Source organism: Herpailurus yagouaroundi, unplaced genomic scaffold (assembly GCF_014898765.1).
Source record: "Herpailurus yagouaroundi ecotype Mexico unplaced genomic scaffold, PumYag 141, whole genome shotgun sequence".
NCBI classification, from domain to species: Eukaryota; Metazoa; Chordata; class Mammalia; order Carnivora; family Felidae; genus Herpailurus; species Herpailurus yagouaroundi.
The window spans coordinates 1,791,227-1,863,315 of NW_024412396.1; the positions used below are offsets into that span (position 1 = coordinate 1,791,227).

At 40.9% G+C, this 72,089-nt stretch overlaps 2 long non-coding RNA genes and 5 gene segments (V, D, J or C); 5 read left to right on the plus strand and 2 right to left on the minus strand.

The window, feature by feature from the left end:
- Positions 1 to 6,802: 6,802 nt before the first annotated feature.
- LOC121031483 (uncharacterized) lies at positions 6,803 to 32,802 on the minus strand. The gene is made up of 3 exons (XR_005790723.1): positions 32,518 to 32,802; positions 16,769 to 16,886; positions 6,803 to 6,994 (listed from the first exon to the last, which is right to left on the minus strand). It is a non-coding gene; the product is annotated as an uncharacterized LOC121031483 (long non-coding RNA).
- Positions 10,818 to 11,916, plus strand: LOC121031450 (T cell receptor alpha variable 23/delta variable 6-like). The segment is given in 2 exon segments: positions 10,818 to 11,071; positions 11,218 to 11,916. Coding segments are annotated over 2 exon segments (657 nt in total).
- Positions 25,420 to 27,115, plus strand: LOC121031451 (T cell receptor alpha variable 24-like). The segment is given in 2 exon segments: positions 25,420 to 25,595; positions 25,756 to 27,115. Coding segments are annotated over 2 exon segments (642 nt in total).
- Positions 32,803 to 34,479: 1,677 nt separating the features above from the next.
- Positions 34,480 to 36,177, plus strand: LOC121031456 (T cell receptor alpha variable 8-6-like). The segment is given in 2 exon segments: positions 34,480 to 35,065; positions 35,197 to 36,177. Coding segments are annotated over 2 exon segments (519 nt in total).
- Positions 36,178 to 44,584: 8,407 nt separating this feature from the next.
- Positions 44,585 to 46,291, plus strand: LOC121031455 (T cell receptor alpha variable 27-like). The segment is given in 2 exon segments: positions 44,585 to 44,951; positions 45,125 to 46,291. Coding segments are annotated over 2 exon segments (573 nt in total).
- Positions 46,292 to 57,641: 11,350 nt separating this feature from the next.
- On the plus strand, positions 57,642 to 58,786 carry LOC121031368 (T cell receptor alpha variable 29/delta variable 5-like). The segment is given in 3 exon segments: positions 57,642 to 57,964; positions 58,139 to 58,551; positions 58,697 to 58,786. Coding segments are annotated over 3 exon segments (555 nt in total).
- Positions 58,787 to 71,241: 12,455 nt separating this feature from the next.
- The window catches only part of LOC121031479 (uncharacterized), a 238,362-nt gene continuing 237,514 nt past the window's right edge, over positions 71,242 to 72,089 (minus strand). The window contains exon 11 of the long non-coding RNA XR_005790719.1: positions 71,242 to 71,489. This is a non-coding gene — a long non-coding RNA (uncharacterized LOC121031479). The remainder of the gene's footprint in view (positions 71,490 to 72,089) is intronic.

Consider the following 72,089-nt stretch of genomic DNA (forward strand, 5'->3'; position numbering starts at 1 on the left):
GGTCACGAACTCACGGTTCCTGGGTTCGAGCCCCACATCAGACTCTGTGCTGACAGCTCAGAGCCTGGAAACTGCTTCAGATTCTGTGTCTCCCCCTCTCTCTTTCTGCCCCTCTCCCCTTGTGTGCTCTCTCTCTCAAAAATAAATAAATAAATAAATAATACAAAAAATGTTAAGCTTAATTATGGATGTTTTTTTATAAAAATAAAGTCACTCAAATTTAGTTTCAAAGTCCATCTAGTTGTAAATAACACCGCTTTTTAAGCACGTTTAATCTAGAATAAATCATATGGTTTTAAAGTAGTATTGTTAAGTCCTGCAAAGTGTTCCAACCATCATGAAAGACTGTTATGAATACCATGCCGATATCCTTTAGAACCATAGATGAGTACATAGATAGCAAGAAAATGGATCCTTAGCATTTCAGGAAATAAATTTCATGATGCAAGAATCTATTGCATCCATAGCATCTGAAAGGAAAGATTGGGTTAGTGAATTGATTTTTCTTTCCTTTCCCTTAAATCTTCCCAAATTCCAAATCAAAGTCTGGAGTAGCACAGCCCACAAATTTTTCCAATATTCAAATGCAGTTTAAGAGGCAACCCTTAAGGTATGTGAATAAGGCTTTTCCTTGAGCCTAAAAGCTATTAGTAGTTACTTAAGGTTATAGACTGTGCCCAGATCCGAGTGACAGAGACACCCAAATTTTTAATACATTTATTTGTGTGTGTGTGTGTGTGTGTGTGTGTGTGTGTGTGTGTGAGATCAGTGGTCCCGTCCACATACTTGCTCATTTTCTCTGTTCTTTGTATTTAAAATAATGGGTCACTTGGGGTGCCTGGGCGGCTAAACCTGCTTAAAAACCAACTTTTGGTTTCAGCTCAGGTCATGATCTCACAGTTTCGTGAGTTCGAGCCCTGCATCGGGCTCTGCACAGGCAGTGTGGAGCCTGCTTGGGATTCTTTCTCTCTGCCCCTCCCCCACTCATTCTCTCTAAATAAATAAATAAACTTTAAAAAATTAAAATAATGAGTTGTATTTCAAAGATCGTCCATCTTTGCTTTTGTTACTGTCCACTCTTGTCACCTGCATAGAAGGCATATGGTATCACATTTTCCACTAAACTGCCTCCTATAATAAAGGCTTAAAGCAATTGTTGCTGTCTTGGTGTTCAGGTAATATTAATGGCATGTTTTAATTGCTGCATTCTCTAGGACTTGATTACATTTGGAAAGATGTTTGTCTCCCCCACTATTACCATAAGCTCCCTGAATGAAGATCTAGTGTCTAATTCATTTTTTTATTTTCCCAGGTCTAAAACACTCTTAAATATATGAGCTAACCTGTATTGAATCATAGTGAAGGTCTCATTTTTTAATAAGTTCTTGGCTAAGGGCCGCCTGGGTGGCTCAGTTGGTTAAGCATCCGACTTCAGATCTGGTCATGATCTCATGGTCTGTGAGTTCAAGCCCACGTCAGGCTCTGTGCTAACAGCTCAGAGCCTGGAGCCTGGAGCCTGCTTCGGATTCTGCGTCTCCCTCTCTTTCTGCCCCTCCCCCACTTGCACTCTGTCTCTGTCTCTCAAAAATAAACATTAGAAAAATTAATAAAAAAATAAGTTCATAGCTAAGAATTAGATTGTTTTCATACAATTACCAAAAATTATATTACATGAAAATATTTATTTTCATTAAAAGGCACTGGGGGGCGGGGGATTCATGGTCCAATTATTGGTATTCTCTGTCCTGTGGACACTTCTATGGCTTCAAGTCACTCCACAGGTACAGCGCCAGACAAGGATAGCTGGGCTGAGCTATGTGTGCTCTTACTGCTGAGTAAAAGGTGTTTCTTTCTTAAGGTTCTGGTCCATCAGGAGGTACTATAAGCTTTTCTTAAATCAAGACTATTCTGAGCGACCTAGTTGTGAGTAGCTGTTGAAAGGCTGGAGAAATTGTCTGAGTGTGAAAATGGGGGCTAGTAATAAACAGTAAAGAGGGGAGAATAATTGGGTGTGAGGAAAAACTAAATCATCATCAGCATGTATGAAACATGCTTCTTACTGAATATTCCTTTCAATTAGTAGCTTTGCCTTATTCCCTGATTCAAGTACTAGACGTTTCTAGCTGTGATGCATATATCTGTATTTACATTGTTATAATCTTTATCTGTATCATTACCTTGATCTGCCTTTATCAGAAAAGACTTCTAGATCAAACAGAGTCACATAAAGAGAGATGGAAGGTGAAGAATTCCAGAGTTTTCTGGTTTGTTTCATTTTTACTGCCTAAGAATTTTCCGTATCAGGACAAATAGGAACTTTTGTTCACAGATCCAAAATCATTTCTAAATCGTTGTATACCACCTTTTCCTTAATATTTTTTCTGTTTCTTTCCTGTCACTAGAAAACCAAAAGGAGGGAAGACAGAGAAGCTAAGGGAAAAAAGAAGAAAGGAAGTAGGAAGTAGAAGGTGCAATGAGAGGGGAAGGTAGAAGGAAAAGAGGAAGACAGAGAAATTAGAGAAAGGATTCACTAAACCGCAAGTGTGAACCACAGGAAATTTTACAGCCAAGAATTAGAAAAACAAAGTATTATGCAGCAAAGTTAATATGTAGAAATAATGTCCAAATTGGTCCTATCTTTTCCTCATAATTTACAGTCTTATTAGGTTCATTTCCCGTAACAATATTTACCACAAGTCTTGGTTATTCTAGGCCATAAATATTTCATACATTCCAATAATAGGAATTCGTTAAGTATATAATATATAACATTTATGTTCTTACTTGGCATGACTGGAATGGCTCTCATATAATTAATTCATGGGTGAGTAAATATCTTTTTGTCAGAATACTCGCCTGTTTTTCAGATTTTAGAATATGAAAATTCTTTCTATGATTCTCCTCCATTAGCTTAGAAGAAGCCTGGTTCCCTCCCCGGGGGCCTCTCCCTTTCCCTCTCCCACACTACGACTTCCAGGATTATCAGCAAGTGTCCCTGAAGTATCAGAATAATGCCCTCTGTCGCGCCCCCAAGCAGCCCATTCTCAGTGAGGTTGAGGCCAGAGGGTGGGGCTTCCTGTCACAGAGCATCTGGGCCCCAACAGTGTTTGTTGGGTGAGGCTGATTGGTTGCAGAAGCAGGAACACTTCCAGATCCAGTTGGTGACGCTCACGCCCCAGGGTTTAGTTTAGTCTATCTTATGCTGAAAATGTCTTGGTCAGCAGGGCAAAGCGTCCTGAAGAGGCTACTGGTCACTGTGCTGGGACTTTTGTGCACCCAGGTTTGCTGTGAGTTGAGACAGTCCCAGGTGGGAATCTGAAAGGATTTAGCAGCTGCAGTGTTGTTGAGGGGGGGGGGGAGCTCACAAGACTGGCAGGCTTTCTGTCCTTCTCATAATCTATGAGACCATTTTCTAGGTTTTGCAGGGGTTGCAGTGACCATAGCCTGTGACCGTGTCTCCGTGTCTCATCAGGTGTGACAGGATTGATGGTGAAGCAGAGTCCCCCAGACCTGAGTCTCCAGGAGGGACTCAGCTGCACGCTGCAGTGCAATTTTTCCACCTCTGTGACCAGGGTGCAGTGGTTTCGCCAAAATCCTGGGGGCCACCTCATCCACCTGTTTTACATTCCTTCCGGGACAAAGCAGAATGGAAGATTACGCTCTACGACCGTGGTTGAGGATCGCCGCAGCTTGCTCTACATTTCCTCCCTCCGCACCACAGACTCAGCCATTTATTTCTGCGCCGGGGCGGAGTCACAGTGCTCCCCAGGCACCTGCAGCCTGTGCACAAACCCTCGGCAGGACTTGGCTCCTCCTCCAGCCGCAGTCAGATCCAGAAGCCCACCACACGGCATTGGCACGGCTTAATATTCCTGACTAGATCGCTGGAGTTCAAACCACAGGCACTTTTAGGTCCTACGGATTTGAGACTTTTTGGTCTTTATCTTCCCTTCTCAACCTGGGATCTCTTTTTCTGGACTTAAACCTCTGACTTGGAACATGAGTAGCTAATGAGAAGACAGACTTAAAATGAATCGTTAAGCCCAATATGCGGCATTCCAAGACGGAAAAAAGTGAAAGGAATACAAAGAAAAAAAATCACTCCAATAAAGATGTTATTAGAGAAGGATCCAGCTTAGCTGGGTGTCTCAAGAGTACAAACCTGCCTCAATCCAATGTGCCTTAATAGACAATTGCAAATGGCTGCATCCCATCCGGATGAGGGAGCAAAAGGCAAGCTGGGGGCAAAGCACAAGCTAACATCCTGCAACCCCTCCCCATCCCCAGGTGGGATGTGTGTGATATTCCTCAGGCACTCCTGGCTTCCCAAGAACAAAGGAAGGGGAAAAGCAAATGGTTAACTGATAGAGATCACAGCCATGCAAGACATGTTTCCATGTGTGCAACTGCGTTAATGATTTATAAGGAAAAAAAAAGCAACCTTCAGAAACCTATAGACTCAATTTCCTGGAGCCCTAACATCACCCTTCACTCCATAGGATAGAAAATCTTTATATAATCAGTCACGCCTCACAACCCCGGGCAGCTCTTTCTGCCCACAGGTCCTGTCCCCATACTACAATAAAAATACCTTTTATTTATTTATTTCTTGGCACTGAAAATGTCTCAAGAGATCTTTCTTGCCCATTGGCTCCGGACCCCTACTTCAAACCACACCACTACTGGTCTGGCAAAGCAAACAAAAAAAAAATTTCTTTCTGAATGTTCATATATGAACTTGGTCACTGAACACAAAACAAATTTATGCTCTTATAGTTTTGGATGCAAGAAGTCTGAAATCATTTTCTCTGTCTAGTCAAGGTCTCAGCAGGGTTGAGCCCTTCTAGAGGCTCAAGAGAAAGAATCCATTTCCTGTTCTAGCTTCTGGAGACCAGCTGGATTCCCTGGCCCATGACCCTTTCTTGAATGATTCCAGCCTCTCGCTTCTACCACTGATGGGGTTTTGAGGTGATTGTGGGGTTGGGAGCCGATGGCCAAGAAAGAATTCTTGAATACGTCTTTGGTGCAAAAAGGTGATTTTATTAAAGCACGGAGAAAGGACCCATGGGCAGAAAGAGCTGCACTGGGGTTGTGAGGAGTGACTGATTATATGCCTTCAGGTTGGGAGGGGGTTTGGGACAGTGTAAGTCTCTAAGGAATTTTGGAAGCAAGGTTTCCAGGACCTTGAGGGGCTAGCTGTTGTTAGGAAAACGCCATTTATTACTGTTTAGTTAAACCTCAGTTATGAGACTTCAAATGTATATCGGGGGCATAAGCTTGGAGTATAATTGCCAACATAGACTTGAGGGTTAAAGATAAAGGAGATTTGCAAAGGAATTTTTATGTGTTTAAAGAGACTCACAGGATCCTGGGGGGGGGGGGGGCGGTTCAGGCTAATGTTAAGCCCATATTCCCTTTTGCCTCCAGCAAAGTGCCATCATCCAGGCAGCTGAGCTCCTAGAGGAAGGTCACTCTGTCAGTCTCAGGACTTGTCAGTGGGCTATAGGCAGTAAGGGAATTTAATTTTCATTTGCCTTTGTTTCCCACATAAACACTTAAACCTCCTTACATTTTGATGAGGGTGATATTAGGGCTCCAGGAAACGGAGTCTATAGGTTTCTGGAGATTAGGCCATGGATAAGATTGCCTTTTTCTTGCAGTTTACTAAGTTATCCATAAGCTGAAGGAGACTCCTGTTGTGTATGACTGTGATCTCTATCAGTCAACCATTTGCTTTCTTTCCTTTCCCCTGTTCTTGGGCAGCAAGGAGTGTCCGAGAAATATCACACGTATTCCTCGGACCAGGTGGCAGCAGGGGGTGGGGTGGGTGCTGTTAGCCTGTACTTTGCCCTCAGCTTGCCTTGTGCTCCCTCATCACCACTACATCTCCTTCCTCTTCTGGAGTCAAATCTCCTAATCATTCTCACAAAGACACTTGTAATTATATTTAGGGCCTATTCAGATACCCCAGGATGATTCATATCAAGATCCTTACATTAATCATATATCCAAAGTCCCTCTTGTCATATTCATTTATATATTCAAATACCAGGCATTAGGACCTAGATATGGTTGGAGGTAACCACATATTATAGCAACCCTGGGTATTCATTCCCCATCCCTTTTAGGGCTTCTTCTTCTTGTTGTTTGCTTGTTTATTTGTTTGGTGACTCAACTCTTTCAATTAAACCAATTTTGTCCATGGTGTGTGGCCTCTGACATTGGTCCTAAGAAAACACAGTCTTGGGTACGTGCCCGGACATCCTGGTATAACAGTGGTTTTTAGCAAGATAACCTTGACAGACTTTTTCCCAGATCTGTGGTAAGCTCTCTGCCCCTGTTTGTATCACACCTAGCCAAATAGCCTCAATTAAGTGCTGGCTGATTGTTCTTTTGTTTTCAACAATGCCCCAGTGGGCATACATTGCTCCAAGCCCCTTTGCAGAGGTAGTCTTTGAGATTTATCGTTGATGCTTATTCTGACCCCTGGAGGATGCTTCCTAGCTTTTTCCCGTTTTCTCTGTCAAATTCCTAGTTTATGATTTACCTTATTGCTGTTCTTGAGCTACTGGACTTCTATAATTTCTTATGACCAAAATCTCCACTGTTTTCAACAGTACCCTTAAACTTGAGCTTCCCAATGCTACGTTCCAGATAAAGTCTTCTCGAGGGGAGAGCTCTGTTCTTATAGCTGCTTCTCTCCCTGCGCATAACCTCTCTGTCACCACTCTGGAGCTGTGAGAAAGGACCATGACCTGTGTTTCTCAGAGTGATGTTCCTGCTTTAGGAACAGTGTGCTGGGTGGGAGCAGCGGCCTCTGGTCCCGACTTACCTTTCCCAGCATGGAAGCACCACTCAATGAGGGAGCTGGGGTGAGGGCAACAGGGGCCCAGTATTCTCAGTCTGTCATGCCTGGGGTAGAGCTTTGCTGCCCCGTGAGTGGGGTGAACCATTGCCGTGGACTTTGTGGCTTCTCTTGCGGGCAACGCAGCTTCTATAACAAAAAGCCGGGGGAGAGGAGAGGTGTTAGCAGTCAGCCTCTCTGAGGGAAGTACAGGGGAAGAAGGAGTCCTGTGTTCTTGGTTGTTTGGGGGTGATGGGGGTGAGGTTCAAGGCTGACAGCCAAGAAAGAATTCTTGAAGACGTTTGGTGCCAAAAGGTGATTTTATCAAAGCACAGGGACAGGACCTGTGGGCAAAAAGAGCAGCACTGGGGTTGTGAAGAGTGACTGGCTATATACATACTATGGAGGTTGGGGAGGTAAAGGCAAAAGTGAGGTCTCCAGAAGGACTTTCATATGCTAAAGAGGACTCCTAAGATACCTGAAGCCCTACTATAGTCAATCTCAGGTTGTTTTACCTCTAGGAAGGTATTAACTTTAGGATGGTAGGGGGTTCCTGGAGTAATGTTCTACTCTTCTTTTGCCTCAAGTATTTTTCAGTGGACCACAAGTTGTAAAGAAATTTAACTTTACCTTCCATTTCCTTCTTCTTGCCTTTGTTCCCTATGTGTTCCATCACTATGGAGGGGAGGGTAATGTTGGGGCTCCAGGAAACTGGGTCTACAGGTTTCTGGATTAGACTATTGATAAGATTGCCTTTTTCTTATAATTTACTAAAACGTTTGTAAACTGATGGGAACTCAAGTCCAGTGGTCTCAGTGAACGATTTGTTTTGTTTTCTTTCCTTTGTTCTTGGGCAGCCCGGAATGCCAGGAATACCCTTGGGCGGGGGTGGGAGGTGGAATGCATGCCAGCTGTGCTTTGACCTCAACTTGCCTTATCCTCCCGCATCATTTGACATAATATCAGAACTTACAAAATCATCAACATTTATGGTTATGGGAAAACGAATTTCTCTTTGCAGCTCATTCTAGTCCAAATCCTGATGTTTTACTGCTTTGGACATCTGCTAAGTCACTGGTTCCAAAGTCAGATTTTTCAAAGAAGTTGTGGACTGCATAGTTATGGGTAATTGTGTCCACATAGCAATAAGATTCTTCACTGAATCACGAACATGCCATTGAAAAAAAAAAAAACTCAATAAAAGATAAATTACCCAGTTTAAAAATGGGCAAAATATTTGAGCAGGCTTTTTATAAAAGAGGTAGGAATGACCAATAAGCACATTAAAAAGATGCTCCACATTGGGGATCAACAAAATATGCCCACAAACCAAATCCAGCCAGCTACATATTTTTGCAAATAAAGTTTTATTGGAACAGAGCAACGCTCATTTATTTATGTATTATCAGTGGCTTTTTTCATGCTACAATGGCAGAGTTGAGTAGTTGCAACAGAGACCAAATGGCCTGCAAAGCCAAAAATATTTATTCGACTCTGTATTGAAAAAGTCTGCCAAACTTTCTACATCCTTAGTCATCAGAGAAAGACAGGGTAATACCACAATGAGATCACTACATAACCATTATGTCAGCTGAAAAAAAAAAAAAGATGACTATATAATACTTTGGCAAAGATGTAGAACAATTGTCTATATTAGAATTTATTTAAAGACGCGTTCTCTTCAATATAAAGGACTCTCCCTGATCTGATGTTGAGGTTATGGGAGGAAAGACAGCCCAAGCAGTGACTCAGCCAGTGGGCCAATTTCTGCATCTGAAAAGACCATAGGGCACGTGACATTCCACCAAGAATGTTTCAGGAGCCCTGTTGTCTCTTGGTAGGTCCCTCTTTGCAACCAAGACCTCTAAATCCACCTGAGATAATCTCAGTAAAAAAGAGCACAAGTTTCATAGAACTCAACGGGGGCAAAATTTCATTCATCCGAAGACATCACTGGCTCAAGAAGATTCAGTCACTTACTTCCGTGCTCTAATTGACCCAGGGATTTCTCAACACAAACTGTTAAGAAACTGTGGAAAATCGTTCAGTGTGACTTTTCTATATGACCACCAAGAGGCAGTGCTGCTTCAAAGAAGATTAACATTTGTCTCACCCACACAAATTCATCAACTAGCCAGAATTAATCCTTAAAATTTTAATCAACTATTATCTCCTACTTTGCTTCAATTTGTATCTATTAATCATCTGCATGTATCTATGCATTTAACTATCTACCTATCCATCCATCTACCTAAATAGTATCGGTGTTTAGTCTAATAGTTTGAAAAATATGACTTTGAAAAGCAACACTTTTTCTAAAGTTTATTTATTTATTTTGAGAAAGAGAGTGCAGAGGGAGGGGGAGAGAGAGAGGAGAGAGAGAATCCCAAGCAGGCTCTGTGCTGTCAGAGCAGATCCCGATGTGGGGCTTGATCTCATTAACTGTGAGATCATGACCTGAGCCAAAATCAAGAATCAGATGCTTCACTGACTGAGTCACCTGCCCCCCCCCCCCCGCCCCCAAACAACACTTTTTAAAATAATATACCTTGTTCTTCAAGGTCAGGGCTACATTAACTTCTTTAATATGAATTTATGTTGTTTTCACCCATACACAGCCAACCTCCAATCACTGAGTTAATGTGTGCATAGAATTCTCTTATCCCATTATTTTTACTGGGAAATCTACTGATGATCTAAGTCCTAGTTCAAGCATATCCTCCATAAGAACCCTTCTCCATCTGGGTCTAGAAGCAGAGTCCATTACTTTTTCCATCACATCGATTAGATACACAGTTCTCTTTTGTAGACTTTATTTAGCTGAACTTGAGTATTGACTAGGTTGACTGAAGACTGGGACTATGTTTCTTTCAGAATGAGACCCAAGTGTTGCTCATTTAGTAAGCACTCACTTATATATTGAAGATACACATTAATGAATGAATAAATGAAAACAGAAGAAACACATCAGAAATGCAACAAATGATAAGAAATCTCTTTAGAGTACTGGAGTAGAATGAGATTGGGGAATGAGGAATGGGGACTCTAATCATTGGCTCCAATTGAACTCTGATGTGTTTACTTTTTATTAGATTTGAGACGATATCAAATACAGATACAACAAAATTTTCTCTGTGCTTCAGAAAAATTATGTCCTCCTTATTTCTTCTAATTTCTATTATTTGTAGTACCTATCACTCTTATTTTTAGGGCTGCTTTTGGAATTTATCCTGAATTTCTGTCTCTATGCCCTGCCGTGTTAACGTCTAAAGCCAAACTGATTCTTCATATTTTCATATTTTACCCATTAAGACAAAATGTGAAGAAAAAGTTAAATGTTTGCTCAAACTCAGAATGAGCACTACTAAAAATGCTACGTTACTGGATGGTCAAGACTCCATATCTTCTGAAATCTGCAGAATCTTTCTATTCTTTTATGCCCATTTGGAGATCAAAGGTCCTGCAGAACAGATTATTCCAGTACTTTCCAATTTCTTTTCCCCAGGTATATTCTTAGAAATATTTAATTTACCTGATTTATATTTTAGAAGAAATATAAAAGAAATCAAAATTGGTTCAATTATTTTCTATAATTCTTTTAAGTTCATATATAATATGGACACATTTAAAAGAGTGTAATAAAATTTAAGTTCCCTAAGGGGAAAGAGATCTATTCTCTATGTTCTGCTCCATCACCCTAGCTTGTAATGTGATATTACACTTTTTGTGTGTTTTTAATAGACTTTAATTAGTATTTGTAATAAAAAAAAGAAATGCCCCACACATGCTAATCTTGTGGCTTCATAGGGGTCCATCCCTTCCTTTTCTTAAATGTAATCTTTATTGACATATAAACCTAGTGACCTAGTATATGATTTTTAACTAGGAGGTATGAGGAAAAGGAAGAGGGGTTTTGGGGAGGAGAGAAATTCTAAACTCATCCATGTGTTGGGGAAATTTTTGATTCCCAGAGAAGATATTTTCAGTGATTCTAAGTTAGGGCAAAATGAAGAAGTACTTCCTTTGACAAAAATAGCTTTCAGTGAAAGCACTTGTGAAGGGGTGGGGCCTGTTGAAGGAATTAAAAGCAGGTGTGACCTTCAAGTTAGAGTTCTAGCAAGCTAAGAAGAACAGAGGGCCAAATGAGTTGTCTCGGATCTTTGGTGTCGGGAGGAATGGACAAGATCCTGAGAACATCAATTTTAATTCTATGGCTTCAACTAGGCTGTGAGTTGCAGAGGAGAAAAGCCAGGATATGTCTTTAATCTGGGGGGAATGAGGAAATTGGGATACAGGCAACCTCATGCACGTCGAAACTTTAAGAGGAAAATACAAATTTGGGGACCTAATGACTTTGTTATTTTTTTAAGCAGGGGTGAGTGGCCAAGAGAAGAGTGGCCAGGAGCAGGTGAAGCAGGGCCCTCCATCTCTGATAGTCCAGGAAGGAGCTTTTTCTACTCTGAATTGCACTTATGAGAACACAGCGTTTGACTACTTCGTATGGTACCGGCAATACCCTGGTCAAGGCCCTGCATTACTACTAGCCGTGTTCTCGGTTAAGCGCCCAAAGGAAGATGGGAGATTCACAGTTTTCGTCAGTGAAAGTGCCAAACAATTTTCACTGCACATCATGGCTTGCCAGCCGGGAGACTCAGCCACTTACTTCTGTGCAGCAGCAAGTGCACAGTGCTCCCCAGGCACCTGCTGCCTGTACCCAAACCTGAAGCTGTGGCTCCAGCCAAGCCCTACTGTGCGGAGGAAGCATTCACACGCATGCGCAAAGTCTGATTGGCCACAAAAAATTCTCGATACATTCAAGAGGACTGGAATGATACAGAATTTATTTTCTGATCAAAGTAAAATGGATTCTGAAGGTCAACTGCAAAAAAAAAAAAAATGTCTCTGGAAACTCTCAAGTATTTGGAATTTAAGCCTTGAACTTTAAAATACAATAGCCTCCTCTTAACCACAGTTTCCCTTTCTGTGGTTTCAGTTGCCTGTGGTCAACCATAGTCTGGAGGCAGATGGGCCTCCTTCAGGCATATTGTCAACTAACAGTAGGTCACCATGCTTACTCCGTTCCCCTTGCTTCGTCTCATCATGTAGACATTTTATCATCTCACATCGTCATAAGAAAAGGGGAGTAGAGTACAAGAAGATATTTTGAGAGACCACATACATATAGATTTTATTACAGCATATAAAAATAAAAATATACATGAGGTGTAGCTAAAATAGTACATAGAAGGAGATTTAATACTTTATTTTATTTTATTTTATTTTAATACCAGTGTAGTTAACATGCAGTGTTCTATTAGTTTCAGGTGTACAATAGAGTGATTCAACAATTCCATACATTACTCAGTGTTCATCATGGTAAGTGTACTTTTAATCCCCTTCACCTAGGACATTTAATATTTTAAGTACTTACATTCGTAAGGAAGAAAAGTTGAAAAACACTGCTGTAAGCTTTCAACAAAAGAAGATAGAAATAAAGAACAAATTAAACCCACCATAAACTAAAAAAAAAAAAAGAAAAGAATTAGAAAGTCAAACTGATGAACTACAAAACAAACAATAGAGATAAAAAAATTTAAAGTTTATTTTCTTAAGATGATTAATAAAGTTGATATGTCCCTAGCTAGAATTATCAAGGAAAAAAAAAAGAGAGAGAGAAGATAACAAATTATACATGTAAGGAATGGAAAAGAAAACCACCCTCCAGATTCTACCCTACAAGGATAATGTAAGAATATCATTAACAGCTTTGTGCTGCTGAGTAAAACTATAGAAGTAGACCCACACAAGTGGGGACAACTGATTTTTTGACAAAGTTTCAAGGCAACTCAATGGAGGAAAGTTAGCCTTAGCAACACATGGTGTTGGGACAAGTGGATGTTCCTAAGCAAATAATTGAACCTGACCTAAATCTCACACCTTTATACAAAAACTTGAGAAGAGTCTCAAAATGGATCATACACCCAAGTGTAAAATGTAACACTATAATTCTTTTAAGAGAAAATATAAGAGAAAATCTTCATGACCTAGGGCTAGGTGAAGGGATTTTTGACAAGACACTGAAAGTACAATCCATTAGAAAAAATCAACAACCTAGATTTCACCAAAATTAAAAACATTTGTTCTATAAAAGTTAAGAGAATAAAAAAGACAAACCACAGATTGGCAGGAAATATTTGCAAAATACAGTTTCATCAAAGGACTGGTATTCAGAATATAAAGAACCTTCTGAACTCAATAGGAAGGAAACAAACAAAGGAAGGAAAGGAAGGAAACAAACATTTTAATCCAATTAAAAATGGGCAAAAGATTCATGCAGACACTTCACCAAAGAGAATTTGTGGTAGGGAAATAAGCATATAAATAAGCATATGAACAGATTTTCAGCATCATTAGTGACTAGGGACATGCAGATTAAAGCCACACAGAGATACCACACCACACCTATCAGAATTGCTAAAATAAAAAGTACTGACAATACCAAGTTCTGGCAAGGATGCAGAGAAATTGGATCACTCATACGTGGCTGGTGGGGAAGTGGTACAGTCCCTCTGGAAAACAGTTTGGTAGTTTCACATAAAGTTAAACATTCACTTACCTTACAGTGCAGCAATCACACCCCTGGGTACATATTTTAGAGAAACGATAAGCTTATGTTCACACAAAAATCTGTACATGAATGTATATGGCAACTATATTTGTGATGGCCAAAAACTGGAAACCACCCAAATCTTTTTCATTGGGTGAATGGATAAATATACTGTGGTACATTCATACAATGGAATGCCATGTATGTAATAAAAAAGAAAAGACTATTTAAAAAAATTTTTTTAATGTTTATTTATTTTTGAGAGAGAGAGACAGAGCATGAGCAGGGGAAGGGCAGAAAGAGAGGGAGACACAGAATCCGAAGCAGGCTCCAGGCTCTGAGCTGTCAGCACAGAGCCCAATGTGGGGCTTGAACCCACAAACCGTGAGATCATGACCTGAGTCAAAGTTGGACGCTTAAACCAACTGAGCCACCCAGGCACCCTGGAACAGACTATTGATACATGCAACGACCTCGAAGGATCTCAAGGGCATTATGCCAAGTGAAAAAAGTCCATCTCGAAAGGCTACATAATGTATGATTTCACTTACTAGATTATTATGATTCCATATATAACTTCTAATAAATTAAGCATAGAGTTATGTCATAAATGAATATGATTTTACTGCTGTTACATTTGGTATTCCAATACACGACTGGAGAGGTTACAGAAGCCAGAAACATATTTTGGTATCATCTGTCTGAACAATATTTGCTGTTGTAAAGTTACCAGTTCTCATGGTTTGGTGGTAAGTAGGAAAGGAAAGGAGATAATGAGTTCCCCTTTGTCTCATGTAGGGAAGCCAAAGATCAGTAAGCATGTTTCACCTCAGATTCAGGTTGGAGGCAAGAAAAGAATCAAAATATGAATAAATATTTGCAGTCACAGCCATGATTCATAATAAATTTGTTTCAGATAAGCCTGTCAGATCTTATCACAGATTAATTTACTAAACTTAGAAATTTTGAGCAATAAATCTCCTTTTTTTATGTTTGTTCTTTAAATATTTTAATTTTAGTTTTGAGAGAGAGAGAGAGAGAGACAGAATGTGAGGGGGGGAGGGGCAAAGAAAGGAGGAGACACAGAATCTGAAGCAGGATCTAGGCTCTGAGCTGTCAGCACAGAGCTTGACATGGAGCTTGAACTCACGGACCTTGAGATCATGACCTGAGTTCAAGTCTGACGCTTAACAGACTGAGTCACCCAGGTGCCTCAGTAATAAATCTCCTTCTAATTATTGCTTTGGTATTAAGTTTTAGGCTTGTCCTTAACCAGATATAATCATTAAGTCATAAGGAAAGACAAAACAATGTTTAGGACAGGACAAAACTCCGAACTGGGTGTCATAGCACGTTCAAACTTGATTTAGCCATGGGGCACCTGGGTGGCTCAGTGGGTTAAGCATCTGACTCTTGATTTCAGCTCAGGTCATGATCTCGTGCGTTCATGGATTTGAGCTCTGCATCGGGCTCTGCGCAGACAGTGCAGATCCTACTTGGGATTCTCTGTCTCCCTCTTTCTGCCCCTCCCTGCTCACTCGCCCTCTCTCTCAAAATAAGTAAACTTAAAAACACTAAGAAACAAATAAACAAAAATCTTGATCCAGCCAGAAACCACATTTCAGAGGCTGCTGCTCTGTGCAGCTGAGGGACCTTACACCTCCGCTGTCAGAAACCCGCAGGGCCATTTCAACAAGAGGGGCGGCTGGCCTTCATGCTGCTCTCCAGGCCGCTGTGCCCACAGCACATGGTCTCCTTTGCTTAGTTACAAATAATCGCAAAGCAAGGCACCAGTTAACTGCCAGCACTCAGAAGCGAAATGGGACGGAGAGGTAGATGTCTCAACTAACCATAAACTCTCTTCGTTGTCCCACTCACTGATAAGTTACTTTGACCTTAGAATCAAGGAACTGGCAATGCTTTAGAGACCTTGTCTGTACCTTCTTTTCTAGTTACTTGCCTTTTGGTCCTTTTAGATGAATTCATGCACTCAAACAATGAAACTGAAGAGAAGACTGACAGCTACATTCCACATGATCAGCTACAGTATACAAACTTAGCCACCATGTGGTCTTGACATGTCCTAAGTGCGTGAAACCTAAAGATATCACAACTTGCAGGAGTGGATTATAGCGCTGCATCACAGAGCGATGTAGCATGCTTACCTTAACTTTATTTGACAAAACACACACAGACCCACACAAACCACCCAGCCACAGATTTTATAAGTGAGACCAAAACCTCTGGACCAATGAGAGAAAATACGACCTCAGGACAATACTAGGACACATGATCTAATAAGTACAATTCTACTTATGGAGGCCATAGGATTGAATATCCTGATCCTTTTTAGAGTCTGATACATAAAGCTCAATGTCAGATTTCAAAAGAATAATATTGTATTTCTGTTATAATTTCATAAAAATATAACTGAATGAATTCAGAAAGTCAGAATTTTCATCAGACTGATTTTTTCATCATTTGATTTTGAAGGAACTTTATTCCAAAAGTTAAGCAGAATCCTAGAACTCAAAAAGGAAGAAGAAAAAGAGATGTACTCATTGCTTTGAATAAGATAACGTTTCACTGAGAAAGTCAAAGATCTGTGAGGGTTTTTGTTATTGTTGTTGTTTTTTTAATCATTAGATTCTGGAAGGAGAAAAGAAAGTATAGGTTAAATGAACAACTAGTAAGTAGTTGGAAGGTCCACAGCCCATAATAAATTCCATTTCCAATGGGCCCCCCAAATTCCTCCTCTGAAAATTATCAATGTATGTCTACTGGTTCAATCTTCATTTCCCTTCAGCTCAAAACTTTATATGCTAATAAGCTTCTTCTATGCCCCCTTTCAGGTACTACCTAACTTAGCTATCAGGGAAAAACCAGTAGACAAAGTAAAGGCTTGGGGTGAGCCAGACTCTTATTTGTGCATGGACCATGTGGTCAATGAACATCAGAAACCCTATTTCCTGTTTGGGGGAGTAGCCTCAGACCCCAGGAACTATGTGTCTGTGCTGCGAAGCACTCAGACACTGCTCTCTGCTTAAGGCAGAGCTAAACACCTCTGTCCCGGGAATGTAGGCCGCATGCTGCTCTCCAACCTGCTGAGGGTATTCATGGCCTCTATCTACTCTGACGGGGAAGTTTCCAGAAAAGGGTAAGAATGTTAAGAATGAAAGGGCTGCACGCAGGCAGGTGGTCCTTAATGGGCATTTGAGGAAAAAAGAAAGATTCGAGACAAGCAAGCATATTATGATTTCAGTTTGGTTTCTCTTTGGGTCCTACATTAGTCTAATTCTTCACAATATTTTACTCACCACATCAGCTCTGTTTTCGGATGTTTCCCTCACGATCCAGTGTGGCCCAGGAAGTTACTCATGTCCAGCTGGCCACATCCATGTAACAGGTTCAGCAGCCCAGTTACCCTTGATCTGTCTGTATGAAACAATGCAGAGCACATGATATATTTTTTGGTACATGCAGCCTCCCAGTGGAGAGATCACTCTCCTTGTTCATCAGAGTTCTTTTGGCAAGAACACAAAGAATGGTTGCTATTCTACAAACTTCCAGAAATCAGCTAAATCCATCAGCTTCACCATTTCAACCTTATAGCTGGAGGATTCAGCAAAGTATTTCTGTGCTCTCCAGGAACACTGTTTGAAGTGATCATAAAGCTGAATAAAAATCCCACAGCTCAATAAGAGACAGCCCCCCTGCTGCAGAAGCCAAGTAGAAATGCACACCTGCAACGTCCCAGACAAGAAATGGTAGTGACTGTGGTTGCTTAATCTTCGGTGTGGATCAGAAGGTTTAATTCTAAGTTAAGCCTTTTTCTATGTCATTTGGAAGCAGGTGTCGAGAGTAACTCTCTTCTAATACATTCTCAGTTTGAATTTTTGACCTAAAATCCATCATACAGAACATGCACAAAGTCACCTGAAGTTGAAAAAACGTGCCCCATGATGATTTTAAAGTGTCAGTGTCAGTTAAAGATGCTCACACCGCAAATCTGGGTCTAGTTATCTGGAATCACCATGAAAATCATCTCCTTAGTCCTTTCTTTTTAGGCTCTGTGTCAGTAAGGGTACAATCAGAGACTTGGACCTACCATGAGTGGTGTAGAATCAGAGATTAATGATAAGGATCTGACCTCATGCAATTGCCTTAGCTGGCGGAGAAGTCTATGTAAAGCTGTTGTCTTTGCACCTAGTACTGAGCCTGGGTTTGCTGTAAATCAGTTGTGGTGATATTTGTGAAGGAAATGTGGATGTAAACAAAGGCATGGACAAACTGTGACTTGTAAGAACATACCAGAACTCAAGAGGACAACTGGAACCCACAAAGACAAACTAAAACGTCCCTCTCTCTCACCTCCTTCAATCTCATAGTGCTGGGTGACCTTCAGGAGGAGTAGGTATTATTTGCCATCACCCTGCATGGAGACTTGGCCCAAGACAAAGGGAAGCTGAGGGAGGAGCTGTGGTAGGAGGTGAAGGAGTCGAGAACCAACAGTAAGATGAGCCAGTAGATCGGCCGCAGCCTGTGTGAGTTACCACAGCAAAACCTTCAGAACATCAAAAAATATGGCTGCCGCGTCACAACTACCTTCCAAATCTTGCACAAATGTCTTTTGTGGAAAACCTTAACCCAGAACAATACCAGGAAGCAAACTCTGGGAAACATATTTCCAGATAGTTAAGCTGAGACAATACAAAGCTACCACAGGACCCTCCTTGTCACCTTGGCATCCGTATGTACCTCTGTCAGTAACACTTCACTTTTAAGTAAAGACAGTAGCAAAATGATGCTCCCTGCTAACATGATGCCATTGTTCCTCACTCAACCAGAACCAAGATAACCTTCTCCCACAAAAAAGATACAAAGTATATTTGTCCATTTTGGGGTGATGTTTCCTCTTCTAGCCGAGTCACTCTTCCATTGATATCCCATAGCTTCACTACTGATACAATGAGGTATAAGATAAATTTATAGTAGTGCATACTACTACATGTAGGCAAATGGGAAAGAGGAGTAAAACATGGTTAACATATGAATATATGCATATCAAAGTTACAAAAAACAAATTTTTGTAACTACGGTAGCCTTTGTTTCTGTACACTGTCACGTGATTACAGCTGGTTATTTGTCACTACTTTTTCTGTCACTCATTCCATAACCTTTTTGCACATAGCAAGCATCTCCTCTCACTGTTCTGTTTAACTTTCTATGAAACAAGCTCCTTATTCAGCAGCAATGTTATGTAGAATTCCGTAAAGTTCCGTAAAGAATTCTACAAGTCCACCACCGTGGCTTTGGCAGAAGCACATTGCAGGCACTGAACGCAAATCCATATTCGGAATGTTTATTTAAGTGGAAAAAAAATCTTGCCCGTACTCAGGGACACTTGATAACTCTGCGTTCTGTGAAACATGGTTAAGAATGATACCTGTGGCTGGTGCCTGGGTGGCTCAGTTGGTTAAGCATCAGACTCTTGACCTCAGCTCGGGTCATGATCTCACGGTCTGTGAGTTCCAGCCCCTGCATCGGGCTCTGGGCTGACAGTTCAGAGCCTGCTTGGGATTCTCTCTCTCCCTCTCTCTCTCTGCCCCTCCCCTGCTTGTCTATCTGTCTCAAAATAAATAAAAATAAACTTCCAAAAAAAAAAAAAAAAGAATGATACCTGATTTTTCATTAGAAGCAATAGAAAGTTATCAAGAGAAGACATTTTTTAAGTCCTTAAAGAAAACAAACCTTTTAAGCTAGATTCCTATGAACATGAAAACATATTTTGGGGTTTCTTTATTTTTAAATTGAAGCATAGTGGTCATATAATGTTATATTAGTGTCAGGTGTACTCTCTAGTTATTTGACAATTACATACATTATGAGACACTCACCATGACTAAGTGTAGTCACTATCTTTCATCATATGAAGTTATTATAATATTATTTACTACATTCCTTATGCTGTACTTTTCTTCCCTGTGACCTATTTATTTTATAACTGTAAGTTTGTACCTTTGAATCCTGTCTTTGTTAAAAATCACTGGTAAGAAGGTGGAAAATCAATGCACGGACTGGTAAACGATATTTGCGATGCATATTTCTGAAAAAGGATTCAGATGCAAACTATATAAAAAGCACATGTAATTCAATAAGAACACAACAAATAAAAATGACAAAAACTTGAAGAGTCACTACAGAAATATGTCAAATAGCTGACAAACATACAAAAAAAACCTCTTAATATTATTATTCATTAGGGAAATGAAAATATAACCCCACCTGAGTATTTCATCTGCCCCGAGTATATGAACGTAACTAAGAGGAAATGACCCTAATAGAATAGGAGAAAATAATGATTATCTCTGGGGAAATACAGGACTGAGTGAATTTCAGAGAAACTTCCATCACTGAATCCATGTGGAGAGAAACAAAAGCAGTAACAGGTCACAGACCTGGACATTGAAGGAAAGGCGGGCTTTACTAGGAAAAAAGAAACTTGGTGTTTATTGAGCTTATTATATGTTAGGCACTGCAGTATGCATTTGGATTCATTATCTAATTAAACACTGCAAACCCTATGAGACAGGTTTCATTATTCCCATTTTATAACTTTTGTTTATTTTTTATAAACAAATAAAATAAAAAAATAAATAAACAAATAAAAAAACAAATAAAAAAAAATAAAAATAAAAATGTTTATTTTTTAAGTAGAGTTGACATACACATTCCCATTTTTTGTATTTGGGAAATGAGACATAACTTTCCTAACTTTATTTTAAATTTTTTTTCAACGTTTATTTATTTTTGGGACAGGGAGAGACAGAGCATGAACGGGGGAGGGTCAGAGACTTCAGCCAGGTCACGATCTCGCAGTCCGTGAGTTCGAGCCCCGCGTCGGGCTCTGGGCTGATGGCTCAGAGCCTGGAGCCTGTTTCCGATTCTCTGTCTCCCTCTCTCTCTGACCCTCCCCCGTTCATGCTCTGTCTCTCCCTGTCCCCAAAAAATAAATAAATGTTAAAAAAAAAAAAAAAAAAAAGCATCTCTAACTTATATCGTCAGCCAGGGTGTAACACCTTACAGGGCTCCAACAGAGTAAGGTTTGGAATACGGAGAAGCAATTGGCCCCAGAAGAGGGTGGCTGGATACCTCAGCAATGGTAACATTACTGGTTTCAACTGGAACTCAAAAAGAACTAGAAAAGATGGTGAACCCAAGTACAAATTGTCCCAGGGTCCATACATGAAGAAATCGTCCACTAACCAGTTAACAGCGCTGAATGCTTTAACAAATCTCTTACACAGCAGTGTTCTGGGAGCAATAAGGGGTTATAGGGAAAGAAGAGGCATTGTTCCTTAAACACTCACAACATGTTTCGATATCAAGATACTTGCTGCTTGCCTTTGTCCTCTCTGCCTATAAAACTGCACTCTCCCCAAAATATCTGCACGGTGTACCTCTGCACTTCCTTTATGTCTTTATTCAAATGTCACCACTTTGTGAATCTTTTCTCTCTATTTTTCTACCCTGAGCATCAGGCTCCAGCGTACTCCAAGTTATCAAAAACGAGAGCAGTTCTTTATTGAAGCACTGCCACCTGGTGTTCTGCTAAAATATTTTGTGACACTGGCCTTGCTCTGCCCTCCAGTGAGGACAGCAAGGTTAAATTGTGGCAAAGACTCATCCCGGCAGGAGCTACCGTTGCTGAACCAAAGTCAGTGAACTTGCCATTGTTGTTATCATGCGAGAGAAGATTTGGGAGGGCTGGCTGGTTTTCAACCTTTTGGCCAGCCAGATGTGAAAGTGATTGACTTCCAAATTATACCTATAATATGTGGGATGATTCGAGCTGGAGAATAATAAGATATTGGGGAAATAAAGCTTGGCACTGTTGCCCAAGATGGGAAGTTTTTCTCTGTTAAGTGACACTGTGTTTACTCCTCTGTCCTTTATTGTAGTATAGAAATATCCTGAGAAGTGGGAGCAAGGATCAATGATGTAAAAAAAAATAATAATTGTGTCATAGAGAACACTGCTTGGTTTACTCTTTTCATGTTATCCTATGCCACCCAATCCCCCAATATGACAACATAATGCACTGGCTTCCCATTGACAGAATCAAACATGATAGACCCTGGATACTTATGATAATACGTGAAATATGCTATGTAAATTGCAAAATTTACCTCGGAAAATATTGAGCTTTCTCTTGTGAATAAACTCCACTGCAATTTCAGATTGTGTCTCCCAAGCCCTCGGTGTTTTATACATTACATGCATCTCGTTGAGTGCCTGAGGTAAGGAAGTTATTGCACTAGGTGACTGGCATGTGTGTTCTCATTTAATTCTTATTGGAACACTTCAAGGTTGGTTGCAGGATCCTTTCGGGAGACAGTGTAGCAAAATGCTTGAGACCACTTTGCTTTGGGACCAACGTGCTTGGATTTCCAGATCTACCATTCATCAGTTAAGATCTTAGGTAAATGAGTTAATAATTTTTATGTGTCAGTTTCCTCATCCCTATAGTGTGAGTACTGATGAGAAGTAAATGAGATGATGCCTGCCAATGCTTAGTCCATTGCCCATAGAAGGATACTGACCATTTACAGAAAAAAATTGAGCGTAAGAGAGGTAAAATACCTTGCCTACTGTCACAGAGCAAGTGACAGAATGGAGCCTTCCCTCCATATCCTATTTACAGCAGATGCTTTTCCTCATGCCAAAAATAACACTCTATTTCATTATAGTATTGTATTGTCTTTAAAAAAAATTTTTAATGTTTATTTTATTTTTTGGAGAGAAAAAGAAACAGAGTGCAAGTGGGGGAGAGGCAGAGAGCGGGAGACACGGGATCCGAAGCAGGCTCCAGGCTCCAGGCTCCAGGCTCCAGGCTCTCAGCACCGGGCTCAACGCGGGCTCGAACTCGCAAGACTGCGAGATCGTGACCTGAGCCGAAGTTGGACGCTTAACCAACTGAGCCACCCAGGTGCCCCTGTATTGTCTTTATAGAGTTTATCACTGTTTAAAATTATCTTATTTTTTAAAAAATCTCTTTAATTTTTTTCTTCTCCTCTATCTTCTTCACTACTGCATCTTCCTTGCCTGAACAATGCCTAGTACAGAGGAGGTATCATCAATACATACTTGTTGAATGAATGTACAACAGATAAAATTACCCCTTGAGCCAAGGTGAAGTTTAAGGGCACCAACCCCTGCACCACTGAAAATCCGTGTTTTTAAATTCTGGCTCACCAAAAAACTGCTAACAGCCTTCTGCTGACCAGAAACCTTACTGGTAACAGTTGATGAACATATACTTATATTAACATATAATTATACATTTGTTATATGTATTATATATTGTATTCCTACAAAAGTATGGTAGAGGAAAGACAATGTTATGAAGGAAATCATAAGGAAGAAACAATACATTTACAGTACTGAACTGTATTTACCAATACCCTACCTAAGTTTATGTTACCTGTTTACAAGATAAGTTGTCTGCCAGTACCTTTATCAATATTGTCTTACATGATACAAAACACTGTAGGGGCTGAATGCATTACTAACATTAGACATCAAAAATGAAAAGATAATGTGCGAAACAAATTCCTATTTATTTACAGGTATAACAATTCATGCATTGGTGATGAAGAAGCAGCGATATGATTGCTTTATGGTAGTTTAGGGAACTGGCATGATCACTTCATGATCACAGCGGATAAGCCTACGTGTATACCATAGTGTAATGATTATGATTCATAACCATTAGTATATAGCCTAGCCTCCACACCAGCGAGTGAATTGTTATAAAGATTTTAGGGTATAGAGTATTACAGTCATATTTATAATACAGCTTTGGAAACATAGTTTCATTTTTAAAAAACTGTTTACTTGATACAGTTTCTTCAATAAAGAGAGAGGCATACTTTACGGTAACATGATTCTTTGAAAGCAAAGTGATAAAACGGTAAGAAAATGAACATAGTTTTAAAAAAGGAAAACTGACACGTTAGTTTTAAATTAAATATCATTCCCCTTATGCCTATATAAGAGTAGGCTGTGAATGGGGTCGTGTACGGTGAGTGTTTGTGTAAGTTTTGATACATTTTAACTTTTAGAATACATTGGTGTATATTTTATAGTCGTAAATGATAAAATGGTATCTATCTATATATATTTTGTGCGTTAGTGACATATCTAACTTTTTCTTAATTTTTTCCCATATTACTAGGCTATCTAGCTTATCTCCAAGTTTTCCGAATTGTCGCAAATCTCCCTTGCAATTTCCGGCACATTTATTGAAAAATAAACATATAAAAGTGGATCTGCATGGCTCAAACCTGTGTTGTCCAAAGGTCCACTTTATGTCTAGAGTCCTCGCAATTCCAATACTAATGTAAAGGATTAAGATGGACTAATCTGTGTGTTATTTATCCAGAATTGTCAAGATTTCTACCCTGCAAGTCACTTAAGGTATGATTTTTTTAATGTTTATTTACTTGAGAGAGAGAGAGAGAGAAAGCACTCAAGTGGGCAGAAAAGGTGGGGCAGAGGATCTGAAGTGGGCTCCACGCTGACAGCAGAGAGCTCCATGTGGGGCTTGAACCCCCAAACCATGAGATCATGACCTGAGCCAAAGTCAGACTCTTAACCAACTGACTGAGCCACCCGGGTGCCCCAAGGTATGATTTAACTTATGTAAGGTATCTAGCAGTCAGTTGGCTTGGCCTCTGTTTCAGGCAAAGTAGGTGGCTAAAAATTGCAGATTCTGCCCTATTAGTTACAGGAATGCTCCCTCTGTCAGAGGCATGCCTTTCTTCTTGAGGACCCTGCCCCTCCAATATGTGAATGAACTCATCAGTGGATCAGTATTTTCAGCAGATACACATTTTACATCAAGTGGGCTTTCTGAGCGGTGAGGACAGACTCTCACTATCACTGAGGCGTCTGAATGCCGTGATCTGAAGAAAAAAGGAGCTAGACTCGGAGTGGTTGTTGTTTTTCTCACAGCCCATCCCTAGCCCTAGCCCTTACACTTCTGAACCAGGAGATATTTCTAGGATTTCTGTCATGAACCACAGCCACATCTCTTTTCTTAGAAAGGAGAACTATAAATTAGCCATTGAGATGCGTTTGCAACCTACTCCACTTTTCAGAATATGATTTGAGTCTGTGGAAAACACTCTTTAATATTAGCCACTAAACCATGCTGTTTCCTTACTTATTTTAGTTGTTCACAGGAAGGGGTTTGAAACCAACTTATACCACCAATTTCCCAGAAGTAGATATATATTCTGAATAATCTTAATTCCTGCAATCTTGCACTATTACTTTTTTTCTGGGCACCTCTTATTTCTCCAACTACATTTTGAGCTCACAGAAAACAGAGAAGGTTGCTTTTGTAATTTTCAGAGCTCAGAGGGAAATCCTAGGCACAAAAATTACTGTTTAAGCAAATGCATGTATGTTAAGTCAAACTAACATTATATCTCAGACTCTTGACTTCAGCTCAGGTCATGATCCCGGGGAGGTGGGATCGAGCTCTGCTGAGCAAGCAGCTTGCTTGGGATTCTCTCTCTCTCTCTCTCTCTCTCTCTCTCTCTCTCTCCCTCCCTCCCTCCCTCTGCCCCCTACCCCACTTGTGCTCTCTAAAATAAAACAAAACAAAACAAAATAAAATAAATGCATTTTTTGAAGATTCATGGAAAGATTTCTAGCCAAAGTGCTTTCCCTATCCCAGATTGCTATGGCACCTGTAACCCTCTCTGAAGCAGAAAAATGTCAGTCCATGATTAAGCAGCCAACGTCTCATAGGTTGCCCACTCTCTTTGTGTGGGATTTCCCCAATGCTTGTGGATCTGGCATCAAAAAAAAAAAAAAAAAACCAAACAAACAAAAACAGTGTTTGATCTCTCCTTTTGAACTACAGGAAACTGAATCTAGGGCAGAGTTGGTTGGTGTGTTTCCAGGACATTTAGATGAGCTTGTCTGTGATTGGCTGTGCAACCAGTTGCGACATTCTGTTTTCTGAAACAGATCTAGGCTGCAGAGCGTTCCTCTGCGGAGATCCTTGGGTAGGATCAATGGAGAAGAGTCCTTTGGCAGCCTCGTTGCTAATCTTGTGGCTTCATCTTGGCCGTAAGTCTTTGGGTTGCCAGAGAGATTCTGGACAGTCGTGGGTGGTGATGGAGAAGGGGGAGAGGGTGGTCAGACACCTCTAGGTGTTACTTGGGAACGTGCAAAGAAAATGGAAACTGTAGAGACCAATTTCTCTGTCTGACCCTGTCTTTCTCAACAGGAGTGTGCAGCGTATTGGATGTGAACCAGTATCCTCTGTCGCTTCATGTTCACGAAGGAGAAAACACCAATTTCACCTGCCATTTTCCTACCAGCAGTTTTTATGGTTTACAGTGGTACAGATGGGAACCTGCAAAAAGCCCCAAGTTCATGTTTACAATTGCTTTAAATGGGGATGAGAAGGAGGAAGGACGAGTAAAAGTCACTCTTGATACTAAGAAGGGTTCTAGCTCCTTGTACATCAAAGGATCCCAGCCGGAAGATGCTGCCACATACCTCTGTGCCTTGACAGACACAGTGCTCTCCATGCACCTGCAGCCCATACCCAAACCCATGGCTGGTGCTGCTCTGGTCTCAGCGTTGACAAGTGCCATGTGCAGGGTGGAAAAGGCAAATTCATTGAGTTACAGTGTTTTCAATAATCAGTGGAAAGTGCAGACCCAGATACACAAACCTTCCAGTCACCGTAGCTCCCTCAATTAACTGGACTATTACTAAGCCCCACTGACCTCGACTCCCACCGAAATATTAGCTGTGTCACTGAGTCGGGTCCCTTGCTTCCTCTTTTGGCAAAACCGATTCCAGGTGCACTAGATGGTTGCTCCAACCTATGTAAAGTAATCTGGTTAAACTAGGATAATATTTACTCCTCACTGTTGCTACATCCTAAGCGCTAGTCATTCGGTCATGTCTGTTCACATGCATGAGTGGAATATGTGAATGTGCCCTCTTCTCACTCCTGGCAAAGAGATCTGCATGTGTCATACCCAGAACAGGCAATGCCAATTTTGGTTTTGGTTCAGTTCAACTTGCCCCCTATGTGAACATCTGGATTTCATTTCTTCTCATATATGGATATTTGCATTTTTAAAAATCACTTGGGAGGCCTGAAAGGAGCACGGATAAGGGAAGCTCACTATTATGCTTGATCTATCCCCTAGTTTGTACTGGGATTGCGATATTGAATAAGTAACTGAACTCGATGAGGATCTAAGTTTCTTTCTTTGTCATTTCCAGGCATATGAGGTGGGTAGAGCATCTGGGGCTGTGCTCATTTTGCAGACTTCCAAACAATCCAGTAGTTTAATACCCCATTGGTGCTCTAGAGGCCTCTAATTCTGGAGCCTTTTGGGGTTTGGTTAACATGAATTAACTCTTTTATTGGCCTTTTCATCTCATAGCTTGTCAGCTTTCTCCCGACATCTACATTAACGACTGCTCATCCAGCTTCTGTCCGGCTTCTTAAATTACGCTGCCAGTGCTCTCTTTGTCTCTTTCTTTTTGTCGATTTTTGGGTTTTGAAATCTCACTCCTGTCATCATCACATGTAAAAATAAAAACTGCATATTTTGAAAACAGTATTGGATTGCATACTGATCCCTCAGATTGGACCCTTATTTAAGAGGCACACATATGGAGATTGTTTTTCCAAAAATCATTCACAAGGTAGTAATAAATCTATCTGATGGTCAGACTGGGAACAGTTGAGTCTGTCATGTTAGTGGAATGTGTGTAGAATAGGAGGTGTGTAGCACAAGATTGAGTGAGGAGAACGTACAGTCCATTGCCCAGTAGCGTTGTTGGAGGAAAACAACACAAGAGAAGGCCATTCACTGTTCTAGCCACTGGTCAGCTTCCCAAATTGGATCTCCATTATTACTGTCATAAAGATCAATGGTAGAAATTTCTGATATTTTCAGTAATAATCCTGTGGTTTTGGCTAACTCTGAATTGGTAGAAACAAAAGGCACAGAAGACAGTCAAGGACAATGTTTGGTTCGTTCGCGCATTACCGCAACACAATGCTTCACAGATTTTTCATGTAACAGGACAGAGAGAAATCGGTTGCATTTGAATAAGCGCTTCCGGACAGAATGCCACTTGACACTGGTCCATGACTCCAGCTTCTCTGGGCCCCTTGCTTGCCTTTGGATGCGAGGGGATAAAGCTCTTTCCACACATGTGGCCAATTCCTGGATACAGCGGCACATAATTTGGAAAATCTACTGTTAAAAGCATGGGGGGAATGTAAATCTGGAATGCAGACTCCTTACCAAAAAAATATCTATACCTTTACAAAAGTGCAACCAAGGAAATATGAACCACAATTCTTAGTCTCTGAGTGCTAAAATTGATCTGACATTGAAAATGGTCTGTCAAATTTTGATTATTCACAGAGATACAGGCATGCTCTTGTAAATAGCTCCACAGTGTGGGGGCGTCTTTTGTTTGTGTTTTAGAGTTTAGTAAATGGAATGAGAAGAACAAGTGAAGTATAAAAATCACATTGAACAAGATAGTCTTACATCTTCCTGTTTATTGTAGGGCCCCAGCGTGAGCAATCAGCCACCTGCTCCTGTGCTGTGGAGGCCCAGGGCTCACATCACACCCAAGCATTGTCACCATGCCTTCTGTGCCAGAGCGGGAGCGCTGGGGTCCTATTTGAAAAGAAGTTCGGTGAAATAGGCAGATGTTCCAGGTGGAACTGTTAGAAACCATCAGAAATCAGATAGAGGAAAAACACATTTTAATTCTTGCCAATTTCTCCCAAGTCCTCAACAAGACTCTTCAAAGGACTTCAGTGCCATAGCAGTTTGCTGCAGAATAAACCACCCCAAAACTTTTAAGCAGCTTTTAAACAGCTACCGTTTTACTATCTCATGATACTTCTGCTCCATGTGGCGTCCAGGGGCTCCACTGGACTGGCACACCCCCAAACTGCTTGCTTAAACGTCTGGAGCCTTAGCGAGAATGCCTGGAAGGCTGGCCTCAGCTGGAACACCGGGATGGCAAGGCTCGTCTCTCATTTGCTGTGTTCTCAGAGACTGTTCTTCCCCACATGACCTCTGGAGTGGTCTTTCCAGAAGGGAAGCTGTATATTATATCTTATGCGGTGGATCAGGGTTTTCAAACTCACAAAAGTGGCGGGGTGCCTGGGTGGCTTAGTCAGTTAAGCATCCGACTTCGGCTCAGGTCATGATCTCGTGATTTTTGGGTTCAAGCCCAGGCATTGGGCTCTGTGCTGACAACTCAGAGCCTGGAGCCTGCTTCGGATTCTGTGGCTCCCTCTATCTCTGCCCCTTCCCTGCTTGTGCTCTGTCTCTCTCTCAAAAATAAATAAACTTTTTAAAAAAAATCACAAAGGTGGAAACTGCCAAGCGAACTTAACATTTAGTCCTAGAACTGCCACGATGTTCCTTCTGTGGCATTCTGTTTGTTAAAGTGAGTCACAAAGCCAGCTCAGATTCATTATGTAAGGGGAGCATGGAATTCAGGAAGAACAGACAGTGGCGGGGGGGGGGGGCATCTAACCAAAAAGCGAATGGAATAAACACATTCCTTGGATGATTTTATGGCCTCTTAATTGTCTGTTGCCTCTAGTCTCTACTCCTTGGGATCTAACTTCTACGTAGCCACTAGAATTATTATAAAATATATATATTTGATCAGATCACTTCTTGCTAATCTTTGGGTAATGAGGAACCATTAGAAGTTGTAAAGATTAATTCTATATTAAAAGATATGAGTCCATTTACGTTTCCCCCCTAAGTTATCTTCTTTTTTTTTTTAAGCTTATTTATTTTGAGAGAGAGAGAGAGCACGTACCTGTGAGCACACAAATGAGTGGGGGCAGGGCGGGGAGAAGGAGAGAGAGAATCCCAAGCAGGCTCCATGCTGTCACCTGAGTCAAAATCAAGAGTTGGACGCTTAACCGACTGAGCCACCCAGGTGCCCCTCTTAAGTTATCTTCTATGTTCACCTCCCACCCCTTTTCATTACATGCCACAGATGCGTATCTACTATTTAAAAATTCTAACCACTTGTGCACACACTGAACTCTTTCTTAAATCTGTGCCCTTGCAGATGCACCCCCTTTGCCCGGAATATACCTTCCCCATTGTAAAATGTCTACTCATCCAACTCGTCCAGTTCAGACAGCATTGTTTACCTCTTATCTGAAATCTCATAGGATAACACATAGCATTTTAGTATAAATATTCTTGAATCTGTACTCCCTCGTGATTATTTTAACAAAAATATTTGCTACTTTGAGCTGTCTTATATTTATATTCAGTGCAAGCATTTCCTACTGGGAGGGGAGAGATTCCTTCTACTCCTCAAACCAATTCCTTCTTCTCTTCATTTAGCAAATTTCTACGTCACGCCGTGGGGCCCAGAGACAGTTTACAACAGAGAGTACGGTGTGTGTTGGAGAAGAGCAGATTTCTCCCGGGCCAGACGTTCTCGCTCCAGGTTAGGCTTCCGTGTGCACTGCAGCCCTGCCCTTGTTCTGCCCAGAAGTGACACAATGATTCAAGTTTCCACAGGTGCCCCTTCCAGACTCCTTGCTCTTTTGGCATGGGAAGGAGACTTCATTATCACAGCACTGGTTTTGCCTTCATTTGGGGGCCCCGAACCAACATTCCTGGGAAGGAAAGAGGATCCCAATGGCGTGTATGTCCAAAACATTTATCTTAACTCATGGGATTTTCATTTTCTAGCTCATCCTGAAACTGCTAAAACAGAACATGTTCTGTTTCCCTATTATGCTTTAATTCAAATTCAGATCCACTTTTAACTCTAAATTGAAGTGTTGAGATTTCTGCTATTAAAACATCTACATGGCAATACTTCAAAGACATTAGAGCTCCTATAGTGGATTAAACCATGAACCTCCCAAAGAGAAGTCCACTTCTTAATCCTCGGAAACTGTGAATGTGACCTTACCCAACAAAGAGCCTTCGCAAAAGTAATTAAATTAAGAATAGCAATATAAGATCATCCTGGATTATCCAGGCAGGTCATAAATCCAATGACAAATGTCTTTGAGAGACACACAGAGGAGAAGGCCTGTGAGGCACTCAGGCTAGAGGTAGAGTTTGGAGAGATGCAGCTACAAGCCAAGGGATGCCTGGAGGCATCAGGAGCTGGAAGAGGCAGGGAAGGATCCAACCCCTGAGCACTCAAAGGGAGCATTGCCCTGCTGACACCTTGATTACATACTCCTGGCCTCCAGCACTGTTAGAAAATAAGTTTTTGTTATTCTGAGCCACCACGTTTGTGGTAATTTGTTATGGTAGACCTAGAAAACGAATGTGGTTTCTCCCTAAAGTAACATGTGTACGCAGCTACAACCAACCCTTGACTGTCTACATTCCCAAAGGGTATATGCAAGCACACACATTTATTTATCATTTAACAAATATTTGATTACCCACTGTTTGCCAGGTATTAGAATAGTTTGTGGGAACATGGTGATGAACAAAGACAAACATTGATTAAGTGACTACCACACGTCAGGGACTTTACTTGTGATACGGTAGTGACCAAAACAGACAAAATTCCTTGTTTTCATAGACCCCACATTCAAAAGGGGCACTGTCCAACAGAACTTTCTGAGGTAGCAGAAATACCTATATTCACACTGTCCACTAGCCACTAGCCCTACGTGGCTATCGAGAACTTGAAGCGTAGCTAATATAACTGACAAACTAAATTTTATTTTATTTTTACTTCTTTTTTTTTTTATTTTTACTTATCTGACTGAGCCACCCTGACACACTAAATTTTAAATTTTATTTAATTTTAATTACTTTAAGAAGCCTCATGTGGCAAGTAGCTACCATATAGGTCAGCGCAATTGTTAAGGATGATATATAGTACACACCCTCAAGGTAGATGAATATGAGGCAGCTCAGACAATTAACAGATCATTATCACACAGGGCAATAAGTACTGTGGTAAGTGAGATTGAAAATCTTTGGAGCCGTGGGGAGCTATTCTACCCAAGTGTTTTAAGGAAGCCTTCTTAGAGAAATTCATATGTGATAGATAAGTCCACTTCTTTCAAATTATGTTCATTTTTTAAAAAATCACTGATATGTGAACAATTAACACATTGGGACAGTAGAGATGACCTCTAAACTGGTAATTAATAACCAGGGTAATCTGTATGATGACAAAGAAATAGGTACTTTTTATCTTCTACTTTGAGATCATGGGTGACCTAACAATAAATTATGAGTCTTTTCCCACATTTATTTAAATATCTGTGACCTAGTATGTTCCATTTGTTCATGCACAGACAAATGCTACTTGTTTCTGGATGAAACTGGGAATGCCAAATGGAAGTTTTATTACCTGTTGGCTTCCTAGTTTTAAATCACAGAACCCATTTTTTTTTTTAAAAACAAAGTATTCCTCCCTGAACAGTATCAGCAACAGTAAACTTTTTTCCCCAAGTCTTGACAAATATAGGCACCATTTGAATTAGAAAACAGTGTAGGGGGCCTGGGTGGCTCAGTGGGTTAAGCATCTGACTGCCACTCATCTCAGGGGTTCCTGAGTTCAAGTCCCGCATCGGGTGAACTAGAGCCTGGCTTCCGGTAAAAACCCAAGCCCTGCGTCTCTCTCTCTCTCTCTCTTTCTCTCTCCTCCCCTTCGCTCATGTGTACCCTCTCTCTCTCTCAAAAAACAAACAAGTGTATAAGGAATCGGTTATAAAATCGGCACGTTTTGAGTCTGGCCCCCAGGAGGCAGCATTTGCAATCATAGACCCTCTTCTGAAGGTGATTGAGAAAAATAGTCTGATTGGCTACCTGAAATTGCAGTCACTTCTTTCCCCTTTCTTTCCAAAAGGCAGTGTAGTGGTACAAGACATTTCTTTGGGTCTGGGAGACTCTTGTAACAAGGGAAACACATTTAGGAGCAACCAGATTCAGTCATTCTTTCCCAAGAGGAAGAAGAGGGAGATGTTACTTACAGTACCAGTGTTGATCTTGTGGATGCAAATAGCACGTGAGTTTGAGATTTCCTTGATTGCTTCCAGAGAGCCCAGCATAGTGGAATACCATCTGCAGGAATGAGATTTTTCTGATGGAGAGCAAAAAAAACTGGAGAGGGGGAGCTAAAAAAGAAGAAAGTTAGAGGCACTTGGGGAGGGAGACAGGGAAAGAAGGAGAAAATTAGACAAGAAGAGTGTAGCTCAGAGAATAGAAATCTAATCAGATTTTCTCTGATGCCTCCCATTGGTTTTTTGTTTGTTTGTTTGTTTGTTTGTTTTTAGCAGAAGTGAACGGACAAGAGATAAAGCAAATTCCTCAATTCCTGCTTCTACAAGAAGGAGAGAACTTCACCATTTACTGCAATTCCTCAAGGACTTTAAACAGCTTACATTGGTATAAGCAGAGGCCTGGGGGCAGTCCCATCCTCTTGATCACCTTAGTTAAGAGTGGAGATGTGAAGCAGGAAAGACTGACAGCTTGGTTTGGAGACACTAGAAAGAACAGTTTGCTGCACATGGTGGCCACCCAGACTGCAGATTCAGGAGTCTATTTCTGCACAGGGGCACAGTGCTCTCAGAGCACCTGCGACCTGTCCCCAAACCTTGCTGTGGAGCTCCAGGAGCAACCCTTCCTTATCTCTCTTTAGGGCAGGAGTCAGAGAAAGCTGAAGGCACCACGTCTGTGGAAAGTTCAATGTTAAATAATTTTAAAAGAATCTCCAGACTCAGATGGCTTAATTGTGAGAATTCTATTAAAAATGTGAAGAATTGGCATGAATTTTAAACAAGTTCTTCCAGAAAATAGAGAGTAATTGCTAACTCCTTTTATGAACCTAGTATTACTCCAGTACCAAAATCAGACAAAGGACATACAGAAAACTGCAGAGAAATTTCCCTCATGAATGACTATAGGCACAAAATTTAACAGAATATTGGCGAGTAGATTCATCAGTATACAAAAAGAATAATACCAAACGCGAATGGATTTTTCCCAGGGATGCAAGACTGCTCTGCTTCAATGTTTGGAACTTAAAGATGCCATCTACCATCCTAACAGGCTAAAGAAGAAAATCACATGATCGTGTTAATCTATGCAGAAAATAATTTTGCCAAAATTCAATTCACGCTTGCTAAAAGTTGTGACAAACATAGGAGTAGTGAAATCAAATCATTATTGACGGTGGGGCTTTCAAAGTCTTCAGCATTGCTCTGTTGAATGTCCCTTTGTTCTTAAAAGTCCTTTTCCCTTCTCTTTCCGGACACCAGTCATTTCTGACTTGTCACTTACTTCTCCAGGCTACTCTTTGAGGTTTCGTTGGTACGATTTCCACTGCCCTCTCTTTGGTGTTGGGTTCCTTGGGAATTTCCCTTAGTTTCTATTCTTTTCTCTGAGTATTGCTTTTCTCAGAGTATTGCTCTGAGTGTCTTGGTGAAATTATATCTACTATTTAAAGGGAGTCCTATATCATAAATAATATAGTGGGTGAGGAGCTGGGCTTGGTGTATAACAGAATTAGACTCCAATTCTTACGTTGTCCTCGGACAAAGTATTTAACTTCGTAAAGATTTGATTTCCCGTCAGTAAGTTAGGATAATGTCTACTCTAAGGGACATTAGTAGTAAATTATCAGTGGTTAATAACACGGATTCTTGAATCATTCTAATGGGACAAATTCCAGTTGTCACTTACTGTGACCTTGGAGAAATTACAAACTTCCTTCCACATTTCAGTTTTCTCATTTATAAAATGAGGATGGTAATACTATTTACTTCATTTGGCCAAATAATAGTACTTACTTCTTTTTTTTTTTTTTAACGTTTATTTATTTTTGAGACAGAGAGAGACAGACAATGAACGGGGGAGGGTCAGAGAGAGGGAGACACAGAATCCGAAACAGGCTCCAGGCTGTGAGCTGTCAGCACAGAGCCCGATGAGGGGCTCGAACTCACGGACCGCAAGATCATGACCTGAGCCGAAGTCGGCCGCTAAACCGACTGAGCCACCCAGGCCCCCCTAGTACTTACTTCTTAAGATGAAAACAGACTCTTAGTAAGCAGCCCCTTAAACACACTCTCATCAGATTATAATGCTAAGAAATTCATTCAAGCCTAAATAGGAGCAGGAAAAAGACAGGCACAAAAACCTTGACACAATTTGTTACCATATTTGACCCCCAGAGGGTGATATTGTGTAAACTGGAAGAGACTCTTCTAAAAAAAAAAAAAAATTCTACCTCACTTCTGTGAGCTTCTTTACCTTACAGCTCACAGAGGCACACATTCTGAGTAGGCTAAGGCACCAGGAGCAGTCATTGTCAAGGAAGCGTCTCTTACTATCTCTAGAACTTAGCCTTTGAACGGGGATTTCTGGAAACTCAAATTTTCCTTGTTACAAAGACTCAGTGCAATCCGGCAGGCTTCTTCCTGCTCCTCAGGGGAAATCTTCCAGAACACAGCCGTCAGCTTCCTCACCGCCTAGCTATGTGCTCAGTGACCATCCTGCTGTTTGGAATGCTCTTCACAGTGAGTAAGTAACACTGTATTTTACGCTCCTGCCTCCATGTCAGAAACACTGTTCTGACTGGAATCTGCAGGGAGACACTGTCTCATTTTAAGTACGTCTGTCCTGGTCTCACTGACTCAGCATTGATGTTTCAGGAGGAACGGGAGCCCAGTCAGTGACTCAGCCTGATGCCCAGGTGTTGGTCTCTGAAGGAGCCCGTCTGGAGCTGAAGTGCAACTATTCCTCTAGTGGAACGATTTATGTCTTCTGGTACGTGCAGTACCCCAACCAAGGACTCCAGCTTCTCCTCAAGTACATATCAGGGGACATCCTGGTTAAAGGCCTCAACGGTTTCGAGGCTGAATTTAGGAGGAATGAAAACTCCTTCCACCTGAGGAAATCCCCAGCCCTTGGCAGCGACGCGGCCGAGTACTTCTGTGCTGTGAGTGACACGGTGCCTGGGACTGCAGGGGGACCTGAACACAAACTTCCTGAGACACTGCAGTTTTCAGAGACTCAAGGACACAGTCTGACTTGTTTTAGCAAGGTCTGTCATTTGATGGAAGTGAGCAAATGGAGGAAGAGACCTCTGGGGGGTGCTTGGCTGCTGGCTCCTGAGGATAAATAGGAACTTCACCGTGTATCTTCTTTTACTACTGGGTCATGTAGACAAGTCCTGGAACAGAGACACTTGTATGGATATTCTCCTGCCATTTGGGGATACTGCATTCTAGAGGGTCCGGATTCCACTTTAATGTGACCAATACCGACCTTCTAATCTTTCACTTTCTGAACTCACCTCCAACATGCTCCCCACACCATCTTTTGCTTTTTTTTACTTTCTAACAGCTCCATTCTTTCAGTCTCTGGTCATAACTCAAGAGTTATTTTTGATTCTTATTTTTTCTCTCACTGTTGACATCTAATCCACCAAAAACTCCAGGTGGCCCTATCTTTAAAATTGATCCATAATCTGACCACTCCTACCATCTTCACTATACCTCCCTGGTCAAGCCCCCCTCATCTCTCAGATGAATTACTCTGAGAGTCTTCTAAGGGTCCCTTGGCTTGTCCTTCTATACTTCCTCCTCCTCCTCCTTCTCCTCCTTCTTCTTCTTCTTCTTCTTCTTCTTCTTCTTCTTCTTCTTCTATTTTTTTTTTAAGAGCTGGGTCAGCCAATCAGCTTTTTAAAACAATGTTTATTTATTTATTTTTGGGAGAGAGAGCGGTAGAGAGGGGGCAGGGGAGGGGCAGAGAGAGAGAGGAAGACAGAATCCCAAGCAGGTTCTGCACTCTCAGTGCAGAGTGTGTTGCGGGGCTCAAACTCACGAACCTCGAGATCATGACTGAGCCAAAATCAAGAATCAGGTGCTTAACTGAACCACCCAGGCACCTCTACAGTTCCTTGTTAATACAGCAGTGTCCTCCTCACTTTGGGCTGCTGTATCAAGTACCGTTGACCAGGTGGCTTACAAACAACAGAAATTTAATTCTCACAGTCTTCAAGGCTGGAAGTCTGAGATCAGAGTGCCGGCACGGTTGGGTTCTGGTGAGTATTCCTCCCAGACTGCAGACTGCCACCTTCTCAGTGCATCTTCATGTGGCAGAGAGCAGAGAAGAGCAAGCTCTGTCAGGCAGGACTCCTGTAAAGTCACTAATCCCATTCAGGGCTCCACTCTCATGACCTCACCTAATCCTAATTACCTCTCCAGAGCTCCACCTCCTACAATCATCACATTAGGGGGTGGAGTTTCAACAAATGAATTTTGGAGGGCACACATTCAGTCCATGACAAGCAGCCCATGTGATTCTTTAAAACATAGGTCAGGGGTGCCCGGGTGGCTCTGTTAAGCATCAGACTACAGCTCAGGTCATGATATTGCACTCCATGAGTTCGAGCCCCGTGTCTGGCTTTGCACTGACAGCTCAGAGCCTGGAGTCTGCTTCGGATTCTGTGTCTCCCTCTCTCTCTGCCCCTCCCTGACTCACACTCTGTTTTTCTCTCTCAAAAATAAAGAACATTAAAAAACATCTAAAAAATAAAAAAATAAAAAAACAAGAGCAACACAGGTCAGATCATGTCACATAAATGCTTTCAGTAGTTTCCCATTTTTCTCAAAGTCCATACAATGGCCTATAGACTCTACATGATCTTCTCCTGTTACCTTTTTAAAATGCTAAGGGGGAAAAATTAGTTTTCAATCCTGAAAACCACAGCCAATGAAAATTCCCTACTGAGATTATGGTAAAATAAAGACTTTCTCCAGTGAAGGAAAACAGAATTCACTGTTAAGTGGACCTACCTTAAAAGAAATCCTGAAGAAAGTTCTTCAGACTGAAAAGAAATGTTACCAGAGGAAAATCTGGAACTTTTTTTTTTTTTTCAACGTTTTTATTTTATTTGTGGGACAGAGAGAGACAGAGCATGAACGGGGGAGGGGCAGAGAGAGAGGGAGACACAGAATCGGAAACAGGCTCCAGGCTCTGAGCCATCAGCCCAGAGCCTGACGCGGGGCTCGAACTCACGGACCGCGAGATCATGACCTGGCTGAAGTCGGACGCTTAACCGACTGCGCCACCCAGGCGCCCTGAAAATCTGGAACTTTAAGAATGAACTAAGAACAATGGAAAGAGTAAAATCTGGTCATATGTAAGAAATGAATTTTCTTTTCTTATTTACGACATGTATAGCTACTGAAATCAAATCATTATAACATTGATGGTGGGGCTTTCAAAGTCTTGGGGTGTCTGGGTGGCCCAGTCGGTTGAGCATCCGACTTCAGCTCATGTCATCATCTCACGGTTTGTGAGTTCGAGCCACGCGTTGGGCTCTGTGCTGAAGGCTCAGAGCCTGAAGCCTGCTTGGATTCTGTGTCTCCCTCTCTCTCTGCCCCTCCCCCACTCATGCTTTGTCTCTGTCTCAGAAATAAATAAACATTAAAAAAAATTTTTTTAAAGTCTGAAATGGAAGACATCCAACAGCTATAAAATGAAGGGGAGGGGGTAAAATAACCTATACAATCGTAACATTTCTATATTTTGCTTAAAGCACTGAAATAACTCTACATAGACTGGGAAAGGTGAGGCAGTAGGCACGCTACAGTCCTTAGAAAGCATACTACATAACATACTACAAAAAGAAAGAGCAAATAGATGATAGAATACTGAGAAACAAAATCAGAGTATGCAAACAGAACATGAACAATAAAATGATGGACCTAAATCTAATCACATCAATAATTATGTTAAATACAAATAGTTTAAATACACAAATTTAAAGAAATTTAAAGACAGACATTGTCAGTGTGGATTTTTTTTGACTCACCTATGTACTGTCTCATGAAACCCATGTTAAATATAATGACATAGATTAAAAATAAAAGTATGGGAGAAGACATCCAGGCAAACACTAATATGGAAAAGCTATATTAATGTCAGACAATTTAAACTTCAGAAAAAGAAATATTACAGAAATAAAGAGGTATATTCCATACGTATAAAAGTCCAGCTTACTAAGAAGACATAACAGTGTTAACATATATGCATCTAACTTCAGAATGCTGGAAGCTAAAACTATTAGCACTGAAAGAAAAAAATAGACAAATCTACAATTACACTTGGAGACCTTTACTCTTTGTGCTCAATAAGTAACAGAATCCATCGTCAGAAATCAACAAGATTATAGTAGACTTTCACAACACTATCTACCAATTTGACCTTATTGATACATATTTACAGAACACTTCACTAAGCGATGACAGAAAAAAACACATGAAGCATGCTTAGAATAAAGAACTTTATTCTTTCATCTTTTAAAGAATTACCAGTTATGACGATCTGCCACAAAACGAATGCTGTATACACACGATGGACTACACTAGAACACTATAAGGTAACCCACATATGTGGGGGGGGTTGTGTATATATATATACACACACACACACACACAACACACGCACACATATATATACACACACACACACACACACACACAACACACACACACACATATATATATATACACACACACACACACACATAAATATAATTTGCCATTATTTTGCTATATTCACTTATATTTTATTTCCCCTTGCATGTTTCTCCTTCCTGCTCACTTGTGTTTGAGCAAGTGGTATATCTGTGCTTCGAAATGTAAGTGATGATGTCTGGCAAGCAAGCTATATTTGCTGACAGAATCTTCTGGCTTGTTTGGAAAATCCTAAATTTATTCAAGAATGTATAGGGTTTATGGAAAGTGGTAGAGGTTGATGAGAAGGTTTGTGGTGGGAAATAAGAAGGAAAAAGTGGTCAGGAGAGAAGAGCAGGGTCTGCAGGTCCCAGAGCAATAGGGGGGTTGGGGGTGGGGTGGTCAGGTCATTGTTTCTTGACAATTCTCTTAGAATTTGTGAGATCCAGAGTGGGAAGTCTATTTGGTGACTTTAGGAAGAGTTCTCAGCCTTGAGACAGATTCTCAGGTTCCTGTAAACCTGAAAGGAGTAGACTTCTACTTGGAATACCCACCTAACAGAAACAGTCTATTGTATATTGGATAGTATTTAAAAAAAAAATTTTTTTTTTAAGTAAGCCCCACGATCAGCTCAGAGCCCAACATGGGGCTTGAACTCATGACCCTGCAAGTAAGACCTGAGCTCAGATCAAGAGTTGGATGCTTATCTGACTGAGCCACCCAGGCACCCCTGGATAATATTTTTAATATTTATGAATCCTCCCTGAAAGGGTCATGTTTCCACTCACAGATCGGAGGGACGTCGTTTACAGTTTGTGTAAATAATTCTTGGCAAAGAGTGGAGCTGGTCTCTGTCTTCATAACCACACACATAATTCTATTTCTTGAAGTCTAAGATCTCAACAGTTCTGAACTTCAAGCACCTTAGGTTCGGATGCTTGGCCAGGGTGGGTGGAGAAGCTTAGATCTTATGGCTTCCCGTTGGATGTGGGCACCGAAGCTGTCAAAGACTTTCCCAACAAGCTAAGGGATATAGTAGAGTCACCCTTGTTTGGGGTTATCCAGGGTTCTCTGCAAGAATGGTAGAAAAAGTGTGTAAATTCTATAGCAAGATTAAATTTATATGTCTTATGCTGCCTTGCCAATCAACAAGAAGAGTTCTTGATCCCTGCATGTCAAAGTGGGGAGAAACACTAAAGTTGCTATTCCTGTTCCTGTGCACACTTTAACGGGGATAAACAGAACCCCAGGAAGGATTGCCAAGATCCTGTTTGTAACAAATTTAAATTGGAGTGAGAAAGAAGAGAGAAACCAAGAGTTACCCTTACCACTAAGGAGATTCGGGGCTTCAGGAACATTTCAGTTTCACCAATTAACCTCTGTGTTTTGTATTCTTTGGGCACCTGCAGCTGGTCCCCAGTCCTGCTGCTGGGATTGTGACACCTAGCGTCAAGGCAGCAAAGTTGTCCTTGACAGGCATTTTGGAAAAGCAACCCCAGTGAATCAAATATTTTTAGTAGTCTGAAAAAATTATCTCAAAATGCAAATATATACATTTGATAATATAGCTATGCCTTAATATGGGCTTTGCCAACTTCTCTTCCTCTGCATCAGCTGAGGAAGTCAGTAACTTGGTCCATCCTCTTATTTTTTGACGTTATATAATGTGACACTCTAGGCCACTTAGGCCTACACACTGAAGTATAACAATGGCTTTTCATAGAGTTCTATCTCCCCAATGTTAGTTATATTAACTTATTTCCCACCCTTGCATAACTGGGGGCTGCAATGTGAGTACTTTATTTTTGTTCTAGTTTCTTCCATATCTTCCACGGACATTTCCTTCTTTGTCCTATCTCACCGTTCCCTTTTCTGCCTCTCTCGGTGCCCTAAAAGGAGCTGGCAAGAGAAAACTGATTTTGGCTCTTGTCTATCCATCCCTATTCTGTGATCTTAGACAGGCTTCCTCTATTCTGAAAGGACAATTTCACCTACTCGGCCTCTCACAGGGCCGTTCTAAAACACCTTCTAGAATAAAGATGTCCATTTATCAAATAAGAAACTAATAAAGACTAACATAAACGATGGGCTGAGCCTCATTGTGCCGCTGAAGTAAAATGGACACTGGCTGTTTTGTAAGTGGATCGAATACTAAGTTGCAAACTGGCCAGGGGTTTGAATTGCTCACAACGTACAGTTACTTGTATGAAACAGAGTTAGAGAGAGTTGGGTTTTTTTAAATTTTCTTAATGTTTTATTATTGCATCTTTGAGAGAGAGAGACAGAGCATGAATGGGGGAGGGGCAGAGAGAGGGAGACACAGAATCAGAAGCAGGCTCCAGGCTCTGAGCTGTCAGCACAGAACCCGATGTGGGGCTTGAACTCATGAGCTGTGAGATCATGACCTAAGCAGAAGTCAGACGCTCAACTGACTAGGCCACCCGGACGCCCCTAGGGGGAGGTGTTTTGATGATTTAACTAGGAACACAGGCCAGTTAATTTATAGCACCTGTGAGCATCCAAAGGCACTAAACCCTAGATTACAAAATTAAGCTCTAGCTCTTTGCACAGTAGCCATCTTCCAAAGAATTGTATAAAGCTACTAGTTGACTTGAATAAATTGAGTACAATATGAGATATTTTTCTTGGAAAGAGAAGATGCAATCTCAGCTGTGGATAGAACAGGTTTCCCTCGGCAGAGATTTAGGAGATAAAAACACAAGATACCTCCGGCATCCATGCTGCAGACCTAAGTTAAGGGAATAAAGATATCTCAGGGGTTGAGTTGAGGAAGGAAGGCAAGGAAATGAATATCCACAGCTGCGGTAAGAGGAAATATGATTTGAATATTCATAACGCTCAAGGTAGTTTCAATAGATAAGTATATGTATTTCTTCTTGAATCCACCACCTCACTTGGATGCATATTTATTCTCAATGATCTAGGATGGTTACCATACCACTTTTGCATCAGACTTGCTCAAACTTTGATGAGGTGGGGACCTTGTTAAACTACAGATTATGATTCGGTAAGACCTGTAAATCTGCATTTCTAACAAACTCCCACGTGCTGCTGCTGGTCTGCTGATGCCCAGGGGCCCGCGCCCCCCCCCCCCCCCGCCGTGGCAAGTTTTACACTGCCCGAGAGGCAGTATTCTAAGCTGGTCAGGTTTGTGCATTCATCAGGTGCACTGCCTAGATTTGAAGCCGGACTCTGCTCTATGATCCTGGGAGCTTAATTAACTTCTGTACCTCCATTTGCTCCTCAGGAAAAATAAGAATAATGTAGTTGATAGGATGAAATGAGTTGATTTATGTAAAGTGTTTAGAGGAGTCGATAACTGCTAGTTGTATGCATAGTTTATCAAGTTTACCAAATCAAAAATACCTATGTTTTGGCCCAACTAGATACTTTGTATACCGGTTTATTAAAAAGGGAAAAGGTGACTAATTGGATCTTGTGTGCTTGTCCTACCTCTTCACACAACCCTTGTCACAGGCCAGGACATTCACACGGATTGGGTGATTTCCCTTAGGATGATTGTGGCTAACGATGGTGATGTGCTCCTGGATGTTTCTGGATAAGGACCCCGCTAGACCTTTTTGCTCAGTCCTGTTGAGGAGGAATTGGAGGAGTAGAGATGAGCTTCAGGGAATCATAAAAATAGGTTGATTGAAACACCGTCTGATTTATGTACATAATCTCAGTGTATCCGCAAGACATACCCATAAAATAAGTAGTGTAAGCCCTGCTCTACTGAATAGGAAGCTATTACATGAGTGAGTGAAGTAAATTGATGTGACCTCACTGGTAATTGGCAGTGATGCCTTACTAATCTAAATATGTCTGACTCCAGCACCAAATCATTTAGTCAGAAATTATCCCTCCTCCACCAAAATACATATTTTTAAAGTCGGCTTTATGCCCAGCTTGAAATTGATTTTGGCTCTCAAGATAAATAAATAAACTTTAAAAAAAAAAAACCCGTCGTCTCTTGAGTATTGGCATTTCGAGCAATGCGCAGCTGATGTTGAGGCTCAGTAACAATTATACACTGAGAGAAATCATTGTGTTGTTTGAGCATAACTGGTTTTTATTTTCTTTTTAATGTATGATTACAAACAGATCCCTTTATAGAATGGGCACACTGAGGAAAGAAACATTTCTCCAACAACTGGCGAAAGTTGATGGTGATCCCATTTGACTTCAGAATCTGAAGAGCTAAATAGTAACTTAATTCTGTCAGATATTGTGAATAGTGTAGCTCATGACAAAAGGGTGATATGGTACCTAAAACTCAGTAGTACGTTATGGAGCATAAGATAGCAGAGAAGGCCCAAAAACATTCACCTGGAGAGCCATCATGCTGAACCAAATCTCATTACACTTGGATGTAGTCACATGGCCAGCACTGATTATCTTTACTAATGGCTATGAACAGTAGCTAAAGCAATCATGAGGCCATTTACCCAAGATTTTATGATATTTGAATACACAATACACGCACATCACAATATCTGTATACTTGAAGCACTATATTAATGCACACACACACACACACACACACTCTCACACATTGATTCAATAATTTGTTAGCCATGTATTGACATTTTTCTGGCTAGTAATTGCTAGGGCCACAAGAGTGAAAATGGTGCAATCTTTCTGTCAAGGAACTTGTAGGTGAATCCAACAAGTGCAATCACAACACAACATGTTGAAGACTTTGAGAGTCATGGATCAGAGACCTAATGGCAGAGTAATGCGATAGATATCAGGAAAGTATTCTTAATTAAAGAATATCAACAGGGTTATTCATCTTAATTTGGTCAAAATAGGTTCATGTCTGGGTGCTTACCCATGCCATATGACCCAGAAAATATACCACAGTTTCACACACAAACACAACACACATATTACACCTACAAATGCAGTTTACAGACACCGTTCTGCTCAACATGCTTGCTGAGGATACCAGAAGTTATAAGATAGTATTTCCTTTATCTTCTGTTATTCTGTCTCAAAATGATAAATTTTTATTTTTTTATTATTTTTTAATGATTTTTTAAATGTTATTTACTTATTTTGAGAGAGAGAGAGAGAGAGAGAGAGAGAGAGAGAGAGAGAGAAAGCACAAGCAGGGGAGAGGCAGAGAGAGAGGGAGAGAGAATCCTGAGCAGGCTTCCTGCCCCTCCTTGCACACAGAGCCAGACATGGGGCTCAAACTCATGAACCGAGAGACCATGACCTGAGGTGAAACTAAGAGTCAGACGCTTAACCGACTGAAACACCCAGGTACGCCTCAAAATGGTAAGTGTTTTTAAAATTTTTTAACGCTTATTTATTTTGAGAGCGAAACAGGGGCGGGGCAGAGAGAGAGGGAGACACAGAATCCTAAACAGGCTCCAGGCTCTGAGCTGTCAGCAGAGCGCCTGACACAGATCTGGAACTCATGAACAGTGAGATCATGACCTGAGCTAAAGTTGGATGTTTAACCGACTGAGCCATCCAGGCACCCCAAAATGATCAATTTTTAAAAGGATGTATTTTCTATTTCTGAGAAAGGTCATTAGTCTCTACTTATATCTTGGTATTTGTGCATACCAAATGAAACTAGGAGAAATAAAAGCATTACTGAAAGTAAATCACTTTCCTATCTCTCCACAGGAGGGTACTGTCTCAAAAGGCAAAATCCTTCAAGGCAGAGTGTGAGGCTGGAAGAAGGGGAGGGTAGAGAGTGAATGATTCAATTGGCTGCCACACAGAGACCTCTGCCTTTTTACCCAGATCCAAGTGGGTGGGAAGTGTTACTCTAGTTCAAAAAAGCCTCTTTCAGGAGGGTATCTTTCAAGGGCAGCTAAAGTCAGTGACCAGGGCCATCCTGTGACAGGAAGAAAAGATGCCCCTGAAATTCTCAGTGCTGATCCTTTGGATTCAACTGGCATGTGAGTTTGAGAAGTTTCCAATTACCTTAACTGGAAATCCAAGGGAAAATTAAAAGAAAAAAGGGAGAGGGTGAGGGAAGGAGCAGGTGGGGAAGAGGGAGGTAAAGTCATGTCAGGCTGAGAAAGAGTCCCCAGTTCCCTTCCCCAGTGCCCACTGCTTTGGTTTTCAACAGGGCAGAGCACCCAGCAACTGGAGCAGAGTCCTCGCTTTCTAAGCATCCAGGAGGGAGAAAACTTTACTGCGTATTGCAACTCCACAAGCACGTTTACCAGCTTTCAGTGGTACAGACAGAAGCCTGGGGAAGGTCCAGTCCATTTGATGACATTATCTAGGAGAGGAGAAATAAAGAAGCAGAAGAGTCTAGTAGCTCAGTTTGGTGAGGCAAGAAAAGACAGCTCCCTGTTCATCATTGCCGCCCAGGCTGAAGATGCTGCCATCTACACCTGTGCAGGGGCACAGTGCTCCCATGGCACCTGGATGCCTGTACCCAAGCCCTACTGCAGGCTCTGTCACGCTGCTGCTGAGTCCCCCACCCCCCTACCCGGCCCTTCCTCTACATTTCCTGACATGAACAGTGGTAACAATCTCAGGCTCTCATGGAACCATCTCCACTACCTTTCCAGATATTTCCCACATACACTAAAGAACAAGATTCCTCTGTCGTGGGATCACCTTCTAGAAATGCATCTCACTATCTGAACCAGTAAAAATATGGGTCTACAGCTCCCTGGGGTGGGCAGTGGGGAGAAAAGAAGGGAGTTGATAGAGAAGAAAAATGAAGATAATGGTCAGAGTGCATCGTAGTTCCAATGAGTCATTCTGTTTTCCTAAAGACCACAGCCAGGAATGGTTAGTCCAAGGGGGCAGAAATGAATGATTTTGCAGCTTTATTCTAGTAGAGTTGATGAAACTGGAGTGAAAGTCAGAAGTATAGTGAAAAAAAATAATTAGAAGAAAGTTGGTACTTTTTTAGCAGAAAAAAAAATGCCTACTGTGTACTCCAGTAACATCCCAAATGTGATTCCAAAGCAACCTCTCCATTTGGTGGTTCTGAACTACTTACACATTAGCTACAATTGCCTGTATTTACACAGGATTTGCTTGGTGATTATTAGACTTTGCGTGGTAGATATCAATAACTTCAAGTTTTCAAGGCTGAAGAAGATAGGATTTTTTTGGTTTCCAAAGTAAATTTTATTTGAGTGTAGTTCACACAATGTTACATTACTTTCAGGTGCACAACATAGTGTTTCTACAAGTTTAGACATTATGCTGTGCTCATGGCAAGTATAACCACCATCTGTTACTATGCAATGCCATTAAAATATCATTGACCATATTCTCTATGCTATGCCTTTTATTCCCATAAAATATGCTGTGCCATACTCATCCCATAAGTAGAGGCTTGTACCTCCCACCTCTTTTCCCCCAGTTTGCCTCCCCCCATCCCTTCCCCTCTGGAAACCACCAGTTTATTCCGAAGAAGCTAGTTGACAGTTGCCTCCACCTGGTAAGTCTTCCACTGGCCTACTTTTATACTTGACAAATTCCTATTGGTCTTTAAAGCAAGATGAGGGGCACCTAGGTGGCTCAGGCAGTTAAGTGTCCGACTCTTGATTTCAGCTCGGGTCATGATCTCACAGTTCGTGGGTTTGAGCCCCACATCAGGTTCTGCGCTGACAGAATGGAGCCTGCTTGGGATTCTCTCTCTCTCTCTCTCTCTCTCTCTCTCTCTCTCTCCCTCCCCCACTCTTGTTCTCTCTCTCTCCCTCTCTCTCTCTCTCTCTCCCAAAAATAAACAAACTTAAAAAAAAAGCAAGATGATATGCAAAGCACATGGGTTTTGGAGTCACAAAAGTCAAATTGCAAATCTTGTGTGCAATTTTCTAGCTCTGTATCCTTAGGCAATTATTTATCCTCATCTAAGCTTCCTTGTTAACACATGTTAATAAGAACACCCAGGGGGGCCTGGGTGGCTCAGTCAGTTGAGAGTCTGACTCTTGATTCTGGCTCAGATCATGATCTCATGGTCTGTGGGATCGAGCCCCATGTCAGGCAGAGCTTGCCCTCCCCCCACCCCACACTCTCTCTCAGAATAAATAAATACACTTGAAAAAAAGAAAAAAAAAAGAACGCCTATTGTGCTGAGTTATTATGAATTAAATGAGATAAAATATACAAAATTATATGAAGTCCCATGTGCAACATATGTACTCAACAAATACCCTGTAATGATATGATTATTAATGCCTCTAAGGAAATGTTATCGCTACTGTGAAATTTGTACTGACTCCTCAAGAAGGAAAGATGTCATCTCTGCCTAATATTCTGGATCCCCACCTTAGTGGTCAGGAAAGCAGACATGGCAAGTTGCCAACTTAATCCACATTCTCTTCTGCCTCCTTACTTACAGAACTGTTGATAACCTTTTGGGCAACTATCTCCCCACCTTAAAAAACAAACAACAAACAACAACAAAAAAAACCTCGTGCTACATTTCACATCCTTTTTTTACAACAAAGGGTTGCATACAGCACAGTTCTGACCAATGAGACATATCAGAAAACTGCTAGGAGTTTCTATAATGTTTTTGCTCTCCTGGTACAGTACTACATTTTCCAGTCCCCTTCCCCAACTCTTCTTCAGGCAACACAGAAGTTGTAACTTATTGTCAAGGAAAGCCCAGGCCTGGGTGTCCTCCCCAATCCCACATTCATCTTTTATTTATTTTTTTTTTTTCACATTCATCTTTTAGAGGCCAAGTCAAATCCCTCCTTCAGATTTATTTGTGCATGAAAACTCTTTAAAAATTTTTTTTAATGTTTATTTACTTTTGAACGAGACAGAGACAGAGCATGAGCAGGGGAAGGGCAGAGAGAGGGAGACAGAATCCTGAAGCAGGCTCCAGGCTCTGAGCTGTCAGCACAGAGCTGGACGTGGGGCTCAAACTCGTGAACCACAAGATCATGGCCTGAGCCAAAGTCAGATGCCCAACCCACTGAGCCACTCAGGCACCCCTGTGCATGAAAACTCTTCATAAACCATGATTTGATTGAATTTTTTGTTACCTGCAGCTAAACACAACCCTAACCGTAGTAGGATTGACATAAAACGACGTTGTGATTTTCAGAGTTCTTGGGTAAGTGAGGAAAAAAGATTTGAAGCAAGTGCTGTGTTTATACAAGGAAAGCACCTGCATTCATACTGATTATACGTACTTCTTAAAGTATTAATGTTCACATAATTTTTATTAAGAACGAAACCTTCATCTTCCATGCCAAGAGGCCTCATTTAAAAATTTCCATCAATTTCTTACACTCGTGGGAGACTGGAATTCACTTTCTCATCCAAAGTCTTTTCACTATAGACAGTATCCATTTCCATGCGAATAACTAATAACTGCAGTTATATATTTTCTCACTCTTAGATTCCAAAGGCTATTTTGCTGTTGCTTTTAATTCCATGCTGTTCCAGTAACCTATTCCAAAGGCTTTCCCTGAAAGTTTTATCATAGGGAACCCCTTCATTTTGAAGATTGTATGTAGAAATTAAAGCCAAAAACATAAATTTGAGGGGCGCCTGGGTGGCTCGGTCGGTTAAGCGTCTGACTTCGGCTCAGGTCATGATCTCACAGTCCATGAGTTCGAGCCCCGCGTTGGGCTTTGCGCTGACAGCTCAGAGCCTGGAGCCTATTTCAGATTCTGTGTCTCCCTCTCTCTCTGCCCCTCCCCTGTTCATGCTCTCTGTCTCAAAAATAAATAAACGTTAAAAAAATTTTTTTTTAAATTCTAATTCTCTGTGGTATAAAGAGGGAAGGGCACTCTCCCAGTCCCTTTTCTTAGAGTACTTACTTTAGAAAACGTGTAATTATGAATCCTTTATCTGTCCCTTTGAGGTGTGTAAATCTTTTAAAAAGCTGACCAAGCCTCTTGCCAGTTTTACAACCCAGGGATGTTTCTCTCAAGCAGGTGGAAGCCAGCTTATTGAGATGTAATCGTGAGGAAGGATGGCACTCCTGCCTCCCAGTTACTGTGGGAGGAGATGAGCCCAAACTCCACAGACGCCTTGCTCTAAGTTGCAAACTCACCCTCTGTCCTAAAGATATGAGAAGTTTCTCTTTCAGATAAAGGCAATTAGCAAACACAGGTGGCTACCCCAATTCCCAGGTAAATTGAGGGCAAATTATGACAAAGGTCGCTGTCAAGTTCTCTTACCTGAGGACTAATTTCTGTTCATGTTGAGAAAACACTTGTAATGGGTTGTATCTGCCCAGCTGGCTATATAAAGGGGTAAATTTTTTTCCTGTGTTTTAAGTATTTTTTAATTTTTTTAATGTTTATTTATTTTTGAGACAGAGACCGAACATGAGCAGGGGAGGGGCAGAGAGAGGGAGAGAGCGAGAGGGAGACACAAAATTCAAAGCGGGCTCCATCCAGGCTCTGAGCTGTCAGCCCAGAGCCTGATGTGGGGATCAGGACCTGAGCAGAAGTCAGACACTTAACCCATTGAGCCACGGAGGCACCTCTTGTCTGTGTTTTGCAATCTCTTAACAAATTGCCTGTGGTGCACATTACATTCTGGCTTAATGATTCCTCAATAATAAAACTCTTTCTTTTCTCCCTTTGTGGAGAGGTGTTCTGGACTGGCAGGAGATTTTGTTTTCATTTCCCCAGAAGAGGGCCCAGTGTCTTTCCATAATCGTTGTTCTTAGACGTCTCTCTCCCTGAAAGGTGATGCGACACTGTGAAAAGAGCCATAGCCTCTCATGGCTCTGCCACTTAGTGGCTGGGTAACTCTGGGCATTTTATACTAGCTTTGTGAGCATCAATTTCCTCCTAAGTACCTTGGAAGTAAGTATGGTACTTACTTTACTGTGTCATCATGAGGATTAACCATGTTTTGTGAATTGCCTAGCAGAGTGGATTAAAAATGAAAAAACTTGAAAGTAGGCACCACAGCTTGGATCAGATACACTCGAAACTTCACTTGTGTCCCGGTATATGTTCTGACAGGGAATATGGAAAGGACTTTTCCTGCTTTCAAGGAACTCCCTCTCATGGTGACTGGAGGTCCATTCACCACTTCCCACAGCCATCGGGCTGCAAGACCTATGAGCTGAAGAATCCTCTGACCTACCACCTCCATTCAGATCAATCATTTCTAAGAGCACTTTGGACACACTCCATGCTCCAGGAGCTTCTGAAAACATACCGTCGATGTCAAAAGTCACACTCAGAGACCCTGGGTTGGGGGCCGCATTGCTGCACATAATATGGTGTCAGCCCTAGGTTAGTTCACAAGGGAACGCTCTAACCTGAGAAAAGTGTTATGATTCACTTTTAGGATTCATTGCTAAATGAAGAATGAAAATCTCTGAAACAGAGGGTTACGAATTTAGGTCAAGGTAGAGGAGGAGCAAGAGAATATGTGAGCCAGAGAATTGTTAATAATGTGCACAATCCTGCTTTCTCATCACCCATTTTCTTTGCTTTGCTTTGCTTTGCTTTGCTTTGCTTTCTATCTCCAAAAGCCAAAATAAAGTTGGAGATTAAAATAAAACAATTTGTGGGGTAGCTGGGTGGCTCAATCGGTTGGGTGTCCAACTTCGGCTCAGGTCATGATCTCATGGTTTGTGAGTTTGAGCCCCATGTTGTGCTCTGTGCTGACAGCTCAGAGCCTGGAGCCTGGAGCCTGCTTCAGATTCTGTGCCTTCCTCTCTCTCTGCCCCTCCCCCACTTATGCTCTCTCTCTCTCTCAAAAATAAATAAACATTAAAAAATTTTTAATTAAAAATAGAACAATTTGTTTCATATTTCTGTAACTTTAGAGTTTCAAGAATCCATATTTTTTAGTATCAGGGACCAATATGAGCTTTCACTTATTTGTCTAGAAATTGTTGTCCTTCTCTAAACCATGCTCTTACCTCCTATAAGATCAGAAACTCAAAGATAAGAAAAATAAGAGCAAAGAAAGAGGCGAAGAAAGAAGAGGGGAGTACATATGGGCAGAAGCAGGTGGAGAAAAAAAAGGGTAAAAGGAAATGGCAGAGGGTTGTTTGAACTGAAAATCATTACATGAGTTTCTCAACAGCAGCTTTGGGGCCACAATCTGGGGAGAGGGGCTTTCCTGTGCATCGTAGGTATTTAATAGCACGTTTGGCTTCTACTCAATAGATGCCAGTAGCAGCCCCTCCCTTCCCCAGTGTGACAATCAAAAATGTCTCCAGGCATTGCTAAATATCCCCTGGGGATCAAAAGTCCTGATTAAAAACTAATGATCTATATGTTAACTTGATAAAGTGGAAACTTTCAGAAGATAGATAGATAGATAGATAGAAAGGAAGGAAGGAAGGAAGGAAGGATAGATATTTCAGGTATTATTTATACTTGCCTAAAAGTTTTTACTCTGTCAATTTAACATATAGACTATTTAATATTCACTTCCTCAGTCTTTTTCATGTATAGATAGTAGATAGATAGTAGATATAGATATAGATATCTATAGATATAGATACACATATATAGATATATATAGATAGAGATACATCCTGTATTTTTTATATACAAAAAAAACTGAGGAAGCAGATAGTTTTCTGTCTACTATTATGATTCATATATCTTGAACTGTTATATCATTTGACTTTGATAAATTCAACAAATAAGATACAAGGAATGTAAAGAATGGAAATAGGTTATATATTTGTATTATTTACAAATATACTAATAGCATATGTAATGTGTATACAATTTACATATAACAAGTAATTCACAACTGAGAAGTTTCTCAGTCTGATCTTGTCTCAGGTTTCAGCTTCGTCAGTATCTCTTACTTATAACATATAAACTATTTCTCTGTTCCCCCTCTAAGCTAACATCTCCCCATTTTTCACATAAATTATTCTACTCAGAGTTTAAATACTCAGAGTTTAAAGAAAAAAATATTCTTAAATGCTAAAAGACAACTCCTCCATTATCCCCAACACACACACACACACACACACACGAGCGCGCGGGCGCGCGCACACACACACACACACACACACACACACACACAAACGCGCACACACACATGCACCGGCTCATGCAAGCACCCTACAGTGTAGAGGTGGACTAAGCCACAAGTAGGCGGAGCTTCCCACTACAAAGCCAAGTGAAGGTGCTTAGGGGCCGCCACTGCCAGATCTATATCATGAAGCTGATGGGTTACAGCAACAAAGTTAGCCCCAAATTCAAAGTATGATGCATATCAGTATTTAAAGGGACTTGCCATTAAGGTGTGTCCATACTGCTAAGGAGTCAAGAACCATGCAGACACAAATGAGAGTCTTGCTGGGCCTCCTGTGGCTACAGACTTGCTGTGAGTTGAGAAAATCCCAAAGGGAACCTGAAGAAATTTCACAACTGAATGGGGAGATGCAAGGGAGGAAAGGAGAGGTGGAGGAAGAGAGAGAACACAAGTCTCTTGGGCTGTGTCCTCTACTATGAGGATGGAAACTAGAGAAAAATTTCCTGTACTCAGAAACAGCTACGGTCATTTTGCAGTGACCCTCCACTGTGTCTATTTTTCTCTTTCTCAACAGGGGTAAGAGTCCAGATGAATGTGGAGCAAAGTCCTGGGGTCCTGAACCTCCAAGAGGGGAGAAATACCTCTATGATGTGCAATTATTCTAGCATCATAACCGGTGTGCAGTGGTTCCAACAAAATCCTGAAGGACACCTCGTATCCTTGTCGTACATCACTTCTGGAATGCAGCGAAAAGGAAGACTAATATTCACGCTCAACTTCCAGGAACGTAATAGCCACCTGCATATCACAGACTCACAGCCTGGGGACTCAGGCACTTATTTCTGCACTGTGGAGGCACAGTGCTCTGCAGACACCTGTGGCCTGTACATGAAGCCATAGCTGGAGACTAACCCAACCCACAGAGCGGGGGGCAGGGGCCCAATATGATCAGAATTGTGTGTCCATTGCCTTGTCTCTCCTGGTTCATGCATAAAGCATTTCTAAATGAGCTACAACTTGACACTACAGTGCAGGCATGTACGTGGCTCATCCTGAGATCTCCATGGGGCTAGTGTTACTAGGTAAATACTGTAGATTGATCAACTCTCTCATATCTGCTTCTGTCTTTCTGGGTAGAATGAGCAGTCAACTCAACGTGGAGCAGAGCCTCCCTCCTTCATCTCTACAAGCAAGAAAATACCAACCTCACCTATATCTCCTGGGCATCTTTCTAACTTACATTGGTACATACAGAACCCTGAAAAAAGCTCCATGATCGTTTTTCTAATATACTCAAATGGGGAATAAAAAGAGGAGAAAAAAACCGAAGGGCCACTAGTAGTATGAAGGATGGGCAGAGCTTTCTACATCTCAGCCCAGAGACTCAGGCACCTGCTTCCATGTTGTGGAGGCACAGAGCTTTCTAGGCACCTAAGGCCTGAATCGAGACATGTGGCCGCAGCCACCAAACCCAGCAACACGGGAGAGATGTTTGTATGCTTTCCCTCACTTCTAACATGGTGTTGAGAAGTGCACACTTGATCAGTCGAAGTGGATCAAACATTTGATTCCGCTTTCAAAAAACTTGGAAACGCTGATGAATATTCAATCTAGTAACCATCTCTGTCCTAAAATAAACCATTCCTAACACGCTAACCCCTAAACCAGGGAATCAGTAAATTAGCAATCCACTCGTGACTTCTAATCACGAGTATGCTGTATCATCTTGAGCAAGGGAGTCACACTTTTTCTACCTCGGAATCCTCCTGTAGGTGAGGAGAGTATTTTCCATTGCTGTTACTCGTATTTTCATACATTCAATCATTCAACAAATATATATTGAATACCTGTGAGATCCTGGATAGGGGGCTTTGAATAAATGAAGAGCTCCTTCCCTCGTTGAATGTACAGTTTAATGGGGAGCTCGTTTTTGTTATCATAAAGTCCCTGCAAACTAAAGAGAAGAACTAAATTCGGAGAGAAAAAGAGATTATGCAAACAGTCAGTTAGAGACAGCTTTCTGGAGCATTTGACGTCCCAGCCTGAAACCTTATAGTTTAATAGGAGTTCATCAGGCTGAAGGACAGAAGAGGGTGGAGGAAAAGTGTTCTGGGTCAAGGAAAAGTGAGCACAAGGGCACATGCTTGTGTGTGTGTGTGTGTGTGTGTGTGTGTGTGTGTGTGTGTGTGTGTGAAGCAAGGCATATCATGGCAAATTTAAGTCCTAAAATATAATTAGTGATCAAAACAAGTGATAAAACACAGTGCATGGGTGACTCTCATGCTATGAGAGTCTTAAAATGAATAAGATCCTTGAAATTCATTGTCTGTATATTACAATACAGTAAGATGAAGGATATGGGGACCACTTAGCATGCCTACATACTCACAGAGCATGGGCAGGGATAGATAACTGCATTGAGGACCAATAAAAAGAATGGTGAAACTAATTAGTGATAAGAAATATTACTTTTCTAGAGACCTTGATTCCTTTTTAAATGCAGAAAGCATTTCTAAACAAGCTGCACAAGGTATGATAAACATGATACATAAACATGATACATTTTGACTGTTGAATAAAACCTACAATTGCCTTTAAAAGAGGAAATATGTGAGTGTGTTATCTTAAGAGAAAAGAATTTTCTGGCTCTTGCGGTATACCTGATAGTGGAATTATCTTCCAACTGTAAACTACTATAAAATTGGGAAACATAGGAAAGAATTGTTTCTGAGGAGTGCAGACAGGGAATGCTTTCAGTCCTTGGGAGAAAGCAAGCCTGCCAAGTGATTCCCACATGCAGGCAACATTTCTCTCCTGGGGGTATTTTCTAAACCTCAGCATAAGGACTTGAAGCCCCAGCGGAGAGCAGCAGCCTTGCTCAATGGCAAAAACAGAGATAAGAATCAGGGCTGATAAATAACTGGCCTTTGAGGAAAACGGGTATTGGAGAGACATGAGCCTCCTACCATAGGACTGTGAAATCTGCATAGGGGGTTATCTGAGCCTACACTTCAGCTGCACATGTGCAGAGAGAGACATTGGCAAGCCTAGCAGAAAATAGCATCTGAGGTTGTAAAATCTCCGAGATTTCCAGAGCTTGCACTGTGCTGGGAAGACATTGGAGCTCTGGCCTTTCCAGAGTGAAGACATCTTGGTAAATACCTTGGACTTTCAACTGAGTCACCAGAAGAAGGACAGAAGTAAGGGCTATGGCCTAGAAAAAAACTGGAAAAGAAAATCTCTGCCTTACAAAGATTAAAGTAAGCCTCAACAAAATCTAAGTGATCTGCTAGTAATTTAACAGAGTTAACATTTTTCCAAGGGAGGCAAAATAATCCAGTTTCTGCTCATTATGACCCACATTGTGTAGCATACAATAAACAAAGTCACTAAAAATGTAATGAAGCAGGAGCAAGGGTTACATAAGGTATAGAAGCAGCCCCAAAGATGATTCACATTTGGAGTTAACGCCAAAGGGTTTCAAAATAAATATGACTAAATTGTCCAACACTTTTTCCTGTTGCTGACTCTGTTGACCAACCACCACCGTATATCTGGCAATGGACCCATGGAGATGGTAGCCACACGTGGCTCTAGCTTCTCTAGATTTCTCCATCAGTTTCCCCTTCAAATCACACTTTCATAGATAGACGGGCTTGGTCCTCAGATTGATTGACTGGTTAGGGATTCTTTCTCTCTGACTACCCAACTACCCTTAGACCTTCATTTCCCCAGCTCTCTTCATAACCGTGTAAGATCAAGTTCCTGTAATTTAAGCCCCTATCCCATAGCACTTATGATAACTCTGCTGCACTGACTGTACCCTGATATTCTAGGAAGATATAAATGAATAGCATTAGAATATTCTTTGTTTTCAAGAAATGAGTGCCCAGATACCGACTGGAAGAAATAATAATCAGAAACCTAGTGTGTGTGTTCGTTAGGGCCATCATAACAAACTACCACAGACTAGGTGGCTTAAACAAGAAAGATTTACTTTCTCATAGCTCTGGAGCCTAGAAATCCAAGATCAAGGTATTAATTGGTTTGGTTTCTCCTGAGGCCTTGCCTTCCTACTGTGTACTCACATGAGTTACAAAGTAATTTCCAACAGATGTAAGACTGTCAGCTGTCAACAAGCCACAATCATCCACAGTTTGGTTAAAAAAAAAAAAAATTGCTCCAAAAAATTTAGAAAATGATAAACATGTTCCACCCTTTCTCCCAATCAAACCAATTTCCTGTGTAAGAGACAGACTATGATCCAACTCCAGTGATTCTGCATGGGGCTTGTGGCTTGTGCTTAAATATGTGCATTGTGTGTCATATGTTTTTGTTTACCAAAGTAGTGTGTGTGTGTGTGTGTGTGTGTGTGTGTGTGTGTGTGTAAAAGGGGGAGGTATGTGCATTGCAGTCCAGCAGTTCCCCTGGGCCTAGAAAATCAGCCTTCTTAGTGTGTCAGATGTGGTTCCTCATGAACTGTATGTCATTGTCCTTTCTGACATCAGTTTAGAAACTTCCTACTGCAAACACTTAACTCCAACTATAATGAACCAAGTTTCCCCCAGCACTCTGAGCTATAATTTGCCTGTTTTCTTTTGAAATCTGACCTTCCCCTACAAAGTCAATTTGTCAATCTTCCCTAAAATCAAGCTAAAGAGCTCTGCCTTTGTGAGGTCTTCCCTGACTCCACATTTCTAGCTTTCTCAGTAGAACTAACTGATAACCATTATGTTTTCCTCATTAAGCACCCTTATGTGTCAAGTCGTGTCGTAAGGATGTAGTCTTTCAGTTTAGACCACCAGATACTTAAAGTTGAAGATAGTCCCATAGTCGTGTTTAAAACCTTAACCAAGCACAGTGTCAGGTACTTCAGAGAAATGAAATAAATGTTGATAAAATATAAAAATACAATAGTGAATTTGAAAACATTTCTTCACTAGAAAGTTTGAATTATGAAAGTTTCAACCATGTAATATGAAACACGCACAACTTACCAGATTGTCCTGAATTGGATAATTAGTGTAACTTCCCAGCATGTTAGTTTCATTATAATTCAAATAAAAATTTTAAGTGTTTCTTCCCATATAAAATATGCATTGGAAATTGTTTTATTTTGTGTTCTGTGTCTTTGCTCAAACTAATTCCAAAAAATTATTTTGAGATTTACCATCGGCAGTAATGACTAGTTGCCCTACTGATTTAGCATTGAAAGCACAATAGATTCTTCTTGCCTCTTCCATTGGATTAAACTGGGAAGACATATACTAGATATAGACCAAGAGTGAAGACAAACAAACATGTTGCCTTTTGACATCTCCTGGTGCCTTTCAAGTTTATGGCTTCATTCTGTCTATAAACTTTACAGGATTGTGTAATGCTTTCTCATTTGTGAACACAGAACACACCAAATGATCACATCCAAGTTCTCAGAGAGGAAATCCAGTGCAGAGGGTGATTTAATATAGGGGATAAATTTTGTTGTGTTAATTTGTGGTTTTAAGGTAAGTGTCCAGAATTTATATCAGATTTAATTGCCTTGTGGCATTTATTCATTCAGACCAAATATGGACACCTCTGAAAACCATCTTGGAATGCAATTACATTAAAGGCTAAGCTATCAAACTCCTTGTATTCTAAATTTGTAACCATGGTAAAGATAGCACCATACCTTTGTGTTCTCCCCCAAACACCACCAATATCTTATTTTAACTTCTTTATGGGGGAGGGAGTGCAAATTGATTCTAAGGAAACACAGAAATGCATTTTCAGAATTTTTCTACATGTGGGCTAAAGGGGGCAGTGCTTCCTCTCATAAAGATAAAGAGCTAAAAACAGTACTGTTCATATGTGAAATAGAAGCCTCTGTGGAAGGAAATGAAAGAAGTGCAGGAAGTTGAAGTCAGATTTATGGTTGTTTGGGCAGGAGAGAAGACAACCTGAGTCCACAGGAGAATGGGCAAGCTCCTGGGGGTATCACTGTTGATTCTGTGGCTTCAGCCAGACTGTGAGTTCTGGGAGGGAGGTCTGAATACAGTAGAAAACCTTCAAGAAACACCACAAGGCTGGGAGACGAGATCATTGGGAAGTTTTGCTTTATTGTGTTTTGTTTTCTAGCTCATGCTGGTTTTCTGTGGGGACTTTAAGAATATAATTTAAAATTTACTCTCTTCCCAAACAGGGGTGAATAGTCAACAGAATGCTGACCAGCAGCAAGTTAAGCAAACTCCATCCCTGAGTGTGCAAGAACGAGAGATTTCTATTCTGAACTGTGACTACAATAATAATATGTTTGATTACTTCATATGGTACAAAAAATACCCTGCCAAAAGTCTCGAGTTTGTGATATCAATAAGTTCCACTGTGGATAAAAATGAAGATGAAAGATTCACAGTCTACCTCAACAAAAGTGCCAAACACCTGTCTCTGCACATCACAGCCTCACAGCCTGGAGATTCAGCCTTGTACTTCTGTGCAGCGAATGCACAGTGCTCTCCAGGCACCTGCAGCCTATACACAAAACTGCAGCTGGGTCCATGCCTCTTTGGGGGCTCATACTTGGAGGCACATACTTGCTTCCACTTAAACAGAGCAGTAAGAGAGGGTATGCTTTAAAGTAGGTGAGTGGGATGAGCTTTAAGGAAGATCAGATACATAGTAAGTCCCTCAAATGAGTTAAGGATGTTCCTTGGGTTTTAGGGTGTCAAAGAGTTTAATCATTCTCCTTTTTCACTTTCAGAGAGAGGTTGCTGGTTTAACTAAAGCATCAATCTCTGGTGATGCTTTGATCCCGCTAGACCTTGGAATGAGGATACCATTTCCCCTGTAGCTTAGGGGAAAAGATACCCTGGAGATGGGGAAACCAGCATTCTACTGCAAGTTCTCCCAGTGAATGTTTATGTGCCTATACGTACCAGCAATCATGTGCTTCATTTTTGTGTTAAATGAACAAAATAATCCCTAGTTATTGCTTCTGAATCACTGTGCCTTCACATTAAATGCATTTCAGGATGTATATGTTTTAAGTTACATGCATTTATTTGTTTCATCGCTCACAAGATACTTCTAGGCATTGCTTCAGTGAATCACTTACTGTGTATTCTTTTCCCCAGGCAGACATGGAACTATTTGACACACTGTCCATCAGTAAAAGGTGCTGCCCTGTGGATCTTCATAATAAATACAGGCATGTCATGAACTTACCAGCTGCAAGCATCTTGTTTTGGGTAGCCATCCTGATTCTCTGTTGAGATGGATGTATCACACTGGAGCCTTTAGGATGCAGTTCAAAGGGTGATGAACCAGGCCAAGATCACCCTAGGACCATAAGAAGTTAGAAGATGTAAGAAATATCCCAAACGTTTATTAATTATAAGTCTCCAGTAGGTTGTCAGTTAATCAAAGATACAAGCAGTTTTCAGCTCCAAACTTAAGTGATCTAAATGGCCCAAGTTACCTACCTGGGATTCCCCTTTCCTAACAAATAGGTGGTAATGAAATGAGCATGATGACTAATAAAAAATATCCTGATGTTTTATATTCTAAGTTCCACTGTCAATTTGTATGAGCTTGGCAATTTCATTAGTCACTCAGGTTCCTGTGAAACATGGGTTAGAACTAGATGAAATCATTTCCCTACAGCCCAATAAGTGTATGATTCCATTCACCTCAAACATTTACTGACCACTGGTTTTATGCTTTTCACTTATGTGATGAATAGAAGGAAATTAGTTAACCTGAATTTCTATGAAAAATTTTCTTCTTTTTAAAAAAATGTTTAGTGTTCATATATTTTTGGGAGAGAGAGAGACAGACAGAGCATGAGCAGGAGAGGGGCAAAGAGAGAGGGAGACACAGAATTTGAAGCAGACTCCAGGCTCTCAGCTGTCAACACAGAGCTTGATGTGGGGCTCGAACTCACAACCTGTGAGATCATGACCTGAGCCGAAGTCAGACACTTCACTGACTGAGCTACCCAGTCGCCCTGAAAAAGTTTTCTTCTTCATGTCATGAATTCTCAGTCTCTTAAATGTAGAATTTCATGCTGAAAGAGAAAAAAAAAAGATGCCAGCTATCAGAATGAAAAAGAGAATTAGGATGAGACATCCATGGCTTTCTTGAGGTAACAAGATACTACTTGTGTAAATAATATATATGTAGAGACTACGTGTGTGTGTGTGTGTGTGTGTGTGTGCGTGTGTGTGTAATATTTGCAAAGGAGCTTTCTCCTGATTCTTCATCACCATAAAGCTACAGGCATTCCTGAAATACCTTTCTAAGAATAAAATCTGTGGCCATCCAACGTGGTCCCTGAGTTAAGAAGCTATTTATTTATATTACACAAGAGACAGTTGCAATAGTCATTCCATTTGGGATAGGTTCAGAGATCCCAGATCTCTGGACCCATGAGACATCTAATCATGGAGTCAACACAGAGTTCACTGGAGAGCCTACCTACTCTACTGTAATGCAATATAGTCTTATCTTCTAGAAGCCACACCATAGGCTGTTCAATTAAGCACCCACATCTCCTTTGCTATATCTGTAAGCTATTGTTACAATAATGGTGCATAACTCTAAAACTCAGGGGCTGAGGGGCGCCTGGGTGACTCAGTCGGTTGAGCGTTCAACTTCTGCTCAGGTCATGATCACACAGTTTGGGAGTTTGAGCCCTGCTTCGGATCCTCTGCTCCCTCTCTGCCCCTCTCCCGCTCATGATCCCAGTCTCAAAAATAAAAAATATTTTTTAAACAATAAAATAAAACCTAGGGGCTTAAAACAATAAATTATTTCACTCATAAATTTGTGAAGTGAGAATTTAGATTGGACTCAGATGAGCATTTCTTCTGGGTTTGGCTGAGCTCACTGTTAATGTCTGAAGACAGCTCGCTGTTGGCTGGTCTAGAATGGCCTTGTCTAGGATAACTATCACTATTCAACTCTTCTCCATGTGCCTTATCCTCTGGCAGCCTAGGTCAGGCATACATCAATCATGGGGGAGCAAGACTTGAGACATGAAAGCATCGTTTAAACCTCTACTTCCATCACAACTTGCAATGCCAAATTGGCTAAAGCAAGACTCAGATGCCCATCATATTATATCACTATATATTGTACATATATTGTGCGTATATATACCTGTATGTATATATGTATATTCCACATATATATATTTCACAACGGCAGGGCATGGCTGGGGAAAAATACATAACATGACATAATATTATGTATTATTTTACATAACACATACTATTTATCTATATGTGTATTCTAATAATTATTATATGCTGTCTATTATTATGAATTCAATTTTTTATCATTTATTTTTAATAGCTTTTCCCCAACCTCTTCCTACTTCTCTTACTGCTCAGCCCCTCACAACCACTTTTCCACTCCTTTCTATGAGTTCAACTTTTTAAAAAAAGATTTCACATATAAGTGATACAATGCAGTCCATCTAAATTTCAAAATGTATGGAAATATGGGTAAAAGTCTAGTTATTATACATTCCTCTTCTTAACAAAACTATTTCTAACATCCTAAGTCAATAAATCAAATACCTTTTCTTATCTTCAGATATATTTAATATGATTTATAAATTATTCAAATTTAGTTATAAAGTTCCATTACAATGTACAGTTTTCACTCTGAGTGCCATTTATATTTACCCTAGTTCATGTCTATGTATGAGAGAGGCAGTATATTGATGTATTTTCTACATTCCTAAGATGATATAAAAAGTCATACTAGAAAAGAAAATGCTTTATATAATCTCATCCCTATTAATCTTGTTCAAGCTCTTTATACTACAATGTTCACATTTTATTAATTCCCACACTCATCAGTCTATAGCCTTTTCTTATTTGATACACTTGAGAAGTGACATTAATAAAGAGTTGCTTTCTACCATTGACCTCGTCATGAGTGTGCTAGGTCATCGTGAGCAAATGATCAGCTTTTTAGCATCTTATATCAGGAGTAATTCATTCATACTCAAGTATTCATGAGTAATGCAAGGACAAAAATTTCCAGCTAACGCTGCTCTCAGATTTTATTCATTTGATCAATCAACAATTATTCATTGAGTACCTGCTAAGTTCTACACCCAGAACTTAAAAAGAGCTGTGAGAAAATGCAGAGTATAGTATCTTCTGTCACTCGATTTGTACTCTAAAGTGAATCAAGGACTAAGCTTAAGAAAGCAAAGGGTGATCTGAAGGCATATAGCATCCCATCCCCACCCAGCCTTAGTAGTGAGTCAAAGACAGTGTAGAGTCTGTGATGTGATGCCCAAGCTAAGACAGGAAGTTTAGCAGGAGTTAATCAGGTTGCAGGACAGAAGTGATGGAAGTGATCTTAAAAGTAGGAACAACACATAAAAGGCAATAAAGATCATAGTGAATGTCAGGACTAAAGGCCAAGATTATGTCATGAATAACATTATATATTGTTTTATTTATATTTCTCAAACTAACACTGCAAAGCAGCCATAATCTCAGTTTTACAAATGAGCAATCATAATCTTTGTGGGTTTGCCAAATGTGTTCTCTATTGAACTGAGATTCTTATAATAGTTCATTCATTTGACACCCAACATGTGCCTTAGACTTCAACATAGGAGATGCAATCAGAAAAGAAAGACATTGTGTATGCCTTCAGGAATCGTGTAATATTGTGCGGTGTGTTACAAAATAGGGTAATCAAAGCTATCACAGGAGGCAAATAAAATTAAACTACCTAACAGAGGCGTCTAAAGGGAAGGCTACCTGGGAGAGGTGACGTCTAAATTAGGACTTATAAAAGCATTCGTCAAAGAGGGAGTCAGGCAGACTATTACAGAAAAAGAGAAATAGAATGTGCAAAAGTATAAAGACAAAATTAGAGAATTACATTAAAGGAATTCAGAATGTCTGGAGCATACAACTCAAAATAGGCAACAGTAAATATAAAACTAAAGCAATAAGCAGAATCCACTTTGTGAAAATAATTATAAGCCATTTTAAGAGGCCTTTACATTATCCTGAAGGCATTAATGAGCACTAAAAGGGATCTGAACAAGCAAATGGTACAGTGAAATGTTACACTATTTGAAATATTCTTCTGTTTTCATATATGCATACATGTTTATATATAATTGCATACATATTTTTCCCTTGATTTTCCTTTTTCTCTTCATTCTGGAGTAATTCTCTCTCTAACCCAGTAGATTGATAGGCTCTTCCTTACAGCAAGAAAAAGACATATCTTAGATGTAAACTTATTAAAGAAAAGCCGAAATCCATTTTAATCAACATTTCTCAGCTTGGCCACAGGGAAGCATTGCTTTAAAAGTATTCTAGCTAGAGGTATGTAGTTCTGTATGAAGAGTGAAAGAGCTGTGATGTCTCTCTGGTTGGTGGTCCTCCAAAGTTACAGTGTTCTGGAAACAATTGCAAACAGGCCTCACTCGGAACTTAACCGTTGGCTGAGGAAGCCCATTCAGAAGCTGACTCGGTCCACTGGATTTCCTGGGGAGCCAAAGGATGGAGACCCTCCTGAAAATGGTTTTGGGCACTCTGTTGTGGCAGTGGTCCTGGGAGTACAGGATTCATTCTGGGAGAGGCTTATAACAGTGACTGCAGCCTGAGGGCAGGAACTGGGTCATCCTTCTGTCCTGGGAGGGATCGTTTTGAAAACCAGATGCAAGAGGAAATGTGGGAAATGTTCATATGGTGATGTTTATGTTTTGAGTAAAGGAGGGGAGAAAATCACCCTTCCTTTTATGAGATTGAGGTATCATGTTCTATGTTCTGATCAGGCATGAGAAGCCATGAGACCTCAATCCTTGATCATCCAAGAAACGCAAGACTCAAAAATTTGCAATTCCTCAAAGACTTTATATTCCTAGGGCGCCAGGGTGGCTCAGGCTGAGTTAGTCAACTCTTTTGATTTTAGCTCAGGTCATGAGATCTCAGGATCTCATGAGCCCCACCTTTGGGCTCTGCATTGACAGGGCTGAGGCTGCTTGAGATTCTCCCTCTTTCTCGCCCCCCACTTGTACTCTCTGTCTCTCTCGAAAATAAGTAACTAAAGTAAAAAAAAAAATGACTTTATATTCTTTAAACTGGTACAGGCAGAAGAGTGGTGAAGGTCCCATCTTCTTGATGATGTTACTGAGAGATGGTCAGTCAAAGAGTCATGACAAAATAGGTGTCCCACTGAATGAGAAAAAAAAGCAGCAAAGTTCGCCATACATCATCATGGTGTCCTAGCTTGGTCATGCATATGATATGACTCACAGTCAAGAAGAAAGCAAATAGAAACTAACTTTGGGAGGACACCTGGGTGGCTCAGTCATTAAGCATGTGGCTTCTGTTCAGGTTATGATCTCACAGTTCATGAGTTCGAGTCCCACATGGGGTGAGCTCGAGCCCCAATTCTGGTGAGCTTGTGCCCTATTTCAGGTGCGCCCTGCTCCTCTCTCTCTCTGACCCTTGCTCACTTGTGTTCTCTTTTTCTCTCAAAAATAAATAAATAAATGAATAAATAAATAAATAATAAAATTTTAAAGAAGAAAATAACTCTAGATGGCTCAAGTTATTGAATTTAGCAGACAAATATTATAAAGTGCTAAGCAATTATGTACAAAGAACTAAAAGAATATATATCCCAAAAATCGAATCAAAATGTTCTTAGTAAGTGAACAGAAATAAAATCTCAGCAAAGAAATGCAAACCATAAAAAAGGAAACAAATGAAAATCTTAGAACTTAAGAATATAAAAACTGAATGTTTCATGAGATGGTCTCAACAGCAGATTGGAGATGGCAGAAGAAAGAACATGGACAAGAATAAAGAAACTGATATAGTCACAAAATTGACTACTACTCAGCAACAAAAATAAATGACCAATTCATTCATTAATGTGTATGAATGTTTAAAACATTATTCTAAAGGGGGCATCTGGGTGGCTCATTTGGTTGAGTGTCTGACTTCAGGTGAGGTCATGATCTCACAGTTCGTGAGTTCAAGCCCCACGTTGGGCTCTCTGCTGTCAGCACAGAGCTTGCTTCAGATCGTCTGTCCCCCTCTTTCTGCCTCTCCCCCACTCACTCTCTCTTTTTCTCTCTATCAACAATGAATAAATATTAAAAAAAACCATTACTCTGAAAGAAGCTAGGCACAAAAGAGTACCTCCTTGGTTACTTCACGTATAAGAAATTCCAGAAAATGGCAAATTTAATACAAAAATCATACAAGTGGTATGATTTTTTTCCATCTTGGTCCCCAAGGAAGGCACTGAGCACAGTGGATCATAAGGAAACCGATAGGGTGATAAAAAATAATCTATGCGTTAATTGGTGTAGTGGTTACACAGGAGTATACATTTGTTAAACTCTTTAAGTGTTACATTTGAAACGTGACTTTACATAACTTAGATCCCATAAAATTGAGTTAAAAAATAAGGTGGATAAAAGCTGTTTAGTTTCTACATCTCTCGACAACAGTAACAGTTCTTTCAACTCAAGAGTTAAGTAATTTTTCTATTTTAACTTGGAATAAAACATGAAAGAAAGAGAAGCAGAAGGGGGGGTAGGTGACAAGTAGTATGTAATCAAGTTCAGTCTCAAAAAGCTATTGGGTCCCAAGTCCATCATTCACTAGCTCTGTCATATTAAGCAAGTTTCTGGGGTGGGAAGAGTAATAATTTCTCACAAGTTTCCTTGTGTCTTGCCACAAGGCAAGGATTAAGTAAGATCACATGCATGAAGTTCCTAGAACATGTTAAGTGTTCCGTAAATTTTATCTACTGTTTTTATTGGGCTATTTATTTACTATTTTTATTGTTAACCAAAAGTGGTCATTGCAAGTGAGTCTAGTTTCTTTAAATAAAATTGTGGGAGATGACCAACACGGCATGGTGGTTCCAAGATTTCTTTTTTTAGTTGGGCAGTGTGAGGGGCTGGAGGTGAGAATAGAGCAAAAAAGGTTATTTTTGCCAAATCTCACAGACTGGTTAGTGACTTGGAATCAGGGAAATAACATCTTATCATAGACATGATCTGTTGTTATAGCTGGGCCCAGGGCAGATAACATTGAATAAAATGGGAATTTTCTTTTGTCTAATGAAATGTAGTTACTTAGATCACAACCAGAAGCCTAATCCGAAATACAGATAATCAGATAAGAGAGTGGACTTCAAAGAAAAGTGTTTGAAAACATGAACTGAGCAGGAAAGGAAACAGAAAAGAATGCATGGCTACCAGTATTATCATGAAATTCCATGTTGTAAAAATATCTATCTACCCCCATACAAGGATGGAGATCCTCATTGGTATTTTAATTTAAAATATTTTTTCTCTGGGGTGCCTGGTTGGCTCAGTTGGTTAAGCATCTGACTCTTGATTTTGGCTCAGGTCATGATCTCATGGTTCGTGAGTTCAAACTCCAAGTCGGGCTCTGCACTGGGGCAGTTTGGGATTCTCTCTCTCTCTCTCTCTCTCTGCCCTCCCCCCTCTCTTTCGTGCATGCACGCATGCTCTCTCTCTCTCAAAATAAATAAATAAACTTTAAAAAATAAAATATATTTTTTTTATTTGGGAAAGAAAACACAGGTATTATGTATATTTTTTTTAATTTTTAATGTTTATTTTTGAGAGAGAGAGAGAGACCACGAGCAGGAGAGGGGCAGAGAGAGAGAGGAAGACACAGAATCTGAAACAGGCTCCAGGCTCTGAGCTGTCAGCACTGAACCTGATGTGGGGCTCGAACTCTGAACGGTGAGATCGTGACCTGAGCTGAAGTCGGATGCTCAACCGACTGAGCCAGGTATTATATATTTTTAATGTCAAACCAAATCTGAGAATAAATGTACATGGCCCCCAAATTTCTGGAGAATAACTGAACAGCTTTTTCAGGAGGAAAGCAGCTATCTTAAACACAACGAACAGCTAAACCTAGTCCATGCAAGTGTGAGCAGGATATGATCTGGCAACCTTTCCCTATCAAACCTGTTTTGAAACAGCTGCAGTGTCCCTCTCCACCAATTCTAGGTGGAGCTTTACAAAAAACTGAATAAGAATGAATCCCAGGCTCCGAGCAGAAGATTCCTTTCCTAGAGATAGAGGTGCCAACATGACTCTTCTCAGCATATCATGGGCACTGGTGGCCTCTGTCTTCCTTGATAGGGATAGTTGCTGCTACTGAAGCTGAGGACAGTTTAGGATTGAGGGGGGATTGGAGGTAGGGAGCAGAGGGGATGAACAATGGCTAACTATGATAGACATTCCTGGGAAAATAGAAGAAAGGAGAAAGGAACCAGAGTTTTTACTCCTTCTGCCTTGACCGAAGATTTAACTCATACCCTGGTAGCCAGCTCCCTTACAGATCAGTTCAGGGGATCAGTCTTGTTATTTTTTCCATCTACAGGATCTAGCATGTCCAAAAATGTCATTCAATCCCCACCAACAACATCTAGGCAGGAGGGCAAGACTGTGAAACTAGACTGTTCATATGATGCCAGGGTTATGTGTTATGTATTGTATTGGTGCAAAAGGCCTCCCGGAAGGGAAAGAATTTTCCTCATTCCCCAGCACACAGATACAGAAACCAGTGCAACACAGGGTCAATATTCTGTGAATTTCCAAAAAGCAGCTAAAACTATCAGGCTCATCACATTATTTTCATACTTGGAAGACTTCAACATATTTCTCTTGTCTCAGAGACGGCCTTACAAAAAGCCAGAACTCAACCTGTGGCAATTTCCTGTTCTTGTACTCCCAGGGAAGTCTCAAACTTTACCCAGACATGTGTTAGCAGCTGGCAGTTACAGTGTGTAAGATAAGATCCAGAAAGGAAGTTGTTAAATACATTCCAAGAAGTACTCTTTCACAGCTGGTTCGGGGACCACTCAGGACCATTTGCAAAAGTCACAGTCCTCAGATGTCATCGTATATCTATTTCTTCCCAGGGAGTATGGCATTTTTAAACTAAAGCAGCACATGAAGGACAGTATTTTAAAATTATATTTGATTATTCTAGATTTTATACCTGCTCAACTCAATCTTTTGGGGCAGATAGTTCTTTTTGAGTTCCTGGACTCAACTCCATTGTGGGGGTGGGAGGGACTTCCCACGACACCAAGCAAGTGGCCAGACACTAGCTGGGGGTCCTACAATTCAACTCAACTCTGACACTATCTGCCTGGAGACAGATCCCACTGGTTGAGGGCTCAGTCCCACAAGACTGCTCCCCACCACTTCAGATGCAGTTGAAAGCCCACGTTGTTACCTGTACTTCTGACCAACTTACTAGAGATGAGAGATTCCAACAACACCTTCCTTAGACTCCTGATGCCAGTTCCAAGTCCAGGTTGCTATCTGTACTTCTGACAAACTGGCTAAAGCAGAGGTTCCCATGACCTCCTCCTCAGGTCTCATTAATTTGCTAGAGTGGTTCACAGAACTCAGAGAAATGTTATACTTACTAGATTACTGGTTTATTAGAAAAGGATGTCAGGAACTCAGGAACAGCCAGATGGAAGGGGTGCAGAGGGCAAGGCACAGGGAAGGAGTGCGGAACGTCCATGTTCTCTCAGCCACTCTCCCAGCACCTCCCCGTGTTCACCAACCCAGAAGATCTCTGTACCCTGTCCTTTTGGGTTTTTACAAAGGCTTCATCACTCAGCTACGACTGATTAACTCATTGGCCATTGGCAGCCTCCAGCCCTCCTCCTCTCCCTGGAGTGTAGGGGGTGGGTACTGAAAGCTGCAATTGAATCACAAGGCTGGTCCCCAGCAGCAGTCCCCATCCTTAGGTTGCCTAAGCACTTTCCAAAAGTCACCTCATTAACATAAAAGACACCTTCAAAGCTCTTATCACAGGAAATTCCAAAGATTTTAAGAGCTCTGTGCCATGAATGGGGTTAAAGACCAAATACATATTTCTTATTATAAATCAGGGAAGACACTGGGGAAAAATAAGCACACAAAATAGAAATTTATATGCTGGGATGCCTTGAAGACCGACCAGAGAAACGGAACCTCAGCTAAGACTATGGACAGGACAGAAGCATATCACACTAAGTAGGATAGTAACCTATTCTGGACCAGACACGTTTTCTTACCTGTTTGGCTGCATTTCATCTAACCCTTGCCAACTTCAGTTTGGCTTACCATGCCCTTTGACTCCCATACTCCAAGTAGCTGGTCTGTTGAATGGAGTCCCCCTACAGTCACGTGGCCATCACAAGCTTTAATTAATCATCACTGAGTTAAAGGATGCATATGATGAGGCACTACTATATACTCTAGGGTCTGCAGTTGAGTTTGCATCTACCTGACTTGTTCATGGAAAACAAAAAGTTAGATTGCAGACTCTTAATCACAGAAGGCTTTTTTTTTATTCAGTCACCTACTTCCCAATGGTTTTTTTTTGTTTTTGTTTTTTGTTTTGTTTTGTTTTGTTTTTTTGTCAAGTCCACAGGACTGGTCTTTCGATTCTGATGAGTCATTTTCCCCAAAATTCCTCCTAGGAATCCTCTGCTAAGGATAATGAAGAGACCCTATCTCACATGTCTGCAGGTCTGACACAGTGCCAAATCATTCACCTCCTTTCTTCTTCATGGTGTGCCCTGACCTAAGGCTTTGACAACTTATGAGAATCAGAAATGAAATACATCAAGTGTCAACTTTTTTGTGGTTATTACCTGTTGCTGGACAATTTGGACATTCCTCCCCTGAAACTGTATCTTTGTGTACTGAAATTAGGATTGCTATGCTTGTTGAATACTTACTCCCATTGGTGTCGTCAATTACTTGTTCATTCCGAGAATAAAAATTAGATTCTAGGTAAAACCATTCAGTTGTTTCTAATTGCTTTAAGGGAAGTGTCTGTGTCCAAGTTCCCTTATATATATTACAAAATATTCCTCCTCATGATCTTTGGAATCAAGACCAAGGTGAATAATAATAGAGAAGATGTTCCTTGGATATCTATACTATCCATAAGCTCATCTTCAGGACCTATTTTTAAAGGTCCCAGAAAGAGCCCATCTGGGCCAGAATAAACTATCATTACCTGATTCCTCGGCCTTGCAGTGTTTCTTTGGGATTTATTCTTCTTGGATCCAGATTTACTCCCATGATTCCCAATCATGGGAATCTAGCTGAAATCACAGAATCAGCAAAGATCCCTTCTGGAACTTGCCTGTTCCTTCTTCAGCAAAGATCCAATGAAGATTCTAGTTTCTACAAAATTCCTAAAAAGAAAATATAAATAGGCTCATTTTCTTAAAGGGGGTTTAGCGATCAGTAGAAGTCAAAATACAACCAGCAGAAGGTAAAACAGAGCTGTCCTATTCTGACTGAATAGGAAGGAGATATTTCAATTATGAATTGTGACTTACAGTGATCATATATTTTGCAGTGCTGCATTCCTGATGCCAATATTTCAATTTTAGGTGCACTGGAAGATGGACAGAGTTCCAATTTGTCATAAGATATACAAAGCATGAAAGAGTGTCATATCCGCCCTACCATGTAAAACTAGATAAACGGCAAAATCACAACTTTGCTTTTACCTAGTAGAGACCTGACTTCACAAGGAAACCAAGTAGGCCGGATTCCAAAGAGTAACAGGGTACTCCAAGGACAAGTAGGCATCTGGACTGGCACCACAGTAGCAGACCATAGGTAAAACAGGTGCTGGCTGCCTTATAAGCAAGAAGAAATCAGCCACAAGACTGAGCGAGGGCTCTCATGACAACGTAGAACTGCAGCGAGTCACAGACTCAAGAGGAGTCTGTATTCACTGGTGGGACCATTTTCACAGATCTCCACCTTGTGCTCACAAAAATGACTGGGAGCAGAGAGGGTGACAGAGGGAGCCCCATCAGAGATGTTGGTCTGCACCATGTGATTGGCTGTGACAGCAGGAGGCAAAAGTCCCTTGCCTAAGAACCTTGCCCAGGTCAGTCTCTCACAGAAAGGAAAAGTCTGAGGCTGTTGGGCATGGGGATAAAGAGCAAATTCTGTCACATGTGTGCATACACGCCTATGCACGCGTGCGCGCGCACACACACTCACACACACCCCTAGGGCACAGTTAAGATCCACTGCAACAGAGAGAATAGTCAAGGAAAAAGCCATCTACCTTTGTCGAAGGGGCAGGAAAACATTCTGAGCTGAAAATCCTATAACAGTTCCATTAATCATTCTGCTACCAATTGTAACTGAACAAGCTTCTCTCTCGTTGGTGAGTTAACAGATAGAGACCACACCGGCCGGGGGGGGGGGGGGGGAGAAAACAAAAAAAATAATAATTTTTTGCAGCAAAAAAGGAGGTCACAGGGAATAATTTCCAAAGCATGACTCTCTGCATATTCACGAAGGGGCTTGACAAAGGAGAGTTCGGTATAGAATTGTGACACAAGCCATCCTAAGACGGCAGAGTCCAGGTCCTAGTTGATTGAAGTCACGAAGGCCAGCAAGGGTCAGTATCTTCAATTCTCTGCTCCAGTTAGCCTTGTGTTTGAGGCTCAAAGGGGCTTAAATCCTGCAAAAATGATTCAAGAATGTGTGTTAGGTCAATCCTTACTTTTGAAAAAGCACTGGGAGTTTTACTACCGATTTACCATATCTGATATGTTGGGCTTTGTAGAGACTGCTAGTTTTTGCATTCCCTTTGTTTCCTTAAAATCTTTAACTACTGAGGTTTTTTGCATTTCTTTGTAATTTCCAACACCTTTTCGGAAATTCTGCAAGCAGGATGCTTGGGCAAGTAGTCCTGTTGGGCATAAATCACAAAAATAGATGCAGGCCTGAAATGATTTCTCTTGTGTCTTGAAAGCTATGCTTCATCTTTCTTTTTCTGAGGACTCCCTAACTCTGCTTACACAATGAGGAAGAGGCAGAACATTTTCTTACACAAGACGCATAGAGAAACATGTGGTGTTTGGCTGACACAGGAGCAGAGGCCCTAATGCTGAGAAAATCCAAGATCCAAGGACTAGGTACATGGATCAGTCTAAGATTGACACTGCACCAAGATAACAGAGGCTACCTACCCACACAGTAAGCCTAGCGAGCACTGAATAACAAACAGCCATCTCTTGTTGCGGGGAGCAAGAGCAAATACAGAAAGGGAGACATCTCA